Raw genomic sequence first — 72,089 nt, forward strand, 5'->3', positions numbered from 1 at the left:
AGAATGGCATTAAAAGTATAGATTGCTCTAGGCAGTATAGACATTTTAACAATGTTTATTCTTCTGATCCAAGAGCATGGAATGGTCTTCCATCTTTTTGTGTCTTCTTCAATTTCTTTCATAAGTGTTCTATAGTTCCTCAAATACAGATCCTTTACATCTTTGGTTAGGTTGATTCCAAGGTATCTTATGGTTCTTGGTGCTATAGTAAATGGAATCAATTCTCTAATTTCCCTTTCTGTATTTTCATTGTTAGTGTATAAGAAAGCCACTGATTTCTGCACATTGACATTGTATCCTGCCACGTTGCTGAATTGTTGTATGAGTTCTAGTAGTTTGGGGGTGGAGTCTTTTGGGTTTTCCATATAAAGAATCATGTCATCTGTGAAGAGAGAGAGTTTGACTTCTTCCTTGCCAATTTGGATACCTTTTATTTCTCTTTGTTGTCTGATTGCTGTTGCTAGGACTTCTAATACTATGTTGAACAAGAGTGGTGAGAGTGGGCATTCTTGTCTTGTTCCTGATCTCAACAGGAAGGCTGCAAGCTTTTTCCCATTGAGGATGATATTTGCTGTCGGTTTTTCATAGACAGAGTTGATGAAGTTCAGGAATGTTCCCTCGATCCCTATACTTTGAAGCATTTTAATCAGGAATGGATGCTGGATTTTGTCAAATGTCTTTCTGCATCAATTGAGAGGACCATGTGGTTCTTCTCTCTTCTCATATTAATTTGTTGTATCCCATTTGCGAATGTTGAACCATCCTTGTAGCCCAGGGATGAATCCCACCTGGTCATGGTGGATAATCTTTTTAATGTGATGTTGGATCCTATTTTCTAGGATCTTGTTGAGAATCTTAGCATCCATACTCATCAGTGATATTGGTCTGAAATTCTCCTTTTTGGTATGGTCTTTGCCTGGCTTGGGGATAAGGGTAATGCTGAGCCCAGATATGGACCCTCAACTCTATTGTCAATTAATCTTCAACAAAACAGGAAAAAATATACAGTGGAAAAAAGACAGTCTCTTCAAGAAATGGTGCTGGGAAAACTGGGCAGCTATATGTAGAAGAATGAAACTCGACCATTCTCTTATACCGTACACAAAGATAAACTCAAAATGGATAAAAGACCTCAACATGAGGCAGGAATCCATCAGAATCCTAGAGGAGAACATAGGCAGTAATCTCTTCGATGTCAGCAACAGCAACTTCTTTCAAGATATGTCTCCAAAGGCAAAGGAAACAAAAGCAAAAATAAACTTTTGGGACTTCATCAAGATCAAAAGCTTCTGCACAGCAAAGGAATCAGTCAAGAAAACAAAGAGGCAACCCATGGAATGGGAGAAGATATTTGCATATGACAGTACAGACAAAAGGTTGATATCCAGGATCCATAAATAACTCCTCAAACTCAACACACACAAAACAGACAATCATATAAAAAAATGGGCAGAAGATATGAACAGACACTTCTCCAATGAAGACATACACATGGCTATCAGATACATGAAAAAAATGAACATCATCATTAGCCATTAGGGAGATTCAAATTAAAACCACATTCAGATACCACCTTACACCAGTTAGAATGGCCAAAATTAACAAGACAGGAAACAACATGTGTTGGAGAGGATGTGGAGAAAGGGGAACCCTCTTCCACTGTTGGTGGGAAAGCAAGTTGGTGCAGCCACTTTGGAGAACAGTGTGGAGATTCCTCAAGAAATTAAAAATAGAACTTCCCTATGACCCTGCAATTGCACTACTGGGTATTTACCCCAATGACACAAATGTAGTGAAAAGAAGGGCCATCTGTACCCCAATGTTTATAGCAGCAATGGCCACGGTCGCCAAACTGTGGAAAGAACCAAGATGCCCTTCAACGGACAACTGGATAAGGAAGATGTGGTCCATATACACTATGGAGTATTATGTCTCCATCAGAAAGGATGAATACCCAACTTTTGTAGCAACATGGATGCTGGAAGAGATTATGGGACTGGAAGAGATTATGCTGAATGAAATAAGTCAAGCAGAGAGAGTCAAGTATCATATGGTTTCACATATTTGTGGAGCATAACAAGTAGCATGGAGGACAAGGGGAGATGGAAAGGGGAAGGGAGTTGAGGGAAATTGGAAGTGGAGGTGAACCATGAGAGACTATGGACTCTGAAAAACAATCTGAGGGTTTTGAAGGGGCAGGGTGTGTGAGGTTGGGGGAACCAGGTGGTGGGTATTGGAGAGGGCATGGATTACATGGAGCATTGGGTGTGGCGCAAAAATAATGAATACTGTTATGCTGAAAATAAATTTAAAAAAAAGAAAGAAAAAAAAGAGTGAGACATTGTATCAGCTCACATAGGGATTACCTTATAGTGAATGAAGCTGACAAGCTAACAGTATTAACATAGTGTTTCAAATAAGTACTATGAGAAACACAAAAGTAAGGGCATCTCCAGGAGAAGGAGGTTTCTCAGCTAAGTCTTGAAGAACAAGTACAAGTTTTCAAGATAATATGAGTGTCTCTACTCTTGGCAACATCCATTCCCATTCAAGCACAATAGCTTGGGGTTCCTTCCCATATTCTAGGTAGCTACCTTATTTTTAACGTGTATAAGAGTTTCTAGCTGTTTAAGAGGGTGCTGTGCACATAGATAATGTCACAATGTCTGAGCAGTTTGGGGAAAGAAAATCTCCAGACCTGACTGTGCTTCTGTCTTTGTGGTCTCCTTAAATCAAAAGTTTGTTACTGTTATTATTATTATTACAAACAAATGAGTCAAAGACACAGCAGGCCTTGCCAGTAATCTGGATACAGTGGATAAAGAAGTGGGAGGAAACATACTAGAAAACATCTCTTATACATACAGTGTGCCAAGCACCATTCTAATACACACACACACACACACACACACATATGTTTGCATATATATATATATATATATATATATATATATATATAATTCAATCCTCATATTAATGTTATGATTTAGGTACTATTCTTATCTTTATTTAACAGATAAGGAAGCTGTAGCACAGAAAGGCCAAGTAATTTGACCATGGTTACCCAGCCCATAGTATGACATCCAGGGTTCTAGTTTGGGCCCCTGAGTGAATGGTAGTGCCTTTCATGTTGATGGGAATATGGGTGAAGCTGAATGAATGCTGCCTTAGGCATATAGAATTTCTGTTACCATACCAAAAATTACTCATAATTTCTGTTACTCATACCAAAGCTTGTGTGATGCTTTATCAGAGAGGTCATGGTAGCATTCCCTCAGATCTCTTTGGCCCAAATGGATGTGTCCCAAGATGCTATATGGGAGGCATCATGCAGCATGTCTTTCCCACTGAGACTCAACCCAGTCACACGGTACATCAGACCCACAGTGCTGGCCACAGAGGGACCTATAAAGTTTAGACGTACCACCCTGATGAAGCTAGCCCTCACAGACAATGAAAGCCAACTGCCTGAACATGAAACAGCTCTCAAAAATAAGAAAACTCAATCTTGTTTTCCAGGTCCTGTGTCTACTACATTCTCCAAAGCAGCTAGAACTGCAGGCCATCACATGATCAGGGAAACCTGAAAACTGGAGTTGACAACATTTGGGTTAGCCTTAAGAGACTTCTTGCCAGTACAACCGGCAACCGGGCTAGGCGGGGCCTTGAGTCTCTGAGGCTTTAGTGGACCAATGGACTACATCCAGTGGCAATGACAGGCAGAAGCTAGGGTGAGATAGCCAAGACCTCCCTATGAAGTTTCTAAATGTAGAGGGTGACCTTGATATCAAAAGGACACCCTTTAGGGTGGGGCGGGCATAAACTATTCCAAGAGACTTCCTTACAGCTTGTGAAAACTCTGCAGGTCTTCTGATGTCTTTGTTTCTGTCCTGGCTTTTGCAAGGAATTGAGGGATATGTCCAGTCCAGAGATTGGCCCAGAACACCCTTGATATATTGCTGATGCCTGGATATGCCAGGAGACTGCTACTTTGCAGCCTGTAAATGATCTATCTTCTAGGCTACAGCAAGCTACATAAGATACAGCTATTTCTGTGGAAAAGTGGCTGATCTTATCCTCTGCCCTTCACCCATGGCCATTATACCTAGAGGTTGTGGCTTCAGGGCTCAATCATGTTAACAGCAGGGACCTGTTCACATCCTGCTTCTGTATGCAAACCATTCTTCCAGGTGAAGACCACCTGGGTAGCTCCTGACAACCAGATACTAGACAAGTGCATCTAGATTATGTTGTCCCCTTCCCCTTCCACTTTTTATCTGCTCCTTGGACTCCAGATTGCCAGTGCTTAACTTTAGGAAAGATTAACCACATCCATCAGCCAAAATACCAGTCACTGGGCCTGTTTCTTCATTAATAAGATGGAGATGCGTGTACACTGAAACTCATATTGGGTGAAAATGCCATGGGCATCACATGTAGTATATACCAGGCCTTTTGCTATGTAGTGTCTATATGTTATCTCTGTCATCATTCAAAGCCCTGTGAGGCACACGTTATGCTCTACATTTTTCAGGTGTCAGAAATGGTCTCAGAAGTTGGGTGTATTCCCCAAGATCAGCAGAAGGGGTAGGGGCAGAGCTGGGGTGCATATGGGTAGCTCATACTTTGAATGGTCTGAGAGGAAAAGGTACCTAGCTTGAAACCTCACTTGAGGCCCCACCCTCTCTCCGTTCCGAGATGGCCCCGCCTAGCCCGATCGTGGGTTGTACTGGCGATTGCCTTCCAGCTCACCCTTCAGAGCACAGAAGTGCGCGCCCACCTTGGCCACCGAGAGTTCCGGGATCCTGGAGGGGCCGGAAGTGGGTCTTGTTCTCGCTTCCGGCTCGGCCATTGTTTTCGCTCCTGCAGGCCACGGGTGCTTCCCGCATGCAGGGGTCGCTGCGACTGGACACGGGTGAGCGGAGCGGGGGCAGGGAGGGAGGTGCTTCCCGGGCGGGGGTCGCTGGCTTGGAGCCGCGGCCGCCCGCAGGCCTAATCTGCGACTGTGGTCCGCTGCACGCATTGCCTCCGCGGCCGGTGGCGCGGTGTCTGTGATACTCTGAAGCCGGCAGTTGTAGAGCCGCCTCTTTGTCCCGTCCCCTTGACCAGCGGTGCCTGGCCTGGAGCATGGCGTCTGCCGGTACAGCGGAGAAAAAGGCAGACATGACCAGGTGAGCTGCGCCGCAGACGCCCTGGTTTAACGCCAAACGTAGGTGGTTTCCCAGCCTTGCGCTGAGAGACAGCACGTAGCGTCAGAAGTGGGTTAGACACAGTCTTGAAATTAAAAACGTGAAGTGTCACTTGGAGACCTAAAAATGCAGAAGAGATTAGCCGCGGAGCATTCGGAACTAGTAGGAAAATGATCAGAACTTTTTACAGGTGTGGGGATCTCAGAGCAGAGTTAATAGGCTCTTCTCGTCCTCCTCCTCCCCCTCCTCTTCTTCCTCTTTCTTCTTCCGCCTGCTTGCTTGCTCTCTTCATTCCTTCCTTCCTCCTTTCCTTTCTTTTCAGCTTTCCTTTCCTCCTCCCTTTTTTCCTTTCTTAACAGAAATTGAAGCCTAGGGAGTTGCTTACCAAGGGTACTGAGATGCATGGTGACCATCATTGATGCCCTAGTTTCCACTAAGGTACTGATTCTCCGAGTTTTACTATATATTAAGTGGATAAAACCTTTTCCCCCGCTTCAGTATCAGCTAAATGGACGACATTCATTCGTTTACTAAAGGTCTACCTCTGTGTGCTGTGTACACACACACACACACACAGGACTGGAACCTGTATGTGACGCCCCCATTGCCCTCTGCCCCTCCCCTGCCCTTTGAGTCTTTCCCCAAAGTGGGGGAGACAGCAGTGTACATCACAAACACAGTGTGGTAAGTGTTCTAGTAGAGGTTTGAATGAAAAAGGTGCTGTGGGCTCACTGAGGCAGTAATCACACCTAAGCCTGGAGAGATCAGGAAGGTTTTCTAGGGGAGGTGGTAGAGTAGGGAAAGGTCTGGAATTTACTGATTCCGTTGTGTTTTTTTGGTGGCTGTCTAGCAAGAGGGTGTGAGTGGCCAGTTGTGCATAAACTAATTAAAACAATTGTGTTTTAATTAGAAGTACAGAGAAAAAGGCTACCACCTTTCTTCCTGCCTAGGACAATCAGGAAAGCAAGCATTCAGGAGGAAAGGGTATTTGTTTTCGGTCTTGACAGATGAGTAAGAGTTTGTCAAAAGCTGAAGAAGAAAAATCCAAAGAGGATAAGAGAATATGTGGCTTCTGGCTGTGTCTCCAGAGCTTTAGTGCCAAACTTTGTTGTACATCTCTGTCACAATAGAGAATAGAAGAACTTTGAGCATTCACTTCCCGCATAGGTTTACTTATAAATTAAATATATGTATCGTTTTATAAATTTCAATACACATTATAAAACATAGACTAAATAGGAGCTAAATAACAACTTAATGTATTCTTAATATACCCTTTGGATCATCTTGCATATTCCTCACTTGGAGATTATTGCAGCTTTTCTAGCCTGAGTACCTGGAGAGAGTGGTAAGGGTATGTCTAGAGCAGGACCCAAGGCCAGATGATGAAGGACTGTGACTGCTAGGCATAGACATTAAGGTTTCATCCTGTAGATTCTGGGAGCCACTGAAAATTTAAGAAGGGAAGTCCCTTAGATGCTTAGAGACTGCCCTGGTTGTAAACTACCTCCCCCGCTTTTCTTCCTGGAGTTTTTTTACTTTTTTTTTTTTTTTTTTTAAGATTTATTTATTTATTTGTTAGAGAGAGGGAGTGAGAGAGAGAGCGAGCATGCGAACAGGGGGAGGGTCTGTGGGAGAGGGAGAGCAGTCTCTGCACTAAGTGCCGAGCCCTATGTGGGGCTTGTTCTCATGACCCTGATATTATGACCTGAGTGAAAACCAAGAGTTAGACACTTAATGAACTGAGCCACTTAGGTACCCTTGGAGCTTTGGTTTTTAACTGTTGTCAGCCCAGGGCTGAACACTCTGGGACTCTGATTTCTCTCTTGATGTTTTTGTAGGTGACACCCCCATTGCCCTCTGTCCCCAACTCTGAAAACAGCTCCTGAGACCTGAATTACAGAGCATCATTTTAACTGGACAAACTGCAGCTGAAACAAGCTTTTCTTGGAGGTCACAATGACCACCCAAGGCAGGGGGACTTTAGGCCTCCTCCCTAATGGTGCTGTTCTCCAGAAACACGAGGGACGCCAGACCATGAAGCAGGAGCCAGGGAGCCAGACCTGGGGTCAGGGCTGTAGTCTCCAAAAGAACCACCCTCCTGTCTGTGAAATTTTCCGGCTACACTTCAGGCAGTTATGTTACCATGAGATGTCTGGGCCACAGGAGGCACTGAGCCGGCTCCGGGAGCTCTGCCAGTGGTGGCTGATGCCAGAGGTACACACCAAGGAGCAGATCCTGGAGCTGCTGGTGCTGGAGCAGTTCCTGAGCATCTTGCCTGGGGAGTTACGGACCTGGGTGCAGCTGCATCACCCTGAGAGTGGCGAGGAGGCTGTGGCTGTGGTGGAGGATTTTCAGAGACACATAGGAGAGGTGAGCAGATGAGTCCAGAATGGCATCTTCTCTAGTGGCTGGATTAGCTTGGGAATAGTCATTATCTGTTCCATAGGCTCTAGGTTGGTTTATCCTTAGGATTCCTGAACCAGTTCCATGGAGAGGGAAGAAATAGTTTTGTGCTTTAAGTCATGAACAAAAATACAATTCCCAGAGAAGCTCTGTGCATCACTTTTGGAATAATGTGTTGTGACCCTCGCTTCAACCTGGTGATCCACATAGTACTCCTGGCAGGTAGAGAATCTGCCCACTGTTTAGAAGGGACTGTGGTAGGGAGTAGATTTCTGCATATGTTGATAACATGGGCCTTCATTCGAGAAGTTGTCATTACTTACTTCCTTGTACTTCTCAGAGTCTGTTATCTCTCTTCTTGAATTTTAGGTTCTTTAGGAGAGGTGACATTTCTGGGCCTCATAATCATTGGTTTCTTTTCTAACTTTGCAAACCCAACTGGGGTCTTTCTCCTTCCTTCCTTCCTTTCCTCCTTCCTTCCTTCCTTCCTCTCTTTCTTTCTTTCTTTAATTCTCATTTTGGTTTACCCTGTTTCCTAGGGTTCTCTCAAATTTAAAACCAAGATAATTTATTTTTTTTTTTATTTTTTTTTTTAAGATTTATTTATTTGACAGAGAGAGGTCACAAGTAGGCAGAGAGGCAGGCAGAGAGAGAGGAAGGGAAGCAGGCCCCCTGCTGAGCAGAGAGCCCGATGTGGGACTTGATCCCAGGACCCTGAGATCATGACCTGAGCTGAAGGCAGCGGCTTAACCCACTGAGCCACCCAGGTGCCCGCCAAGATAATTTAAATTAGAGGAAAAGTTGTAGAGCCAGCAGTGTGATAACAGTGGAAAATCTGGCTTCTAGGACCACAGAGCTAAGTAGCTCTGTGACCATGTGTATCAGTCAGGGTTTAGCCAAAGAAGCAAAACCAGTAGGAAATGATATATATTACATATTAAGATTTGTATATATATCTATAGCATTGCTACAGAGTGACTTAAGTGATTATGAGGACTGGCCTGGCAGTCCAAGTCGGAAATCTGTAGAATAGGCCATCAGGAAGGGCCAGCTGAAACTCAGGCACAGGCTGAAGCTGCTGTCTACATGCAGAATTACTTTTCATGGAACTTCCAGCTCTAATTTTAAGGTTTTTGTAACTCATTAAATTAGGCTCATCCAGATGATCTAGGATAATCTCCTTTACTTAGAGTAAACTGAACATGGATATTGATTATATGTACAAAACACCTTCACAGCAACACCCAGTTTAGTGGTAAATTGACACCTAAATCAGTTCTATCTGATAAGTCTAAAATTGCTCTCGTACTAACCAAGGAAGGTAAATTAGGGTTCCCTCTACCTTTATTCCTTTGCACTTTATTATGGAAAACCAGTATATGAAATTTCCCAAGTATCCAAAAAAATAGTTACAATATGTATGTCTAGGGAATCAATTCCAGTTGATTGGAATCTGAGGGCTACACCTTTTTCCACGAGTACCAGCCCACCCATTTGGCACTGAATCCATTGCCAACCATTATTTCTTTGGATACAAAAATAAACACAGGAATAAATCAGTCATCATCAGGGTCTAGAGAGCAACTAGATTCAACCATGGGCAGAGACCAGTGACTGAATAAAGTGTTTTTGAGTGCCATTTAGTGAGGAGGCTGGAAAGGAGAATTTCTCTATTTCCCACCTTTGTTTGCCTAACTTGAAGAGAATGCCCCCTCAATTAAAACTTAAGCTTTTACCCAGGTACCCTCAGAAAAAGGTGACTGAGTCACAAACTCAAGAGAGTGACTTAACAGTTGACAGAGCAGCTGCACACTATTGGCTCCTGCTTAGGAGTAGGATCTTTGGACTTTATTTCTTACTCTGCCTTTATTGTCTGCTTAAGTTTTTCTGATGTGGAAGACATGAGAATGGGACTACCTTTCCTACCATGGGCTCAGAAAAATGTATTTGTGGCTAAATGGATAAAACAAGCTTTTTTTGTGGCAGTTTGTCAGGAGTAGATTAAGGAATATCAAGGCAGATCAGAGTCACTGGCTCAGCAGGAGTGAGCATGTGCATATGTGTACTTTGGGGCTGGAGAGGGTTGTAGAGCAGTCCCTCTTGGGCTGCAGAATCATGCAGTTTGCAAATGCTTTTATATCCTATATCTTATTTTTGTTCCTAGCAGGCTTACAAAATATGAAAATAATAATCATATCTCCAGGGCGCCTGGGTGGCTCAGTGGGTTAAGCCACTGCCTTCGGCTCAGGTCATGATCTCAGGGTCCTGGGATCGAGTCCCGTGTCGGGCTCTCTGCTCAGCAGGGAGTCCGCTTCCTCCTCTCTCTCTCTCTGCCTGCCTCTCTGCTTACTTGTGATCTCTCTCTGTCAAATAAATAAATAAAAAATCTTTAAAAAAAAATAATAATTATATCTCCATTTGACAAGTGACACAAGCACAGAGAGATTAATTGACTCATCTCAGATGGTGATTAGTGAATATTCTCTTTGTCCAAGAGATTTAACTGAAGTATGGTTATTGCTGATTACTACCAAGTGTGGGAATCAGAATTTTCTAGCACTCTAGGTTCTAAGCCACTAGTTCCCCCCTAGTATCTTGCTGTGGAGTGCCATCTTAGATGAAAATTGGAATGGAGTTTTCATTCCTAAAAGAAAAGAAACCTGGGAGTCTGAGTCCTAGGTAATGAATAAGAACTGACCAGCATTTAATTGTTAGTGAATTTCAAGGTTGTGTTGTCATGATGCAGCCAAGTTCTACCTTCTTCCAATACCCACAGCAGCTGTATTTAAGAACTGTAACACCCATTTATAAGAACTGTTCTGTGGAGACTCCAGGGAGCCTTCTGGTTCTATCACTGTGCTAAAGAGACATACAGTAAAGGAGAGAGTCCCCTTAGATCTCAGCAGATATAACCCAATGGAGCAAATCCAGCAGGATTTATGAAGTTATTTTCACTCTAGGCTGTACTGTGTACATGGCAGTGCAAGCAAGTGAGCCTATAAATATGATTCATTTAGATAGTGTTTTATGTTTTCAGCTCCAAATGCTGGTGAAAAAGTAACCATGAGATTGTGAGGAGCTGGTTTGATGACAATAAGCAAGGGTTAGAAATACCTCTACTCTGAGGTGTTCTCAAGGTCTCTAAAGATTGGTGTTACCTAATCTTACTTGACTTTTTATAAGCGTTATTTTGGAGGGATAGTACATACGGAATACTGATTTTGCAGATAACTCTAAAAACTAGTAGTAAATATCAAGAGGGGAAAAAAAGTATCAAGAGAAAATTATCAGCAAATTTTAACAGAACACCAGCATTGGGCCAAGCATTGTTCTAGGAGCAAGTGATCAAGGCAGAGTTCTTACCCTCAAAAAGCTTATATTTCATTGGGGGAGAAATAGACAATAAAGGCATAAATAAGATAATGTAAGGGTTAAGACATATAGAGACTGTAATCCGGTAATTTGAGAGAGAGTGACTACTACAACTTTGTCACTGTGGTTAGAAATGGCTTCTCTGAAGAGGAACGTTTGCTGAGAGAAATTGGAAAAGCTCTCCTGAGGTTTGTCAGCCACGATTCTGGGCTCTTGTTTCTGCTGTCAGCCTCAGCATTATATGTGCATGCCTAGGTACATACACCTGTCATTTTTGATTTTCTAGGTACTTCTGATTGGTCTCTTCTGTAGACTAAGGCCATAAGGAGTATGTAGAATTGTTCTTCTGGCTCCTTTTTCTAGATTGTTCTTCATAAGCAAATTTATGTCTGAAGAATTGACAAAATGAGAAAGGTTATATGATGTGGGCTTCAGGCTTCTACCAAGAGGTTCAACAGAAGTATAGCAAGCAGGATGGCAAGTTGTAGATCCTGTTTTGACAGTGTTCCCCCCAGTAGGCTGTACTGGTGGGTCTGGAAGGACATTGTCTGTTCTTTTCCTGACTTTTCCTGGGGGTGTTTCTTAGAGGTTTGGGTTTCTAGACCTTGAAGGATGCTCTTTTGATTCCAATTATAATTCCTGTCTTTAGGTTTCAGCTCCTGTACAGGAACAGAAAATGCATTTGGAGGAGATGACAGCCCTGGGTACAACAGAGGAATCTCTTCCTACCTCATCCTTCAGTGAGAGTTCAGGCTCTGGCGCCTGCCTGGAGCCTCCTCATGACCCAGGGATACAGCTCCTCCGCACTGGGCACTCTGGTACTCCTCTCCTCAGCCCTGGCCTCAAATCCTGCCTCCCTTATCTCTTCAAGTCTCCTTTCCTTTATTTCCCTATAGCCCATCTCATTGGAATCCCTCACTGCCTTGCCCTATGTCTTCATTTCCTAGTGACTTTGTCTGTTTCTTTTGCTTATTCTCTAATCATTTGTGTATTTAGCAAGTTTTTGTCTAGCACATGTCATGGTTGAGGCACTGTTGAGAACCAGAGAGATACAGTACACATTTATTGCTTTCAAAGAACTTGTTATCTAGCTGTCAGAGAGTCAGTCAACTGCAAGAAGAGTTGTCTTTGTAAGATACATTGAGTGATATCTGTCCCCAGGTATTTGATGCCATGAAAACAAGCAATATGGGCATTGTAAACATTGAGCAAAATTGTTATGGTCTGGGTGGGTAGGGGAGGCTTCACAAGTGAGGTGTCTGTGGGATGTGATTGTGAAAAATGGGGGAACAAATTGAAGCAGGGAGAAAAGTGGTAGGATATAAATAAAGACTAAGTGGGGGTTCCCTGGACCCCCCACTGAGGTGAAATGAGGAAGAACTGTTTTGGGGAGCACAGGGTCTGCTAGAATAGGACCTAACAACTGAGGTTAGGAAAATTTTGCTGAATGAGCGTTGATGTGTTAGAAACAGTATTTTGGGAGAATTATTCTAATGCATGTGTCTGGGATGAATGGTGAGACCAGTGGTTGGAGGCCTCAGTAAGAGACCAGTGTGCCAGAATGGATGTGAGGTGGTCATTGCCTGAGCAATGATGAGTGGAACAGAAATTGAGAGACAGGAGATACATTGTGTAGGAAGAATTCATGGGACAGTAAGAGGAAGGAGAATTATGGGGTCTGGCCAATAGTTGGATTCATTGGTGGAACTCAGAAAGTCAGGAAAGAAAGATGGTAAAAATGTCCATTTTTGACTGAATATAAGATAAAGAGGGACACCCAAATGAAATGTCCAGTAGGCCACTGGAAGTCTGTAATGGGGGTCTAGAAGAGAGCTGGAACTGAAAAAGCAGCAGTAGAGCATTGAGAGTCCGTGAGATCTCTGCCAGAGCAAAAAGGGATGCTTTGAGGCCCAGCGCCTGCAGCGTCCATAATGAGAAGCCAAAAAAAGGAAGGGAAATCCGGAATGAAGGCCCAGAAATGTGAGGGGCAAATCAGGTTGGGCTGATGCCATGGGGAGAGAAAGTGGACCCAAGTCTACCTTCCTTCAGAGAGTTTGAAGCGAGTGAGGGCTGGGTGGAATGGGTAATTCTCAGTTGGACCAGGGAACCCTCTTCACCCTCAGAGTAAAACCTGCATGGAAAATTCACAGCACAGTCAGAATAACGCGTGTATGGAAGAGGGATGAGAGGCAGTGTGTGGAGCTGCCTAGGTTCTGTTGAACCCACTCCCTGGGATACAGACCTTATTGGAGCCAAGGTAGGACTTGTCCTCATAGCTCTCTTTCCTCTCTCAGCTCAGTGTGCTTCTCAGGTGCCTGCCCTTTTCCAAGCTGGGAAGTCAGGAGATCAGGCAGCAGCAACTGTGCTTCAGATGGTCGGGCCCCAGGTGAGCTGAACTCTGTCTTCCCTGAACTCTGTATTCCCTGCTTCCAATCTGCAGCCTGGAAATAGCTAGCGCTCATCTCCAGGGCTCTGGCCAATTCTGAGATTAATCCTGTGATTTACCTTCCTGATTACTTCCTCTGGAATTGGTTCCTGCTTTCTGAGTTCATGGATTCTGTCTGGCGCTGGACTTGTCCTCTTAGATGTGTCACCCCAACTTTTATCCCTCCCTCACCCCTTTACCCACCAGGGCCCCACCTGGGCTCCTGGTACCCTGATGTGTCTGCTCTTCAGGCCAAGGAATATCCCTGAGCAGTAAAATCTTGTCATTCCAGGGATCTGCAGCGTACCAGTTCCTTTCTGTGGACTATACTGAGAGGAAGTGGAAAGGTCCGGCCCTCAGTCAGAGAGCTGTGTTCAGGAGCATCATGCCGGAAAACTATTGCACCGTGGTCTCAATGGGTAATGATTCTGTTTCCCAGTAATACAGTCTGCATTCTTTTCTTTATATTTTCTTTGCTCTATTCTACTTTTTCCCAGCTTTTTTTTTTTTTTTTATCATGAAAAGTTGCAAACATGAGATAAGGTAGAGAGAATACTGTAATGAACCTCTCTGTACCCATCACTCAGCCCTAAGTTATCAACTTTGTCTTTACCCCATCGTTAATTGACCTATGGTGGTTTGGTTAGAAGTGTAAGGAATGGGGGCTACTCATGTTATTTAAGTACTGAACTGTATTACTTACAATAAGGCTGAGTGAATGCAAACTCTGATCAAATCCACCAGCTAGACCATCCTTTGGGAAACAGGGCCCTCAACAACAATAGCAAATAATTTTTATGACAGGGAATGTAAGGCAAATGCTCCCTGCATATCTGTTTTGTCCTCCCATTGCCACCCATTTTCTTTACTCTGAATCTCTTATCCTCTCATAGCTACTTCTTCAAGCTCCGAATGGCTTGGCTTCTCTCCATGCCTCATTTAGTTTTCTTTATTTTGCCCTATTTCCAGCTCAGATTTTACTTAGAGAGGGCCTCCAAGAGTGGTTTGGCCATTAAGTATCATCTCTGTTTGGACAGAGCTTTGCCCCTGGCCACAGGAGAGGATGAGGGGTAACATACAGAGAAGCTACACTTGGTCCTGGTGCCCAGGTCTAGTCAGCTGTGGTCTGAGATATATTGAAACCAGTTACTCAGCACAAAGTATGGCTGCCTCAGTTTCCCCTTTGGGAAAAACTGTGGCAGGACAGCTTCCTGGAAATGGGTGTTTTCAGGGCAGGTTCTCTGGTTGGCAAGTCTAGCGCAGTAGCCAACAATGGAGAGGGTGGATAGGCTTAGGAGTCCAGGAGCCAGATAGCTATAACTTTCCATATGCTGAAATGCCATGATGGCTTGTGGCCCAGGTTAAGATATGATTAAAAGAACCAACAGTTTTATGTTCAGACATGACTGATTGCTTGCTACTTCCACTTTTTCCAAATTCAAAAGGAAATATTCAACTGTGTAGTTTCCTTTGATTCCAGATTATCAAGATACCAAAGATATATTTCAACTTGTGTTTCAAATTATTGGTCCCTTTCTTAATTTTTATAGGAATGTAGTACTTGCAGTACTGACTTCTACCAGCCTAGTGCACCAGAGACTAAGGGAGTCTCCACTTTAAGAACTTTGCTGTCCCTTCCACAATACTTCTCCCCCAGCATTTCTGAACCTGTGATTTCTCTGAATCTTGTCACTGTCCTCACATATGAGAATCACTTTTTTGGTACATTTTTTCCTAGTTGTGTTTTCCCATACTGTTTCCCATATTTGATTTGAGGTATTTGCCTCTCCTTTCTGTCCCCACTATCTTTACTGGGAACCATGGAACCATACTGTGTCAGGATTAGAAAGGATATTAGAGGTCATCATTTTACTAAGTGATTTCTGTAAGATCACACCACTTTTACAGTCTTCTATCTTGCCTTCCAACTGCCTTTTTAATTGGATAATTAACTGGAGCAGTTAAGAGCTGTCAGGACAGAGCTCTGTCCTAATAACTTTTCTTCCATCCTCCCCACTGACCATCTTTCCCCTCTTTTTCTGTCATGAAGAAAAAGCTTGAGCTATTTCCCATCTTTCTCTTGTTCTTAATGTGTCTCCTAATGTGAAGGTTTTTTCAGGTCCATAGACTCCTAATGATTCTGTTTCAACAGCAGAACAAGAAATGAATAAAAGTTGTTTTCTTCTTTCTTTTGGCAGCAGGTGAGACTAGGATGCAGCATTCAGAGTGTCCTGCAAAACAGGAAGTTTCTAAAGAACCAGGGTCACCTGGTGAGACATCTGGAGGCCTCTGTGGAATAGTTTCTGAGGAACTAGAGGCAGGAGCTGCCTGTGAAGGTACTTTAGAAAAGCTGGAAGGGCAACCCTCAGAGGAAGAAGGAAGCAGACTGGAAAATGATTTCTTCAAAATAACACATGAAGATAAAGATAAATCCACAAAGGATGGATGTGATGAATATAATGAACTTGAGAAACATCCAGATCTATCCTCTAGTGCTGTTGAATGTCAAGGAGTTCTGAAGGGACAGAAATTTTATCAATGTGATGAATGTGGTAAAGCTTTCAATCGAAGTTCACACCTCACTGGGCATCAAAGAATCCACACTGGAGAGAAACCCTATGAGTGTAATGAATGTGGTAAGACCTTCAGGCAGACCTCTCAACTCATAGTTCATCTCAGAACCCACACAGGGGAAAAGCCCTATGAGTGCAATGAGTGTGGAAATACTTACCGACACAGCTCCCATCTTATTCAACACCAGAGACTCCATAATGGTGAGAAACCATATAAGTGTAATGAATGTGCAAAAGCCTTCACTCAGAGTTCCCAACTGATTGACCACCAGAGAACCCATACTGGGGAGAAACCTTATGAATGCACTGAGTGTGGTGAGGCCTTCATTCGTAGTAAAAGTCTTGTCCGACATCAGGTAGTTCACACTGGTAAAAAACCTTACAGGTGTAGTGAGTGTGGGAAAGCTTTCTGTTCTAATAGAAATCTTGTTGATCATCAGAGGATACATACTGGGGAAAAACCTTATGAGTGTAATGAATGTGGCAAAGCTTTCAGTCGGAGTAAATGTCTTATTCGACATCAGAGCCTCCACACTGGGCAAAAACCATACAAATGTAGTGATTGTGGGAAAGCTTTCAATCAGAACTCTCAGCTTGTTGACCATGAAAGAATTCATACCGGAGAAAAACCTTTTGAATGTAATGAGTGTGGTAAGGCATTCAGTCTCAGTAAATGTCTTATTCGACATCAGAGACTTCACACAGGTGAAAAGCCCTATAAATGCAACGAGTGTGGAAAATCCTTCAACCAAAACTCACACCTTATTATTCACCAGAGAATTCACACTGGTGAGAAGCCTTATGAATGTAATGAGTGTGGGAAGGTCTTCAGTTACAGCTCCAGTCTCATGGTACATCAGAGAACCCATACAGGGGAAAAACCCTATAAATGTAGTGATTGTGGGAAAGCTTTTAGTGACAGCTCGCAGCTCATTGTGCACCAGAGGGTTCACACAGGAGAGAAGCCTTATGAATGTATTGAGTGTGGGAAAGCCTTCAGTCAGCGTTCCACTTTTAATCACCACCAGCGAACTCACATTGGAGAGAAGCACTCAGGTCTGGCTCACTCAGTTTCTTAAGATGATTTTCTAAGGAATTAATTAAGCTTTTTTTTTTTTTTTTTTTTAAAGATGTCTCTCTTAAAACTGCTCATCAAAATGTACTAATCCTTACATGTTTCCTGGTGAGTCATGAAGGTGGGAGGGTGGGAGTCACAGTGTAATCATTTTCTGCCATTAGGGGGAAGTAAGGACTACACATTTCATGTACTTGTTTATTCATTCATTCTTTCTTTCTTTTGAATTGTTGAAAAAAATCAAACCCATTTTTCAGTTCTGCATCCTATAATCAGATTTTGTGCTTTTCAAGGACAGAGATTATATGCTTCTTATTCTACTCCACCTCCTAAGTTTTACCACTTACATAGGTCATATTGCAAGATGGATTCATTCTTTCCTTTCTCTTGTCTAAGGCTCTCCCTATATAGTTTATAAACTTCCATTATAATTCAGGCCCTTATCACTTGTGTTCCCTACATATAAAACCTTTTTTTTTCCTCTTGACTAATTTATGTCCCTTAGATTCTTCCAGAGCCCTCTCATTTCTGAAAGAACTTCTTAAAATGCTTTTTCTTCCCTCTTAAACTTCTATTCATTTGACCTCAGTGCTTCCAATTAGTTGGTGCTGCAACGTGCAACTGTTGTTAAATTATCTTGCCGGTTATTCTGAACTTAACGTGTATTTGTATACTTTCATATCAACTTATTGTAGGCTTTTTAAGGCTAGGTATGGTATCTGTTCTTTAGCATATAGATAATTTTCATAGTAGTTGTTTAATAAATTTTTTAAACTCTGCTCTAAATTGCACCATCTTTAAGTTGGGTGTGAGATCCCCTTCCCCACCCTAATCAGATTAGAGGCTTCTAAAGATGGAAGTGGGGCAGTGCCTGGGTGGCTCAATGGGTTAAAGCCTCTGCCTTGGGCTCAGGTCATGATCCCAGGGTCCTGGGATTGAGCCCTGTATCAGGCTCTCTGCTCAGTGGAGAGCCTGCTTCCCTTCCTCTCTGCCTGCCTCTCTGCCTACTTGTGATCTCTGTAAAATAAATAAATAAAATATTTAAAAAATAAAAATAAAAGATGGACGTGGTATCTCATTGTAGGATATCACATACAGGGTCCTCATTAAGTAGGCTCCATGCATATGTGGGGCATGAACTCATGACCTCAGGATCGAGAGTTGCATGCTCTATCAACTGAGCCAACCAGATATCTCTCTGTTTTTAGAAAAAGAAAGATAGTACAGTAGTTAAAAAGACTGATTTTGTGCCTAGTGTCCTAATTCAAATCCTGGCTCCTCCACGTTTCTAGGTGTGTAGCCCTAGGCAAGTTACTTAGCTTCCTTGTGTGTCAGTTCTTCCATCTGTAAAGTAAAGCTATGTTAGGATAAAATCAGTTAATCAGTGTTAGGCATTTAGAACAGTACTTGTCATTTAGTACCATTATAGCAATTATTACTATTCTTAGAGTTGCAAGTTCTATATCATTGTTTAAAAGTCTGTGGTATAATTTTATGGGTCATGTTCTTTATTTTTGTAAATTGCTTTTTTTTTTTTTAATTTTATAAATGATTGAAATTACTTTGAAGTCCTGGAATAAAATTCATTTGTTTGTGGTGACTTTTTTTTTTTTTTTTTTAAGTAGAGGACTAGGTTGAATTTACTGAGGTTTTCCTGGCTTTTCAAAATATATTTGGAGTTTATTTTTCTTTTATTTTCTGAAGGAGTTTGCATAATGTGGGAATTACTCATTGAAGGCTGAAAGTAGTAGTTAGATCCTTTTTTTGGGAAGAAGGAATTGGGAGAGATGTATCCTTAGCAACATTTTTATTTCTTCTTCTTCAATGGTTGTACTCTAGGTTTCTCCCTCTGTAAATTTTGGTAATATATATCTAGAAGTCATTTTTTACTGGATTGTCAAACAGTGGCATAAAGGACTCCACTTTACTTTTAAAAATCAGACTGAATTTATGTCCAGGAACTTGTTCAAGTGGTCAAATATGATGGTATAGGTACTAGGAGCTGGACGCTTGCCCTTTTACCTCTTATATGCACAGAAAGAAAATGTTCCATACCTATACTGTACATCCCCAACTCTAATTATTCAGCTTTTTAAAAAATTTATTTATTTTCAGCATAACAGTATTCGTTGTTTTTGCACCACACCCAGTGCTCCATGCAATCCATGCCCTCTATAATACCCACCACCTGGTTCCCCCAACCTCCCACCCCCCACCGCTTCAAACCCCTCAGATTGTTTTACAGAGTCCATAGTCTCTCATGCTTCATCTCCCCTTCCAATTTCCCCCAACTCCCTTCTCCTAACTCCCCTTGTCCTCCATGCTATTTGTTATGGCTCCACAAATAAGTGAAACCATATGATAATTGACTCTCTCTGCTTGACTTATTTCACTCAGCATAATCTCTTCCAGTCCCGTCCATGTTGCTACAAAAGTTGGGTATCCATCCTTTCTGATGGAGGCATAATACTCCATAGGGTATATGGACCACATCTTCCTTATCCATTAATCCATTGAAGGGCATCTTGGTTCTTTTCACAGTTTGGCAACTGTGGCCATTGCTGCTATAAACATTGGGGTACAGATCGCCCTTCTTTTCACTACATTTGTATCTTTGGGGTAAATACCCAGGAGAGCAATTGCAGGGTCATAGGGAAGCTCTATTTTTATTTTCTTGAGGAATCTCCACACTGTTCTCCAAAGAGGCTGCACCAACTTGCATTCCCACCAACAGTGTAAGAGGGTTCCCCTTTCTCCACATCCCCTCCAACACGTTTCCTGTCTTGGTAATGTTGGCCATTCTAACTGGTGTAAGGTGATATTTCAATGTAGTTTTAATTTGAATCTCCCTGATGGCTAGTAATTATTGAGCTTTTAAATTCAGTAGGAAAAGTTAAAAGATTATGGGTACTAAGAAGTTGCTGAGTATTGTTCTCCATTGGGAGACATTTCTGTCAAGGCATTAACCTCCTGGAGTGCTACAGAGGATACATTCCTGAAAACCTCTAGGTGTTAGGGACAAATTGTGAGTAGCCACAAGTTAGCTTTTGCTTCATCAGGAAAAACAATCCCCTGACCCTAGTATTAGTACATGTTCTAGCCTGATGGGGCTTTGTGGAACCACTTGTCCTAGCTGAGTGCAAATAAAGTGTTATATCAGCTGGCTCTAAGTAACTAATAGTGCAAGTATTTGCCCTAGGATAGGACAATGTAAATATTCCTTACTGAACCACAACAGTCTTCCTACTAATGTATGCACAGGACAAAGAATGAGGTACAGACCTCCTTTTAAGGCACGTGAATGCTTTATATGAAACTATAGTAGGAAAGAAATGTGTGATGACCTACCTCCTTTTCTGACTTCTCAGTCCTCCTCAAGTTTTGCTTTGTTAGGAATTGTTGGCTGACTAAAAACAATGTCTTTCATCTTAGGTGGCCCAGTCCATAGACTTAAAAGTTTCTAAGAACGAATGTACAGGTGGCATTTTCTGATGTCTAATAGGCTTTTCCACTAAATTCTCCCTGTTGCACTGTCTTCTGTATGGGTGATGCATTTACAGTATATTCAGTTTCTCAACTTGGTGCCATATGGATTGTGGGTGGAAATGCACAAAGCCAGTAATTATCCAATATTTGGTTACAATTAGATCATTGGACAAAGTAATCACAGAACTATATAATGAGGAATGGTAATCACAGCTGCATGTTCAAGAACATAGGGCATAAGTATACATGCCCAGCCATTATAGACTGTATACATTGATTATATACTTTGAGTCCCATTTCAGAACAATTAAATGCTATATCCCTTTACTGAGATGGTCTATGTTGCTTCCTAGGGGAGGAGGGGCCAGAACAAATGCAATTTTATCATACCTCTATTGACCCTGGCAAGCCATAGAGTATGCCCTAATGTCAAGAAGGGACCACCAGTGAAACTCTGCAGTCAGCATTCAGGCTGCTTAGGCAATGGGCAAAGATCGATGACATTCAAGCTCTACCTTGGGAACCACACCACTGGTGCCCCTAGGATTTGAGATGTATGTGGTGTATTACAGGGGCAATTTATAGAAAAGGTGGTGATGAAAGCTGTCATGATTCTAAATATAGAACCACTAATAACTATTCTCTAATTTAAGCTATGTGTTTACTATGACCATCTTCTGTTAATATATATCCTAGTGAGTAGTACTGGAAGAATGAAATAGTCGTGGTTTTTCTTTAAGAGATCTTTGATAGAGAGCCACTTGAGAAATTCTAGACAATTCACCTCATCCTTTTATAGATTTTCCTCTTAAGAGTGGACATGTGGGACACTTTAACATCAGGACCAGGAACATCTGGGCAATTTCCAACCATCTGCAAGAACAAGGGAAGATGCATATCTGCTCAGGGGCCTCTGATTTGCCCAGAACAATAACCTAGAGTAAAAGCTGTGAACAGTTTCTATTGGGGCAGAGGTAGAGGTGTGCCTTACATGCTCTGCCCCAAGCAAGAAGCTTCTCAATTCATCTGTCAATGGACACAGGTTGCTTCCATATCTTGGCTATTGTAAATAATGCTACAATTAACATAGGGGTGCATATATCACTTGAAGTATCTTTTGATCCTTTCTAATAATCTGAGAGACATATCCTCAAAAATATTGAGTTCCCAAACAGAAGCATTGAATTGCAGCCATCTTGATCAATAAAATAAGGACCTGAATAACTGGATATTGACTTCAATTACCCAAATATGAGTTGGAATATCTTTGGCTGGCAGATGTCATGATAAAGAAGGAAATTGTTGAATATTTAGGTAATTGTGACCCTCAAAATACCCAGATTCTAACTAGTGATGTTTTAGACTGGATGAATAAATTTCTGTCAGAAAGAAAAAAAATACACTTATAGATTAAAGCAACAAGTTGAAAAAGAGACACTGGAATTTTATTTTTAATATGGGTCCAAGTGATTCTTATGTTTTCTAAAATTAGAGAACAACTGGGCTAGGGTATTAATGAGTAATCATTACCTCCTGGGAGCAAATGTGAAGTTACCAGCTTGAATAACAATTAATGACCCCTCCTTCAGATAAAATAATACATGAAAAGCAAGACTAAATTGATCATAACTGTCTTAATATACACAAATATTTTTTCTTGAGTGTTTCCTGATATAGTGGCAATAGTGTCATGGACTTGAGTTCTACTTTCAGCATCAACCTGGGGTTTTGAACTTGTGTTAGTCTTATTATTTACCTGAATCTCTGTTTCTCAGTGTCCTCCTTGAAATGTGGCAGCATTGTGAAACCCATGTGAGCTAATGCGTAAGAAAATCCTGGTGTGTTCTTATTCCAACTGTTTCACATTTCCTCTTGATGTCTACTTGGCATCTTTCACTTAACACATTCAAAGCAAAACTATTGATCCTTCTCCCAAAAACCATTCCTCTTTCAATCTACTCTATTTCTTTCTAAAAGGGAAATTTATTCTAGTTGCTCATATCAGTGACCGTAGAATCATCTTTAACCAACAACCAGTTCATTAGCAAATCATGTTTCCTTCCATGCCTTGAAAATACAGTTGACCCTAAAACAACACAGGTTTGAATGCATCCACTTATATGTGTGGGTTTTTTAAAAACCTTTTTTCTTTTTTATTATGTCCTGTTAACCAACATATAGTACATCATTGGCTTTTTTTTTTGTTTTGTTTTTGGTTTTTTGTTTTTTTTTTTAAGATTTTATTTATTTATTTGACAGAGAGAGATTACAAGTAGGCAGAGAGGCAGGCAGAGAGAGAGAGGAGGAAGCAGGCTCCCTGCCGAGCAGAGAGCCCGATGCGGGACTCGATCCCAGGACCCTGAGATCATGACCTGAGCCGAAGGCAGCGGCTTAACCCACTGAGCCACCCAGGCGCCCACATCATTGGTTTTTGATGTAATGTTCAAAAATTAATTATTTTTGTTTTCCCCCAGCAAGTTTACTGAGAAAAATTTTGGGAATTTATGATAGCTTGAAAAAAACAGAAGAATAGGCATTCTGAGACTGTCTATGTTGCTTCCTAGGGGAGGAGGGGCCAGAACAAATGCAATTATAACAAAAAATAACAAAAAAATATTGAGAAAAAAAAATATTGAGAAAAAGTTATTATTGTAAGAATATAATAGAGGTGTGCTAGTGGATGGGCTAGAAGTGGCAGCAGCAATGATAGGGAGGCAGGCCTGAGAAGGGGCACTAGGACCCTAGTGGGAGGGGAACTTTGTCAGGTGAAGACAGGAGAATCTGCATACATTAGGGGGCGCTCCATTTCAGAGGTGCAGGGAGCAGCAGGGAAGGCACAATTGGCGTCTGCTTCAGCTGTCACTGAGGCCTTGAGCTGCAGAGGGCCTCCTCCCTCTCCCCATGAGAAGGGGGTCTGGGAAGAGCTTCACCATAAATGAGGACAGGGATGGCAGCTGTTTCTGGAGCTGGCCAGTCAGGAGATGGACTTCTCATGCACACTCTGCCCAGGGAGATGGAGGAGGTTGGGGCAGTCGTTTGGGGACCCAGCAGGCCAGCCCTGCCTGATACTTGAGAGTGAGCAGGGTCAGTCAGCCAGATAGGTGGACAGAACTGGGGACAGTGATTGTGAAGAGGTGACTGAAAAGGACTCTGACAGGGAAGCAAGGGGGATGAAGTGAACTGTGTGCCCTCTAAGATAAAGTATGCACAGAGCTGCCCCTCTGTTGGAATCCAGGGTGGCCACTGTGCCCTGGCAGTCCTGTGTCTTCCTGCATCTCTTCTGTTGTGGACAGCTGGAGGAGGAGCAGACCTTGCTAGAGGCAGGAGGAAAGAACTGGAAGGCTGTCTAGTGTTGCCACTGAAGACAGCCTTCGTGTCACCCAGAAATGCATTGGGCATGACCTGGAGTGCTGCTTCCTCCTCAGAGGCCAGGTCTTTTGCAGTGATTCTAAACCCACCTCTGGGCATGGGGTGGTCTCAGAGGGTCCTTTTGTCTTGTCTACAGGGGTCCCTAGTCTTGTCTTCTGCTTAGAAGGATAAACATCTTCTGTTTCTGAGGTCAAGTGCACCTGAGGAGTTCCTCCAGGGTGCCCCATGGTTACATGTGCATCCCTTCATGCTGGTTCTTCCTCTGGGAAACCACTGAAGCTGCAACTGGACACCAAGGGCCTATCTGGCTCACTGTTGATGAGGACCTCTGGAGCACCTGGGCCTGCATATGGCCAGAGTGTCCTCGGCATCTGTGAGAAACATGAGGGTGGAGCTGCATGAGATTATATGGCATGTTGTTTGGGACAGCTTTTATGAGAGATGTAGGATTTCTTGTTGGACATACTTTTGAGCTCACAGGGATGATGGTATCTCTGAAGTACACAAGCTTTTTAAGAAGGAGGAGAAGCCTGCATGGATACCCAGAAACTGAATGAAGTTTCCATCAGGGTACCTTCCCTAATAGCCCTGCATCTCCATGTTTGTGGGGTCCTTCTGCTGTCAGCAGTCCCTTTTCCAGGCTCTCTGAGATCCCTCAACATGACTTCTCTGTGGACTGGCATTGGGTCTATCTGGATGCTGTGGGTGGCATAGTGGCTACTGAGTGCTTCTGTACTCCAGAAGGAGTGAGACTGCACAGTGGACATGCTAAGCCACTGGACATATTTGCATTGGGAGAGGATAGCACTGCCTTTCCTTGATGGTCTTTCCTGCCAATTAAGGCAGAATCATAGAAGCTCAAAAATCACATTGGACAATGGGGCCAAGAAAGCCCCTATCTCCCAAAAGAGTTCTCATGGGGTCAGGTTACCCAAGGACACAGACAACTGCCAATCATGTAGGGATACTACAATATCCCCTTCTCAGTACCTGCCTGCCATGTGTCCAGAGGGATGCAAAGCAGGAGGAGGGTAGCTGTCCTGCTGGCATGAGCAATGGGGGGCCTGTGTCTTCACTCATTTGCCAGATGCCTGAATTAGGGTGGTCATATCCAACCCCAAATAATTCACCACACTTAGATATCCAGAGAGGAAAGTCTCTGTTGGCTTCAGCAAGTTGGGAGGGCAGGGTTGTGTCCTGCAGAGTAAGATGAAGAACATCTCCAAAGGCGCTCTTCAGCAATAAATCAATGTACCCACCTCCTCCACTCCTATTCATGGTGGCCCTATAGGCACCCAGATCCCTGCCTCCAACTTAAGCAACTGCTGGAGGACATAGCCCTTCCTGCTCAGGAGCATGCACAGATCGGGTCCTGGTTCTATGGGGGATGTGCACAGAGCATAATATGTGGGCTGAAGGGATTATGACCATACTCTTGTCTACTTCATGGTAGACAGCAGCCAAACCAGCACTGTGGTTAATTCCACTGTGGATGCACCGAGTAAGTTGGGGAAGGGATGAGCCACATGTGCCTTACCCTTCAATGGCAGGCATCCCACATTCAGAATTGCTCTTCATGTTTCTCCTGCAAAACATCAGCCTCTGCTACTTCTGTAGGGTCCTGCAATAGAGAATTTTTTGATATCTGAAAGGAAGGGAAGAGTCAGGCATGACTAGAAACAACCAGGATAGGAAAACACCCATGTGGGACATGACCAGGTCAGGACCAGCCTTCTCTGGGGCCCATCCAGCTTAGCCCTTCTGACCCCAGTCTGGATCACTGCTGGGCCATTCAGGATGGCTCACCATGAATCAGCAGTGCAGGCCCAGGTTCAGGGGCCAGGGCAGTGCTAAGAGGGGAGCTGCAGAAACATTTCCTAGACATTGAAGTTGCAAGGCCTCAAGTCCCTGGATGAGACAAGGCTCCTCAGGGTGAGCTTCAGAAAAAATAAACAGTGGGTGAAAGCTCTAAAGAGGAGCTATCCATTGCAAAGGGAGAAAGCAAAAGGAGACAAAAGGAAGAAAGGTGTTACGGGCATCATGCTGCTGTATTCATCTGAATCCTCTGGATCTACAAAGTAGTCTTTGACTGGATATGGCACTGATGATGTGGGGGTGACCATGGGAAAGGAAGTTGGAGTTAGTGGAACAGACCCTTCTGCTCCAGGAAGGAAGTACCCTGAATTCTGGGTGAATGGCCCTCAGCTCTGAGTCCTCTCCAGACTCTAGCCCTCCATGTCTTCAGGGAGGGAATGGGTGTCTGTTCTCTGTCTAGCTTTTCCAGTCTCACATTCTCCCCATGACCAGGATGGATGTCTGTGTCCTCCTGTCCCTCCTGCAGGAGATCACTGTCCCCATGAAAGTCTTGCCTGTTATTACCTTCCTCCCTCCTGGCCCCTCTCCTGCCATGTTCCCCTCCCTCTTCCTCTCCTGAGATATGCTTCATTTCCTTTCTACTGTCAAACTCCACCAATCACATTGTTATGAAGTAGGGAAGTACCGGAGGACTGACAATCCATGTGGTGGCACCCATGCACTAAATCCACTGATTCTTCTTGTTGGGGAGTTGCTGTCCTGGGTCTGAGATTGCTGAGGACCTTGAGGGAGAAAGTGTCAATTACCTCCATTTAGCTTATGTCTTTCTGAGTCTGACATGAACATACTCAGGAGACATTTTCACTTGAAACAACCCCTGAAATTCCTAGAAACGTTACAAAGGGTGAATGAAAGTTAGAGGACGCTAACTTGTCCACTTTTCCTTATGACATATGGCCCCATAAACATATAGTCCTGGCCAGGACTTGGCCTGACCATTTGAAGGAAAGCACTGAGCTTGCCTGAGAAAAGATCACAGTGTGGTCATGACAATGATGTGATGGGGGCAAGGCCAACATTACATGATAGGAACCCTTGGTACTGAGAGGAGCAATGACCCCTGGAACTGCTGCCCAGAGGTTCTGCCCTCAGGTCAATGACAGGTGACAGGTCAGTGGGGCTGTGAGTACAAGTGTTTGAAACAGGCCCAGCAATCCTTCACACAGACCTCTAGAGTTCCTGCTCTCTATGGAGGATCTGCAGTGTGGTCACTCATGGGCCTCCCTCAGATGCAAGTACATGCACCCACATGTCTCTGGGAAAGGACACTGGAGCATATGCAGTGATGCCAGAGATGATATTCTTTAACATATGTGGGTGTGCAAGTGGTTCTTAAGGAGCAAGCATGACAGACACATGATGTTACAAGTCCTAGAATTCTAGCTGAATGGGACAGTTACCTCTCATTCACCACCCGGTACACACTGGAACTTTGTCTCTGGGTCAGGTGTCTGTGAAGAGTTGTGTCCATGCCAGAATACATTCACAATAAGTCATTAACAGAATGGTTCCCTAATCTCTGGGGCACAATTCCCAAGATGTGCCAAGCAAACAAAATCACGATCAGACATTTAGCAGTGGCAGAGGAAGGGGAGTACAGGTTTCATGGAAACAAAAGTTGTAGAGAGCAAAGCAAGAACAGACTTTTTCCAAGACAGCACACTCAAAGCCTACAGACACAATTCCTCTTCCTGTTATGTGATTAAGATATGAAGTGACCAAATCAGTCTTCTATACCTATTTCCTATTCTGATTTCATAGACACTTTTGCAATCTTCAGATCAGTGCTTGCAACCTGACTATTACTTGGAACCCTCTCCTGTTGATTCTTACCTGAGTGCTGATCAGACCTGGAAAGTCTTCCCCACTGTGGTTGGAATCATTGTCCAGGATCTTCAGAAACAAATCTATACTGACACAGACATGAGCAATCCTGTTATTGGAGAGAGGGGCCCAGCCATTCTTCCTATTCTTTTTTTTTTTCATTTATTTATTTTCAGCATAACAGTATCATTATTTTTTCACCACACCCAGTGCTCCATGCAATCCGTGCCCTCTATAATACCCACCATCTGGTACCCCGACCTCCCACCACTCCCCGCCACTTCAAACCCCTCAGATTGTTTTTCAGAGTCCATAGTCTCTCATGATTCACCTCCCCTTCCAATTTACCCCAACCCCCTTCTCTCTAACTCCCCATGTCCTCCATGCTTTTTGTTATGCTCCACAAATAAGTGAAACCATATGATAATTGACTCTCTCTGCTTGACTTATTTCACTCAGCATAATCTCTTCCAGTCGCGTCCATGTTGCTACAAAAGTTGGGTATTTGTCCTTTCTGATGGAGGCATAATACTCCATAGTGTATATGGACCACATCTTCCTTATCCATTCATCCATTGAAGGGCATCTTGGTTCTTTCCACAGTTTGGCAACCATGGCCATTGCTGCTATAAACATTGGGGTACAGATGGCCCTTCTTTTTACTACATCTGTATCTTTGGGGTAAATACCCAGGAGTGCAATGGCAGGGTCATAGGGAAGCTCCATTTTTATTTTCTTGAGGAATCTCCACACTGTTCTCCAAAGAGGCTGCACCAACTTGCCTTCCCGCCAACAGTGAAAGAGGGTTCCCCTTTCTCCACATCCTCTCCAACACATGTTGTTTCCTGTCTTGCTAATTTTGGCCATTCTAACTGGTGTAAGGTGATATCTCAATGTAGTTTTAATTTGAATCTCTCTGATGGCTAGTGATGATGAACGTTTTTTCATGTGTCTGATAGCCATTTGTATGTCTTCATTGGAGAAGTGTCTGTCCATATCTTCTGCCCATTTTTTGATAAGATTGTCTGTTTTATGTGTGTTGAGTTTGAGGAGTTCATTATAGATCCTGGATATCAACCTTTTGTCTGTACTGTCATTTGCAAATATCTTCTCCCATTCTGTGGGTTGCCTCTTTGTTTTCTTGACTGTTTCCTTTGCTGTGCAGAAGCTTTTGATTTTGATGAAGTCCCAAAAGTTCATCTTCGGTTTTGTTTCCTTTGTCTTTGGAGACATATCTTGAAAGAAGTTGCTGTGGCTGATATCGAAGAGATTACTGCCTTTGTTTTCCTCTAGGATTCCCTTGGATTCCTGTCTCACGTTGAGGTCTTTTATTCATTTTGAGTTTATCTTTGTGTACAATGTAAGAGAATGGTCGAGTTTTATTCTTCTACATATAGCTGCCCAGTTTTCCCAGCACCATTTATTGAAGAGACTGTCTTTTTTCCACTGTATTCTATTCTAGTTGAGGTTGTGTTGAATCATCCAGCATCTCCCCGAAATTTTCCATGGGTTCCCAGAAGTTTGTTAAGCTTAGAGGAATTGGAGCCCTTCAGTAAGACATTGATCACAGTTGTGAATCTGAGATGTGATAGAGATGCTACAGGAATCACCAATCACACTCAGTTGTTCAAGTTTATTATAGCTCTCACCACCAAATGTAAGGACCCATTTCCAACTCTTAGGGATACATATGAAATGTGGCTAGTGTGACTGAGCAATATGATATTTCCTTTCCTTGTAATTAACTGAGTTAGTGAATGATGGAATGAAATCAGTTATACACAAAAAGATACAGTCTAGTGGCTAGCACCCTGGATAGCAGAACTGTAGACTCCAAAGTTGAAGACATAAGTGCCCATTCCTTCATTGTTCCTTGCTGAGTAGTGTGCTGGCCTGATGGGATCATTCATTTGCAGCTATTTCCTGAGACTGTGCACACATGCCAGTTACTCTTTGAGGTCCTGGGATGCCAAAACATTAAAGTCAGTGCCCCAGGCCTTAGTAGCTGCAGTGTACCTTTCAGTGCAACCCCTATCAAAATACCAATGTCATTTTATAGTAACAGAACAGATAATACCAATATCCACAGGGAACCTCAAATAGTGAAAACAATCTGGAACATGAGAGAAGAGTGGAAGCTCCACTCACCCTGACTTAAAATACATTGAAAGCCACAATACTCTAACCATATGGTACTGCCATAAAAACAGATGGGGAGAACAATGGATCAGCATAGAGAGCCCCCAGATGAATACATGTACACGGGCACAAGATCCTCAGAAAGGATGCCAAGACTGCACCATGGAGAAGGTTAGTTCCTTCAACAATGGAGAGAATGGAAATGGAGAAGATATGTGCAAATTCACATTGCAAAAGGAGCTAATATTCAAAATCTATAAGAAATTCCTGCATGTGAATTCCAAAAACAACCCAAGAAAGCCACCCACCCAGTTTAATCATAGGAGAAAGACTTGAGTAGACATTACTTCAAAGAAGATGTACAGAAACTGTGGAAAACAGTATGGAGTTTGCTCAAAACATTAAAAATAGAACTACCTTATGATCCAGTAATCCCGCTACCAGGTACTTGTCCAAAGAATACAAAAATCCAAATTCAAAAGGACATGAGTATCCCTATGTTTAAGCAATATCGCTTATAATAGCCAAGATTTGGAAGCTGCCCAAGTATCCATCAATTGATAAGTTGATACAGCAGTGTATTACACACATATGCACACACACACAGAGGAATATTATTCAGCCATTAAAAAAGAATGAAATCATTTGCAACAACATGGATGGAGCTAGAGAGTACAGTGCTAAGCAAAATATTCAGAGAAAGACAAAAATCCCATATAATTTCATTCACATGTGGAATTTAGGAAATAAAACAAACAAAGGGAAAAAATAAGACAGAAAGAGAGAAGCAAAACAAGAAACAGACCCTTAACTACAGAGAACAAACTGATGGTTACCAGAGGGAAGGAGGGTGGAGGAATGGGTGAAACAGGTGATGAGGATTAGGAGGAAATTTGTGGTACTGGATGATGTACGGAAGTGCTGGATCACTAAATTGTACTCCTGAAACTAATATAACACTGTATGCTAACTAATTGGAATTGAAATATATACTTCAAAAATAACTGATAAACATTGAAAAAGTTATTTAAAAAAAAAAAAAAAAAGAAGATGTACAAATGACCAACAGACATATGAAAACCTGCTCCACATCGCTGATTTCCATGGATTTGCAAATTCAAAGGACAATGAGATATCACCTCACTTGTTCGGATGCCAGTTACAGAAAGAAAAGGAGGAAAGAAAATGAAGAGGAGGAGTGGGAGGAGGCTAAATAAAGATGATAATAAAAACAGAACCTTAGGGGCGCCTGGGTGGCTCAGTGGGTTAAAGCCTCTGCCTTGGGCTCAGGTCGTGATCCCAGGGTCCTGGGATCAAGCCCCACATCGGGCTCTCTGCTCCGCAGGGAGCCTGCTTCCTCCTTTCTCTCTGCCTGCCGCTCTGCCTACCTGTGATCTCTGTCTGTCAAATAAATAAATAAAATCTTTAAAAAAAAAAACAGAACCTTAGGGAGTATTGATGAGAATATGGGAAATCAGAACCTTGGTGCACAGTTAGAATGTAAAACGGTACAGACATAATGAATGAAAAACAATAACGAGTATTTCAAAGAACTGCAAATAGAAGTACTGCATAATCCAGTGGTCACACTTCTGGGCATAGTGTGAGGGGAAAGGAAACCAGTCTCTCTAGGACAGAGCTGCAACATTATAAGCACTTCAGCATTCTACACAATAGCCAGGAAATGGAAACGGCCCCCTTGTACATACAGAGGTGAATTGAAAAAATTGATGAAGAAAATGTTGTACCTAAGTACAGTGGATATTATTCCACTTCAAAAGAGAAATGAACTTATCATGTGAGAACCAGGAATGAGCCTGCAGAGCCTTATTCTAAGCATAATATACCAATCACAGAAACAAATACTATGTGTTTGCATGACCATGAGGTGTGTAAAATAGTCAAAGTTATAGAAGCAGAGAGCAGAGGATTGGTGGCCAAGCACTGGGGGAGAAGGAAGTGGGGAGTTGCTTTCCTGGGCTTTGGCCCTGCATGAGAGTTGCTCCCACCTCTGACAGATGTTGACATGCATGGTCCTATGAGGGACATACCTCCACACCTTTCACAAACTCTGGACTCTCCACAAGCATGTGGGCTTTCTATCTGTGGTCCTCACTAATGACTAGTCTTAAACAGGTTGTTAAATGCCCATGAGCTGACCTGGGTTATTTGTCCATAGGGGCCACCTAAAATGGTGGGCAATATTGTGATCTTGTAGATGAGCATCTCCAGGTATGTAATGGCTGTGGGACTTGCTCTGTGACTGATGGCTCCATAGATGAGTGGATAAATACCAGTTAGCAGCCCAGAGCTACAGCACTGGGACATGGGCCTGAGTTCCTATTTTTGCTTTTCCACATACCAGGAAAGAATTGGGCCATTCATCCCCCCAGCATCTCCTTCTGATAAAAGGGAGTTTTAAGCAGTCTCCAGGTATAGCTGTGTTGAGAGAGGAAGGTGGTATTGTATGCAAAACATTTATATGCATTGTATGTGCAGTGTTGATGAGATTTTCTTTTTTTGCAGAAGTTTGACTATTGCGTAAGTGGGAAATACCTCCCGAGGAAAAAAGACACACACACACACACACACACACACACACACACACAGTGACAGTTGCACCACACAGATGCACACAGCCTACCCCAACCCTCACAAACCACAAACCACACCACCTAAATGACCTAGCACCTCTGGGAATGTAGGACAAGGTCATAATTTCTTACAGGACACCTTCTCTCATTAAATCTCAATGCCCATTCCCAAAAGGAACGCAGATTCAGGGTGGATTCCTGCAGACTGAAGTAGATAAGCATTTATCACCTTCTTCGTCAGTAATGGTTGGCTTGAAAAAGAGGATTTTTTAAGAAATTTCTTTTCAGTGTAACAGAATTCATTGTTTTTGTACCACACCCAGTGCTCCATGCAATGTGTGCCCTCCATAATACCTAAACCCTGGTTTCCCCAACATTCCACCCCCTGCAGATCCTGGATATCAACCTTTTGTCTGTACTGTCATTTGCAAATATCTTCTCCCATCCCATTGGTTGCTTCTTTGTTTTCTTGACTGTTTCCTTTGCTGTGCAGAAGCTTTTGATCTTGATGAAGTCTCAAAAGTTCATCTTCGCTTTTGTTTTCTTTGCCTTTGGAGACATATCTTGAAAGAAGTTGCTGTGGCTGATGTTGAAGTCTCTTCAATAAATGGTTCTAGGAAAATTGGACAGCCATATGTAGAAGAATGAAATTCAACCATTCTCTTACACCATACACAAAGATAAACTCAAATGGATAAAAGAGCTCAATGTGAGACAGGAATGCATCAGAATCCTAGAGAAGAACATAGGCAGTAACCTCTTCGACATCAGCCACAGCAACTTCTTTCAAGATATGTCTCCAAAGGCAAAGGAAAAAGAGGATTTTTATAAAAACCTGACCTGTATGTTCTTCTTCGTCCACTTGGCAAAAAGATAATAGTAAAAGGAATGCATCACACTATACAGTGTGTACACAGGTGTTTTGTTCTATTTTGGAAACCAAATGGCAATGATAGGTTGAGTCAATGGCCCCAGAACAAAACACAGTGGACAAGGACAAAGTTCAGGCATTTCATACAAGATCTTGCAAGACCATTTTGATCAGGAAACCAAAAATCCAAAGACAAGCACCTCTTCTAAGGAAAGTGCTCACTATCATACAGCTTGTAACTGATGTTGTCATTCAAAAATGCCCTATTGTATCAAGTATCACAATCCCACTTGAAACTCTCTGCACTGACATTAGAAATATCACCTGAGATGTCCAGGCTCCGACTTTAATAGCTTAGTTCTCTTGAAGAAGAAAACAAAATGTACTATGGAGTATTATGCTTCCATCAGAAAGGATGAATACCCAACTTTTGTAGCAACATGGACGGGACTGGAAGAGATTATGCTGAGTGAAATAAGTCAAGCAGAGTCAATTATCATATGGTTTCACTTATTTGTGGAGCATAAAAAATAGCATGGAGGACATGGGGAGTTAGCGAGGAGAAGGGGGTTGGGGGAAATTTGAAGGGGAGGTGAACCATGAGAGACTATGGACTCTGAAAAACAATCTGGGGGTTTTGAAGGGGCGGGGGGTGGGAAGTTGGGGTACCAGGTGGTGGGTATTATAGAGGGCATGGATTGCATGGAGCACTGGGTGTGGTACAAAAATAATGAATACTCTTATGCAGAAAATAAATGAAAAATAAATTAAAGAAAAAAGGAAAACAAAATGTCTCTCTTCGACAAAAAGAGCTTACCTTGGAGAAGGTTGGGGCTTCTTCCTGTGGCATCCAGCCAGGAAGCTCTCATAGGAGGCACTCTGTGGGAGCTAGGAGGATGATTCTGCTCAGCAACTATCCAGGGAGTTTTGTTGGATGTGGAACAGTGTGGGAGTGTATATATGGGTGGTGAGTAAGGATGGACTGAACTGCTGCTGGCACCTCCTCCTTGGTGGACAAAGAAAGATGGAGTGAGGAACAGAAAGGAAACGTGAAGCTGGACCTTTGTCTTTCTTGCTATGGGGAGACTATTCAGTATGAAAGAGTAAGTCTAAAAAAGGATTAAGCTTAACATGCATGCTGTGTTGTAATGACAGGGTCCCATGACCTCTCCTGCATCTTTGAGGAGAATTGCCACTCTCTTGTTTGTATACCAGTTCTTCCCTCAGGATGCCCATTGGCTGCTACTGTACTGATCATGTCTCTGTAATACTTTCTACTTTACTGGACGACTGAAATCAATTCTAGGCAAATATCTTATTATAGTTGTTCACTAATCAATTATCCTAAAGGAAATCACTTATGGAAGACTTGAAATACTGACATCATACCATTTAAAAATGCCCATTTTAATTATTCTTTTCACAGAAGTTCAAGTTTGTTAACATATAGTGTAGTTTTGGTTTCAGGAGTAGAATTTCATGATTATCCATCATGTGGTATCCATGTTTCCCTTCCAGCCTTCCCATCCTATGTAATGTGTGTGTGTGTGTGTGTGGGGGGGGAATGTTTCTGTGTGTCCATTGAGTCAGGGACTAATTATCATGGACGGGCCATCAAGCCAGTGGAATGTTCATTATGGAGAAGAGCCAAGGAGCATGGGCTGACACTTAATCCAGCTGTGCAGGGGATTTGCAACAAGGGTGTTAGGCACCAAGCTCACAACTGAGGTTTCTACTGAGTTCCTATTACCCACTGTCCCTTAGGTGTGTGATTGTAGGAGTCAAGCATTTTAAGGCTTATAGAAATGTCCTTGGATACATTGAAATCTCTCCTGGCTTCTTCTCTGCCTCAGCCATGACCAAACAATGACCCCAGCACTGACAGATGTTACTTGTACTGTCTTGCATGTGTGCTCTCATCCCTTAGAATCTGTGGGCTGATGAGGACCATGCAAACTTTCTAGGTGCATTGGACATCATTGCTAGGTGCTGTCAGCTGTGAAGTGCCCCTATAAGTACCCTGCTTTATGTGGCCACTGATGCTTCCTTCTAATGTTTTGGCAGTCTGGAGGATCTCTGTAGACTCTGATACTACCAGTCATGGACTCGAATGCAGAATCTCCCTTGCTCTTTAATGACCCAGTGGCTGAGAGATAAGTACAGGTCAGTAACCCAGAATATCAACAGTGGGACCTAGACCTTGGTTCACACTGTGGCCTTTCCACTGTAACCTTGACTTCCAAGGAAGTCAAGAACTAGGGCCATTCATGTCTGCCCCATCTCTGGTCATGGAAAGGAATACTGAAGGATTCCCCAGATACAAATGCAGTGAAGGAGGAATGAATCAATATAGGCAAAACATGCACATGAGGAGTGTTTTTGTTTTTCTTTTTAGAAAGCCAACACTTGCACAGTGCTGGTGAATTAAGAGAGAGAGCCTGAGGAAATGTGTGTATGTGTGTGTGTGTGTCTGTGTGTGTATGCACACACACAGACACACACACATCCATACACTCATGCAGTCATGGTTACAATTATGCTGCATAAACTCATACATAGACCCCCTTCCACCATCATACACAAAAACCACACCTAATTTAACAACTTCCTTCTAGAGTCCGTGGAACATGGTTATAGTTTTTACAGTAGAGGTTTCTATCACTGCTTCCCCTACCCACATTGTCTGTGGGAACTCAGAACCTGGGTGTTTCTCCAAAGGAGTCAGGGCAACTTCACCTTCTGCATCACCTAGATTTTGTGTGAAAAAGGACTGTCTCTCGGCTATGTACAATTTTAGGTTCCTCCTGCCTGCACCTGCAAATAGAGAAAAGAACCACTATGAGGGTCACACCCTTGTATACAGTGTTTTACAATGATTTCAGGAAACCAGAACTTATACAGTGTCGATGGCTCCCCCAGATTAAAGAGGACACCTACAGAAGAGGCTTGAACTTTCCATGGCAATAGTCCATTCTATCAGAAATACAACATTCTTTTTCAGGAAACAAAAGTTTCTGTGAATGAAAAGGCTCACTACTATACATGTTGTAACTGATGCTGTCATTTGTATTACCTTTTGTTTCAGCTCTCAGTTCTATACATAGCTGTCCAATTTTCCCAGCACCATTTATTGAAGAGACTGTCTTTTTTCCACTAGATATTTTTTCCTGTTTTGTTGAAGAGTATTTGGTCATAGAGTTGCAGGTCCATATCTGGGCTCTCTACTCTGTTCCCCTGCTCTGTGTGTCTGTTTTTGTGGCAGTACCATGCTGTCTTGTTGATCACAGCTTTGTAGTAAAGCTTGAAATCAGGCAACATGATGCCTCCAGCTTCTACAGGCCTACTGTGACCAATGAAGAAGGTGAGAAATGCTTGTCTGCTTCAGTCTGCAGAACCACCCTGATTCTGCATTTCTTTTGGGGATGGGTATTGATATGTAATGAAAGGAAGTGTCCTGTAAGGAGCTATGGCTGTGTTCTACATTCCCAGAGGCACTTGGCCATTTAGTTGGTGTGGTTGGTGGTTTGTGAGGGTTGGGGTTAGCTGTGTGTCTCTGTGTGGTGGAACGGTCAATGTGTGTCTGCCTGTGTGTGTCTGTGTGTTTGTTTCCTCAGCAGGTATTTCCCACTAACACAACAGTCAAACTTCTACAAAAAAAGAAAATCTCATCAACACTGCACATACAATACATATAAATATGTTGCATACAATACCACTTTCCTCCCTCAACTCAGCCATACCTGGAGATTGCGTAAAACTCCCTTTTCTCAGAAGAAGATGTGCAGGAATGAATAGCCCAAGATCTTGCCTTCTGTGTGGAAAAGCAAAAATAGGAACTCAGGCCCATATCCCACTGTTGTAGCTCTGGGCTGCTGACTGGCATTTATCACTCAGCTATGGGACCGTCAGTCACAGAGCAAGTCCCACATCCATTACATACCTGGAGATGCTCATCTACAAGGTCACAATATTGCCCAGCATTTTAGGTGGCCTCTGTGGACAAATAACCCAGGTCAGCTCATAGGCATTTAACAACCTGTTTAAGACTAGTCATTAGTGAGGACCACAGATAGAAAGCCCACATGCTTGTGGTGAGTCCAGTGATTGTAAAGGGTATGGAGGTAGCTCCCACAAAGGACTGCATGTCAACATCTGTCAGAGGTGGGGCCAATTCTCATGCAGGACCAAAACCCATGAAAGCAACTCCCCACTTCCTTCTCCCCCAGTGCTTGGCAACCAGTCCTCTGCTCTCTACTTCTATGACTTTGACTATTTTACACAACTCATGGTCATGCAAATACATTGTACTTGTGTTTCTGTGATTGTCATATTTCACTTAGAATAAGGCTCTCCAGGCTCATTTTTTTGTTCAGCAAATAGGAAGTTCTCCTCTCCCTTTGTAGTTGGAATAATATTCCACTTCAATTAGGTACCACATTTTCTTCATCAACTGAACACTGGGGCTGTTTCATTTTCCTTGCTATTGTGTAGAATGCTGTAGTGTGCATATATCCTAGAGATGCTGGCTTCATTTCCCCTCACGCTATGCCCAGAAGTGTGACTGCTGGATCTATTTGCAGTTCTTTGGAAAACATGTTACTGTTTTCATTCATTATGTCTGTACCATTTTACATTCCCACTGTGTACAAAGATTCTGATTTCCCATATTTTTATCAATACTCTCAATGCTTCTCTCTTTATTTTCTTCTTTCTTTCCCCTCCTTCCACCCCTCATTTCCCCCTCATTTTTTCTTTCTTTCTTTTCTTTCTTTAACTGGTGTCTGAACAAGTGAGGTGATATGTCATTGTCCTTTGAATTTGCACATCTATATGTCTGTTGGCAATTTGTACATCTTCTTTAAAGTAATGTCTATTCAAGTCTTTCTCCCATGATTAAACGGGGTTAGTGGCTTTATTGGTTGGTTTTTGCAGCTCACATGCCAGAGTCTCTTACATATTTTGAATATTAACTCCTTTTGCAGTGTGAATTTGCACATGTCTTCTCCCTTTCCATTCTCTTCATTGTTGAAGAGACTATCCTTCTCCATGTTATATAGTCTTGGCATCCTTGTTGGAAGATTGTGTTCCCACGTACGTGTGTTCTTTTGGGGGCTCTCTATGCTGATCCATTTTTCTCCCCATCTATCCTTATTACCATATTGTTCTAGTACCATTTTGCTAGAATACTGTAGCTTGCAAAGTGTTTTAAGCCAATAAGAGTGGAGCTTCCACTTCTCTCACATGCTTGTGATTGTTTTCAGTATTTGAGGTTCCATGGGTATTTTAGCACTATCTGTTCTCTTTCTATAAAATGATATTAGGATTTTGGTAAGGGTTGCATTGAATTATACATTGCTTCTTCTAAGCCCTGGCTGGTTGACCTTAATTTTTTGGTGTCCTGGGTGCCTGGGTGGCTCAGTGGGTTAAAGCCTCTGCCTTTGGCTCAGGTCATGATCTCAGGGTCCTGGGATTGAGCCCCACATCAGGCTCTCTGCTCAACAAGGAGCCAGCTTCCTCCTCTCTCTGCCTGCTTGTGATCTCTGTCAAATAAATAAAATCTTTAAATACATATATATATTTATTATATATAAATATAACATAAATAATGTTATTTATGTTATATTTATAAATAATAAATATATATTTAAAATTATATTGTATTATATTATTTAAATTATATTTAATTAAAAAATATATATATATATATTTTTTTTTTTGGTGTCCCATGACCTCAAAGAGTACCTGGCGCATGTGCACAGTCCCAGGAAATAACTGCAAATGAATGATCCCATCAGGCCAGCACACTATTCAGCAAGAAACAATGAACGGATGGGCACTTATGACTTCATCTTTGGATTCTACTATCTACTATTCTGCTATCCATAGAGTTGGCGACTAACCTGTATCTCCCTGTATATAACTAATTTCATTCCATCATTTATTATCTCATTTAATTCCATGAAAGAAAACATCAGATTGCTCAGTCACACTAGCCACATTTCATGTTTATCCCTTAGAGTTGGAATCAGTCATTAAGTTTATTTGTGAAAGCTTGAACAAATAATAATAATAAGTTTGAACAACAGAGAGTGTGAATGGTGATTCCTGTAGCATCTCTATCACATCTCAGATTTAAAACTGATCAACACTTTATTGAAGGGCTCAGATTCCATGAAGCCCAACAACTTCTGGGAAACCATGGAGAAATTCAGGGAGAGGCTGGATGACCCACCAGAATTTCAGCTAGAGTAGGAGGAATGGCTGGGCCCCTCTCTTCAATAATGGGATTGCTTATGTCTGTGTGTCTATGTATTAGTTTATGGAGCTACTGGAGGATAATTCCATCTAGAGTGGGGAAGACTATCCAGGCATGAAAAGCACTCAAGTAAGGATCAGAGGGAGAGTGTTCCAGGTAACACTTGCGTTGCAACTGCTGATCTGGAGACTCCAAAAGTGCATGTGAAAGAACAAAGATGCCCTTCAGTGGATGAATGGATAAAGAAGATGTGGTCCATATATAATATGGAGTATTATGCCTCCATCAGAAAGGATGAATACACAACTTTTGTATCAACATGGACAGGACTGGAAGAGATTATGCTGAGTGAAGTAAGTCAAACAGAGAGAGTTAATTATCATATGGTTTCACTTATTTGCGGAGCATAACAAATAACACGGAGGACATGGGGAAATGGAGAGGAGAAGGGAGTTGAGGGAAATTGGAGGCGGAGATAAACCATGAGAGACTATGGACTCTGAAAACAATCTGAGGGTTTTGAAGGAGCGGGGCGTGGGAAGTTGGGTGATAATGGAGGGCATGTATTGCATGGAGCACTGGGTGTGGTGCATATGAATTCTGGTACACTGAAAAGAAATCTAAAAAATTAAAAATTAGAAAACAAAGAGGCAACCCATGGAATTGGAGAAGATATTTGCAAATGACAGTACAGACAAAAGGTTGATATCCAGGATCTATAATGAACTCCTCAAACTCAACACACACAAAACAGACAATCATATCAAAAAATGGGCAGAAGATATGAACAGACACTTCTCCAATCAAGACATACAAATGGCTATCAGACACATGAAAAAATGTTCATCATCACTAGCCATCAGGGAGATTCAAATTAAAACTACATTGAGATATCACCTTACACCAGTTAGAATGACCAAAATTAGCAAGACAGGAAACAACATGTGTTGGAGAGGATGTGGAGAAGGGGGAACCCTCTTCCACTGTTGGCGGGAAGGCAAGTTGGTGCAGCCTCTTTGGAGAACAGTGTGGAGATTCCTCAAGAAATTAAAAATAGAGCTTCCCTATGACCCTGCCATTGCACTCCTGGGTATTTACCCCAAAGATAGAGATGGAGTGAAAAGAAGGGCCATCTGTACCCCAATGTTTATAGCAGCAATGGCCACGGTCGCCAAACTGTGGAAAGAACCAAGATGCCCTTCAACGGATGAATGGATAAGGAAGATGTGGTCCATATACACTATGGAGTATTATGTCTCCATCAGAAAGGATGAATACCCAAATTTTGTAGCAACATGGACGGGATGGAAGAGATTCTGCTGAGTGAAATAAGTCAAGCAGAGAGAGTCAATTATCATATGGTTTCACTTATTTGTGGAGCACAACAAATAGCATGGAGGACATGGGGAGTTAGAGAGAAGGGGGTTGGGGTAAATTGGAAGGGGAGGCGAATCATGAGAGACTATGGACTCTGAAAAACAATCTGAGGGGTTTGAAGGGGCGGGAGGTGGGAGGTCAGGGTACCAGGTGGTGGGTATTATAGAGGGCAATGATTGCATGGAGCACTGGGTGTAGTGAAAAAAATAATGATACTGTTATGCTGAAAATAAATAAATGAAAAAAAAAGTGCATGTGAAATCAGAACTGGGAAATAGGTGTAGAAGTCTGATTTGTTCAGTTTACATCTTAACAACATAACAGGAAGAGGAATTGTGTCTGTAGGGTTTGAGTGTGCTGTTGTGGAGAAAAATCTGTTCTTGCTTTACTCTCTAAAACTTTTGTTCCCATGAAACCTACACTCCTCTCCTTTTGCCACTGCTGAATGTCCAATTTTGGTTTTGTTTACTTGGCACCTCTTGGGAATTGTGCCCAAGAGATTTGGGGATCATTCTGTTAATGACTTATCATGAATGGATTCTGGCAAGGATACAACTCTCTCACAGATGCCTGACCCATACACTAAGCTCTAGTGTGTGGCATGTGGTGGATCTTATTTCTGTCATGCTTGCTCCTCCTTAGGACCACTACCACATCTGCATTTTAAAGAGTATTCCCTCTCCTATCACTGCACATGCTCAAGTGTCCTTTCCCGGAGTCATGTGGAGGCATGTGCTTCCTTCTGAGGGAGGCCGATGTGCAGCAGCACTGTAGATTCTCCATGGCTGACAAGAATTCTAGAGAACTGTGTGAGGGGCTGCTGGGCATGTTTCAAACACTTGTGCTCACAGCCCCACTGACCTGTCAGTTGGCATTGACTTGACCCTGGGCAGAACCTCTGGGCAGCAGATCCAGGAGTCACTGTTCCTCTCAGTACCAAGTGTTCTTGCCGGGTGGTGTTGGCCTTGCCCCCTACCACATCCTTTTCATGACCACCATGTGACCTTTCCTCAGGCAAGTCCAGTGCTTTCCTTCCAGTGGTTGGAGCAAACACTGTCAGGTAATGTATGTTTATGTGGCCACAAAGCTGTCCATTTCCCAGGACCTCACTGAGATACTAAGGGAAATTGGAAAAGGTACCATCCTCTAATTTTCACTCACCCTTTTAGCAGTTCTAGGAATTTGGTGTTTTTTTTTTTCAGGTGAAAATTTCTCCTGAGTATGGTCATGTTGGGCTCAGAACAGACACGGTCTACATGGAGGTGGTTGGTACTTTCTTCCTCAAGGTGCTCAGCAATCCCAGACTCAGGATAGCAACTCCCAAACAAGAATAATCAGTGGATTTAATGAGTGAGTGCAAGCATATTGATTGTATTTCCTTCAGTGCTTCCCTATTTCGTAACAATGTGATTGGTGGAGGTTGACAGTAGAAAGGAAATGAAGCATATCTTAGAAGAGGAGGAGAAAGGGGAACATGCCAGGAGAGGTGCCAAAAAGGTAGGAAGGCAATAAATAACAGGAACAGACTCTCATGGGGACAGTGATCTTCTGCAGGAGGGACAGGAGAACTCAGGTATCTACCCATTCCTGGTCATGGAGAGAATGTGAGGCTGAGGAAGCAGGTCAGAAAAAAGAAACCCATTCCCTTCCTGCAGACATGAGGGGTTGGAACTTGGGGAGGACTCAGGGCTGAAGATAAATCATTCAGAATTCAGGGTACCTCATCTGTACAGCATCAGGGATTGCATTCCCACCTCCACTAACTATGTGATTTCCTTTCCCATGGCCACCCGAGCATCGTCAGTGCCATATTCACTCAAAGACTACTTTGCAGATTTTGAGAATTCAGATGAACACAGCAACATGATGCCCATAATACATTTCTTCCTCTCATCTCTTGTTGCTTTCTCTCTTTGCAATGCATAGCTTCTCTGTATATCTTTCACCTATTGTCACTTTTTTTTGAGACTCACCCTGAGGAACCTGGTCTCATCCAGGCACTTGAGTCCTTGCCTCCTCAGGGTCTAAAAAATGTTTCTGTAACCCCCTCACCCCTTCCTTAGCGCTGCTGTGGGCCCTGAAACTGGGCCTGCACCACTGATTCATGGTAAACAGTCCTGAAAGGGCCAGTAGTGATCCAGGCTGGGAGTCAGAAGGGCTGAGCTGGATGGGCCCCAGAGAAGCCTGGCCCTGACCCAGCCATGTCCACCATGGGTGTTTTCCTACCCTATGTGGATCTTGTCATGCCCAACTTTAATGTTCCTTCCAGATATCAAAAACTTCTCTATTACAGAACTCTAGAGAAAGAGCAGAGGGTGAAGTTTTGCAAAACAAAGACAAATTGTAAATATGGGGTGCCTGCCATGAAAAGGGTAAGGCAACCCAGGCCATATGTTGCTCACCCCTTTCCCAAATTTCTTGTTGTGTCTACAGTGTAATCAGCCAAAATGCTGGCCTGGCTACTAGTGTCTGTTACCATGAATTAGACAAGAGTATGGTCATAATCCATGCAGGCCACTAGAGGATTCCCTGAGCACATCTTGCAGAGAGCCAGTATCTAAACCAGGGAAGCACCTGAGCACTCTGCCCTCCTAACCTGGTAAAGTCAGCAGAGAGTTGCCTCTGTTAATATCTAGGGGTGATGAGGCATCATGATGGGGATTGGCCCTGACCACCTCTGATTCCAGCATCTGACAATTGAGTGAAGACAAAAGCCCTCTAGTGCTCATGCAAGCAAGACAGCTCACCTCCTCCCACTTAGCATCTCTCTAAGCACATGGTAGGCCCTGTTACTGGGGGGGGGGGGCTTGAAAAATCCCCATCTTGTTGGAAGCTGCCTGTGTTCTTGGGTCCCCTGATCTCATGATAACTCTTGTGGGTGATAGGTTCTAACTTAATGACACTATTTTCCAATGTGACTTTTGACATTCTAGAGATGTTAGATGTCTCCTGACATCTGAACAGAAGCAGCTGCATCTCTGTTTTATTTATGTTGAAGCCCATCCCAGATTCTTCTTTCATAGGGGAAGAGGAAAGACCCAAGTCCTCAATGACAGCTGAACCAAGCCTGTTCTGCCTTCCCTGCTGCACCCAGCACCTCTGAAATGGAGCTCCCACTATCAGGCAGATTCTCCTGTCTTCCCCATGCAGATCTCTCCCAGTAGGGTCCTAGTGGCTCCCCTCACTCAGTTTGCCCATCACTGCTGCTGCCACTTCTAACCCCTCTACCAGTCCACCTGAAGGAGTGTGTCCCCAGCCAGCCTCTGACTTGGAGGACAACCTCATTGACACAACTGTGTTTTGTGTCATTAATGACCCTAATGTCACATCCCCTGGGGCCTACCTTGTCAGAGCACCCTGACTTATAGATGAAGGCCCAGAATTGCTGGCTGTCTGGCTGCCTATTGGAGGGAGGGTCTTTTCCCAAGCCTCTAATCCTGACAGCCCTCCCTCTGTGGTGAATACAGCAGGAACATCTTTCCATGAAGATGAGACATAAATCAAGGGCTTGTTAGATCCCATACTGCTGGGTCATAGACAATAAATTTTTTTAAATTTTTTATTTCTTTTCAGCATAACAGTATTCAGGGTATCAGGGTAATGCTGGCTTCATAGAAAGAGTCTGGAAGTTTCCTTCTGCTTCATAGTTTTGAAACAGCTTCAGGAGAATAGGTGTTATTTATTCTTTGAAAGTTTGGTAGAATTCCCTAGGAAATCCGTCAGGTCCTGGGCTTTTGTTTTTTGGGAAGTTTTTCATCACTCCTTCAATCTCATTATTAGATATCGGTCTATTCAGGTTGTTGATTTCTTCCTGGTTCAATTTTGGGAGTTTTCCAAAAATGCATCCATTTCGTCAAGGTTTTTAAACTTATTGGCATATAACTGTTGATAATATCTTCTGATGATTGTTTCTACTTCCTTGGTGTTCATTGTGATCTCTCCCTTTTCATTCATAATTTTATGAATTTGGGCTTTCTCTCTTTTCTTTTGGATTAGTGTGGCCAGTGGCTTATTGATCTTATTGATTCTTTCAAAAAACCAACTTCTAGTTTTATTGATACATTCTACTGTATCTTTGGTTTCTACCTCATTGATCTCAGCTCTAATCTTGATGATTTCCCTTCTTATGTGTGGAGTTGGTTTGATTAGTTGTTGATTTTCCAGTTCTTTAAGGTGTAGAGAAAGCTGCTGTGTTCTGGATTTTTCAATTATTTTTGAGGGAGGCTTGGATGGCTCTGTATTTCCCACTTAGGACCGCCTTTGCTGTATCCCATAGGTTTTGGACCAAAGTGTCTTCATTCTCATTGGTTTCCATGAATTTTTTCAGTTCTTCTTTGATCTCCTGGTTGATCCAAGCATTCTTAAGCAAGGTGTTCTTTAGCTTCCAGGTGTTTGAGTTCCTTCTGAACTTTTCCTTGTGATTGAGCTCCAGTTTCAAAGCATTGTGATCTGAGAATATGCAGGGAATAATCTCAGTCTTCTGGTATCAGTTGAGTCTTTATTTGTGACCCAGTATGTGGTCTATTCTTGAGAATGTTCCATGTGCACTTGAGAAGAATGAGTATTCTGTTGTTTTAGGGTGGAATGTTCTGTATATATCTACGAGGTCCATCTGTTCCAATGTGTCATTCAATGCTCTTGTTTCTTTATTGATTTTCTGCTTCGATGATCTGTCTGTTTCTGAGAGAGGCGTGTTAAGATCTCCTACGATTAGTGTATTCATATCAATATGACTCTTTATCTTGATTAACAGTTTTCTTATGTAATTGGTTGCTCCCATATTGGGGGCATAGATATTTACAATTGTTAGATCATCTTGGTGGATAGTCCCTTTAAGAATGATGTAGTGTCCTTCTGTATCTCTGACTACAGTCCTTACTTTAAAATCTAATTTATCTGATATGAGAATCGCTACCCCAGCCTTCTTTTGAGGCCCATTGGCATGAAAAATGCTTCTTCATCCCTTCACTTTCAGTCTGGGTGTATCTTTAGGTTCAAAATGGGTCTCTTGTAGACAACACATGGATGGGTCCTGTAGTTTTATCCAATCTGCAACCCTGTGCCGTTTTATTGGAGCATTTAGGCCATTTACATTGAGAGTGATTATTTTTTTTTTAATTGACAAGAAAATTTTATTTTTTCTGACAGACATTTTAAGATAATGATTAGAATTATGACTGATAATATTATACCAATACATATCAGATTTCTAGAAATTTCATACAATTTCTGGAACACATATCAGTAACATATACCCATACAAATATAACCTAAAGAAGGTTTATCTCACTTATTATTTGACAATGCTTCCCATGTAATTTGACATGTTAAATTAACCTAATTAGTCTAACATGTATCTTTTATAAAGAGAGAAAAAAAAATCTTTTGAGATTTTCCAGGGACCTTCTTTTTTTTTAATTTTTTCAATTTATTTATTTTCAGAAAAACAGTATTCATTATTTTTTCACCACACCCAATGCTCCATGCAATCCATGCCCTCTATAATACCCATCACCTGGTACCCCAACATTCCACACCCCTGCCACTTCCAACCCCTCAGATTGTTTTTCAGAGTCCATAGTTTCTCATGATTCACCTCCCCTTCCAATTTACCCAAACTCCCTTCTCCTCTCTAACACCCCTTGTCCTCCATGATATTTGTTATGCTCCACAAATAAGTGAAACCATATGATAATTGACTCTCTCTGCTTGACTTATTTCACTCAGCATAATCTCTTCCAGTCCCGTCCATGTTGCTAAAAAAGTTGGGTATTCATCCTTTCTGATGGAGACATAATACTCCATAGTGTATATGGACCACATCTTCCTTATCCATTCGTCCGTTGAGAGTGATTATTGATAGATACGTTTTTACTGACATCGAGTTACCTTTGAAGTCTTTCTTTCTGTAGATTGTCTCTATATTTCTGTTCAATGCTATTCTTAGGATTTTCCTCTTCTATAGAACCCCCCTTAGTATTTCCTGCAGTTTCAGCTTGGTGGTTCCATAGTCTTTTAAGCCTTGCTGGTCTTGGAAACTCTTTATCTCTCCATCCATTTTGAATGTCAGTCTTGCTGGATAAAGTATTCTTGGCTGCATGTTCTTCTCATTTAGTGCCCTGAATATATCTTGCCAGCATTTTCTGGCTTGCCAGGTCTCTGTGGACAGGTCTGATGTTATTCTGATGGGCTTTCCTCTGTAAGTAAGCAGCCTCTTTTCCCTAGCGGCTTTCAAGAGATTATACCTACAATTATAATTCCTCAATTTGACTATCAGGTGTTGTGATGTTTTTTTGGAATGTATAATCTTGGGTGGAGACCATTCAGCCTCTAGTCCATTCGTGAGATTGGGGAAATTTTCATGAAGGACTTGTTCCACTCTATCTTCTAGACTTCTTTCTTTCTCCTCCCCTTCAGGGATTACAATAATTCTGACGTTGGAATGTTTCGTGGCATCATTTATTTCCCTGATTCTGTTTTCGTGGTTTCTAAGCTGTTTGTTCGAGGCTTCCTCCTGATCCTTTCTCTCTATCTGTTTGTCCTCCAGATCACTAATTCAATCTTCTGTCCCAGTTACCCTAGCTTTGAGAGAGTTATATTAGATTGGAACTCATTGAGAGCATGGTAAAGCTCATCCCTGGTAGCTTTAAGCTCTGCCCTAACATTGTGAACATTCTGTCTGGTCGCTTTCAGCTCGGCCCTAATCAATTCCGTTTGGTCATCCATGGCTTTCTCCAACCTAGCTATTGCCTGAATATTTGTTAGCCTGAATTCTCTTTCCGACATATTGTCTATGTTGATAGCCATTAGCTCTGTTGCAGAAGGTCTATCCTCTGTATTTTTCTTCTGTGGGCATTCCTCCTCCTAGTCATTTTGGTGGGAGATGACTGAACAGATGTAGCTGGATGTATCGACCGTGGTGCAGTCAAGGTGCACCCTGGAACACTTCTGAGCAATCAGGGTTCCCCACCCAAACGAGAGACAAAAGAAAAAGAAAAAGAAAAGTGATAGAGAGAGAGACAGGAAAGAAGGAAGATGAAAGAGAAGGTTCAGCCCAAATGGGCCCCAAGGTAAGATTTATGAAGTAGACAAACAAAAATAGACAAACAAAAAGACTGGTAAAAGTATATGGCAAGAGAAAAAAATATATATATGCAAATGAAGTAAGAACCTCGTCAAAAAGAACCCCAAGTGTAAGATTTATATACTATCAGGACAAACACAAAAACACAGAAACACTGGTGGAAGAAAAAGATGGGAGAGTGGTTATAAATTCTCAGTGTGTGCAAGGAAGGTTGTTTTGATTCTTCCTGGATGTATCTTGATATCTTTGTTAAAGGACTCAACTTTCCTAAAGTAAAGGGGGATTAAAAATTAGTTTGCCTATAGGGATATTATTGATTGGGGAAAGGGGATTACTTTGAAGTTTAACTCTCTATGAATGTTAGAATATAAAAATAAAAAGGAATAAACTAGACTAAACTAAACTAATTTTTAAAACAAAAGAAGGAATTCAAAAAATAGAAATGCAAAAGAAAAACATAGTTGTATGTATCAAAAAGTTCAGGTTAGAAAGTTATTATGGAATTTGATGTACTGGACAGCTCGCTGTGATGGTTATTAGGTTAAAAAATTACCTATATATATATAAAAAATGAACCAGAATAGAGGGAATGAATGAAAAATAAAAGTTTTCCTATGAAGTAGTGATTGTTCTCTTGTAGTCTTTTTTTTTTCTCTCTCTCTCTTTTTTTTTTTCTTTCTTGGTTTGTTTTCTGGGGGAGGGGCCTGCCACGTGAGTTTTCAGTCAATGATGTTACCTGAGTTAAGTCCTCCTGCCGCACTTAAGGGGGTGGGCTCTGAGGAAACTTTTTTTTTTTTCAGGCTTTTGTTCTCTGGCAGTTTTTGTTTGTTCACTTTTTTTTTCTCTCATCTTGACCACTTTTGATGGTTTTTGTAGTTTTAGAGGAAAACAAACCGCACCCTCATCTCCTCTCAGAGAGAAGCCTCAGTCTGGCTGCAGAGCCTAAATACATTCCCCCGTGGCCGCTGGCAAAGGAGGTTCCAAGTCGTGGTCCCTGGGGATGCAGGATCTTTTGCTTATACCCAAAGCCAAGGCAGTGGTGGCTGGGCAGCTCCAGACCGCCAGAGAGGTTCCAAGCAGCAATCACATACTGAGATTTCCTGCTGGCCTGGGCTGAGTGTGCCCGGTCTTTCTGGGTCTAAGAGCGTCCGGCTTGCACGCACCAATTTCAGGGGAGGCTAAGGTTCGCACGTGTCTCAGGCTCTGAGAACGGGGCGCAGGTCCCAGAGCACCAAGCTGGGCCTTCGCGCACCTTTCTAGGGGGAGTTTGGTACAGGCTCTGAAACAATGGCGCATATCAAAGGGCACCGGCTGGGCCCTAATACCACTCTCAGGGGAGTATCTCAGGCTCTATAGTGGGGCTCTCAAGTTCTGCCGCCAGGCGTGGCTCCCATCCCCTCACAGGGAACGGACCCCATGCGTTCTCCTGGGTGCTGGCGGCTTAGGGACCAAGAGCTGGTTTCTCTGCCCCACTCTCTCTGCCTCAGTGCCAGGGGAGACTGTTTTGGGACCAGGGACTTAAGTCCCTGTCCCTAGACGCCCTGATTCCCACAATTTCCTCCAAGATCCTTTGCTATTTTGGAGTGCTTTCAACCAGTCTCCAAGTTAATGCTGGTCCCCAGACGCAGGGCACTCTCGCTCGTATTGGGGTATTACTTTCCAACTGGTCGCCTCTGGTGGCACCCTCCCACTTTTGTTTATCTTCCAAATTCAGTCCGCTGTTCCCACTCCGCTTTACCTGCCCACTGGCCTCTTCTCCCCCTGTAGAGATCCACACGTGTATAATTCTGATCTCAGGCTGATTTCGTGGGTGATTGGAGTTCCTTGGTAGGTAATCAGCTCATTTTGGGGTACAGGTTGAAAAGGTGCCTCCTCCTACTTTCGTGCCATCTTCTCCCCCTCAATGTGGTTTTAATTTGAATCTCCCTGATGGCTAATGATCATGAACATTTTTTTCATGTATCTGATAGCCATGTGTATGTCGTCATTGGAGAAGTGTCTGTTCATATCTACTGCCCATATTTTGATATGATTGTCTGTTTTATGTGTGTTGAGTTTGAGGAGTTCTTTATGGATCCTGGATATCAACCTTTTGTCTGTACTGTCATTTGCAAATATCTTCTCCCATTCCATGGGTTGCCTCTTTGTTTTCTTGACTGATTCCTTTGCTGTGCAGAAGCTTTTGATCTTGATGAAGTCCCAAAAGTTTATTTTCGCTTTTGTTTCCTTTGCCTTTGGAGACATACCTTAAAAGAAGTTGCTGTTGCTGATATCGAAGAGATTACTGCCTACATTCTCCTCTAGGATTCTGATGGATTCCTGTCTCACGTTGAGGTCTTTTATCCATTTTGAGTTTATCTTTGTGTATGGTGTAAGAGAATGGTCGAGTTTCATTCTTCTACATATGGCTGCCCAGTTTTCCCAGCACCATTTCTTGAAGAGACTGTCTTTTTTCCACTGTATATTTTTTCCTGTTTTGTCGAAGATTAATTGACCATAGAGTTGAGGATCCATATCTGGGCTCTCTACTCTGTTCCACTGGTCTATGTGTCTGTTTTTATGCCAGTACCATGCTGTCTTGGTGACCACAGCTTTGTAGTAAAGCTTGAAATCAGGTAACGTGATGCCCCCTGTTTTATTTTTGTTTTTCAACATTTCCTTGGTGATTTGGGGTCTCTTCTGATTCCATACAAATATTAGGATTATTTGCTCCAGCTCTTTGAAAAATACCAGTGGAATTTTGATCAGAATGGCATTAAAAGTATAGATTGCTCTAGGCAGTATAGACATTTTAACAATGTTTATTCTTCTGATCCAAGAGCATAGAATGGTCTTCCATCTTTTTGTGTTTTCTTCAATTTCTTTCATGAGTGTCCTGTAGATCCCTGAGTACAGTTCCTTTACCTCTTTGGTTAGGTTTATTCCCAGGTATCTTATGGTTCTTGATGCTAAAGTAAATGGAATTGATTCTCTAATTTCCTTTTCTGTATTTTCATTGTTAGTGTATAAGAAAGCCACTGATTTCTGCACATTGACTTTGTATCCTGTCATGTTGCTGAATTGCTGTATGAATTCTAGTAGCTTGGGGGTGGAGTCTTTTGGGTTTTCCATATATAGAATCATGTCATCTGCGAAGAGAAAGAGTTTGACTTCTTCCTTGCCAATTTGGAGACCTTTTATTTCTCTTTGTTGTCTGATGGCTGTTTCTAGGACTTCTAATACTATGTTGAACAAGAGTGGTGAAAGTGGGCATCCTTGTCGTGTCCCTGATCTCAACAGGAATGCTGCAAGCTTTTTCCCATTGAGGATGATATTTGCTGTGGGTCTTTCATAGATAGATTTGAAGAAGTTCAGAAATGTTCCCTCTATCCCTATACTTTGAAGCGTTTTAATCAGGAATGGATGCTGGATTTTGTCAATGCTTTTTCTGCATCAATTGAGAGGACCATGTGGTCTCCTCTCTTATTAATTTGTTCTATCACATTGATTGATTTGCAAATGTTGAACCATCTTTGAAGCCCAGGGATGAATCCCACCTGATCATGGTGGATAATCTTTTTAATGTGCTCTGGGATCCTATTTTCTAGGATCTTGTTGAGAATCTAACCATCCATATTCATCAGTGATATTGGTCTGAAATTCTCCTTTTTGGTAGGGTCTTTGCCTGGTTTGGGGATCAGGGTAATGCTGGCTTCATAAAAAGAGTCTGGAAGTTCTTCTTCTGCTTCAATTTTCTGAAACAGCTTCAGGAGAATAAGTGTTATTTCTTCTTTGAAAGTTTGGTAGAATTCCCCAGGGAATCCATCAGGTCCTGGGCTCTTGTTTTTTGGGAGGTTTTTGATCACTGCTTCAATCTCATTACTTGATATCAGTCTATTCAGGCTCTCGATTTCTTCCTGGTTCAATCTTGGGAGTTTATAATTTTCCAGGAATGCATCCATTTAATCTAGGTTGCTATGCTTATTGGCATATAACTGTTGATAGTATCTTCTGATGATTATTTCTACTTCCTTGGTGTTTGTTGTGATCTCTCCCTTTTCATTCCTAATTTTATGAATTTGGATTTTCTCTCGTTTCTTTTGGATTAGTGTGGCCAATGGTTTATCTAATTGATTCTTTCAAAAAACCAACTTCTAGTTTCATTGATACGTTCTACTGTCTCTGGTTTCTACCATATTGATCTCTGCTCTAATCTTGATGATTTCCCTTCTTATGTGTGGAGTTGGTTTGATTAGTTGTTGATTTTCCAGTTCTTTAAGGTGTAGAGACAGCTAGTGCATTCTGTTTTTTTCTGTTTTATTGAGGGAGGCTTGGGTGGCTATGTATTTCCCACTTAGGACCGCCTTTGCTGTATCCCATAGGTTTTGGACCAAAGTGTCTTCATTCTCATTGGTTTCCATGAATTTTTTCAGTTCTTCTTGGATCTCCTGGTTTGATCCAAGCATTCTTAAGCAAGGTGTTCTTTAGCTTCCAGGTGTTTGAGTTCCTTCTGAACTTTTCCTTGTGATTGAGCTCCAGTTTCAAAGCATTGTGATCTGAGAATATGCAGGGAATAATCTCAGTCTTTTGGTATCATTTGAGTCTTTATTTGTGACCCAGTATGTGGTCTATTCTTGAGAATATTCCATGTGCACTTGAGAAGAATGAGTATTCTGTTGTTTTAGGGTGGAATGTTCTGTATATATCTACGAGGTCCATCTGTTCCAATGTGTCATTCAATGCTCTTGTTTCTTTATTGATTTTCTGCTTCAATGATCTGTCTATTTCTGAGAGGCGTGTTAAGATCTCCTACGATTAGTGTATTCATATCAATATGACTCTTTATCTTGATTAACAGTTTTCTTATGTAATTGGTTGCTCCCATATTGGGGGCATAGATATTTACAATTGTTAGATCATCTTGGTGGATAGTCCCTTTAAGAATGATGTAGTGTCCTTCTGTATCTCTGACTATAGTCTTTACTTTAAAATCTAATTTATCTGATATAAGAATTGCTACCTGGCCTTCTTTTGAGGTCCATTGGCATGAAAGATGCTTCTCCATCCCTTCACTTTCAGTCTGGGTGTATCTTTAGGTTCAGAATGGGTTTCTTGTAGACAACATATGGATGGGTTCTGTTGTTTTATCCAGTCTGCAACCCTGTGTTGTTTTGTGGGTGCATTTAGGCCATTCACATTGAGAGTGATTATTGAAAGGGCTGATATTTAAAATTTTTTTAAATTATAGTTTAGTTTATTACTCTTTTACTTTTATTTTCTAATATTCATATAGAGTTAAAATCAATGGAAACCCATTTCCCCCAATCAATGCTACCCCTATAGGTAAACCAATTTTTAATCTCCCTTTATCTTAGGAAGTTGAGTCCTTTAACAAAGATATCAAGATACATCCAGGAAGAATCAAAACAAAATTCATCGCCCACACTGAGAATTTATAACCACTCTCCTATCTTTTTCTTCCTCCAGTGTTTCTGTATTTTTATGTTTGTCCTGATAGTATATACATCTAATACTTGGGGTTCTTTTTGATGAAGTTCGTCTTCTATTTGCATCTATCTATCTATATCTATATATATATATCATATACTTTTATAAGTCTTTTTGGTTGTTTATGTTTGTATACTTCATTAATCTTACCTTGGGGCCCATTTGGACTGAACCGTCTCTTTTATCTTCCCTTTTTGTGCAGTCTCTCCCTCTCTCTTTTCTTTCTTTTTCTTTTCCTTTTTCTCTCGTTTGGATGGGGAATCGTGATTGCTCAGAAGCATTCCAGGGTGCACCTTGACTGCACCACAGTCGATACATCCACCTACATCCATTCAGTAAACTCTCACCAAAATGACTAGGAGGAGGAATGCCCAACAGAAGAAAAATACAGAGGATAGACCTTCTGCAACAGAGCTAACGGCTATCAACATAGACAATATGTCTGAAAGAAAATTCAGGCTAACAATTATCCAGGCAATAGCTAGGTTGGAGAGAGCCATGGATGACCAAACGGAATTGATTAGGGCCGAGCTGAAGGTGACCAGGGATGATGTTCACAATGTTAGCGCACAGCTGAAAGCTTCCAGGGATGAGGTTCACAATACTCTCAATGAGTTCCAATCTAATCTAAATTCTCTCAAAGCTAGGGTAACTAAGACAGAAGATAGAATTAGTGATTTGGAGGACAAACAGATAGAGAGAAAGGATCAGGAGGAAGCCTGGAACAAACAGCTTAGAAGCCATGAAAACAGAATCAGGGAAATAAATGATGCCATGAGATGTTCCAACGTCAGAATTATTGGAATCCCTGAAGGGGAGGACAAAGAAAGAAGACTAGAAGATATAGTGGAACAAGTTCTTCATGAAAATTTTCCAAATCTCATGAATGGAACCAGCGTTTATGTACTAGAGGCCGAAAGGCTTCCCCCCAAGATTACAGATTCTCGAAAGTCCTCGAGACACCTAATAGTAAAAATGAAGAATTATAATTGTAGGCAGAACCTCTTGAAAGCAGCTAGGACAAAGAAGATCCTTACGTACAAAGGGAAGCCCATCAGAATAACGTCAGACCTGTCCACAGAGACCTGGCAAGCCAGAAAGAGCTGGCAAGATATATTCAGGGCTCTAAATGAGAAGAACATGCAGCCAAGAATACTTTATCCAGCAAGACTGACATTCAAAATGGATGGAGAGATAAAGAGTTTCCAAGACCAGCAAGGCTTAAAAGACTATGAAACCACCAAGCCGACACTGCAGGAAATATTAAGGGGGGTTCTATAAAAGAGGAAAAATCCTAATAGTATGGAATGGAAATATAGAGACAACCTATAGAAAGAAAGACTTCAAAGGTAACATGATGTCAATAAAAACCTCCTGGTGCTTGGATAATTGTTAGCCTGAATTCTCTTTCCAACATATAGTCTATGTTGATAGCCATTATCTCTGTTGCAGAAGGTCCATCCTCTGCAAAAGAAAAACATAGTTGTATGTATCATAAAGTTCAGGCTAGAAGGCTATTATGGAATTTGATGTACTGGACATCTCACTGTGATGGTAAATAGGTTAAAAATTTATCTATATTAAAAAAAGAACCAGAATAGTGTTGTCCTATGAAGTAGTGGTGGTGGTTCTCTTTCAGTCTTTTTGTTTTTCTTTCCTGGTTTGTTTTCTGGGGGAGGGGCCTGCCACATGGGGTTTTAGTCAATGATGTTTCCCTGAGTTAAGTCCTCCAGCGCCCCTCAAGGGGGTGGGCTCTGAGGAAACCGGGTTTTTCAGGCTTTTGTTCTCTGGAGGTTTTTATGTTTGTTCACTTTTTTTTTTTCTCTCTCTTGCCTTGACCACTTTTGATGGTTTTTGTAGGTTTAGAGGAAAGCAAACTGCACCCTGGCCTCCCTCTCAGAGAAAAGCCTCGGCCTGGTCCCCTGTGGGTGCTGCAGAACCCATATAAATTCCCCCTTTGCTGCTGGCAGAGCAGGTTCTGAGTCGCAGTTTCTGAGGATGCAGGATCTTCTGCTTGTACCCAAAACCACAGCAGCGGCAGCTGTCTGGACAGCTCCGACTGCCAAAGAGGTTCCAAGCAGCGATTGCACACTGAGATTTTCCCGCTGGCCCAGGCTGGGAGTGCCTAGTCTTTCTGGGTCTAAGAGCGCCAGGCTTGCATGCACCTCGCTCTGTGGAGGGTGAGTGGTGCGTGCGTCTCAGGCTTTGTTAGCACAGCTTGGCGTTTTGCTGTCTGTCCAGCCCCTCACAGGAGCCAGACCCCACGTGATCTTGGGCGCACTGGCGGCTCAGGGACCAAGACCTGTTTTCTCTGCCGCACTCTCTCTGGCTTAGCGCCAGTGTTCGGGTCTGGGTCCCTAAGACCCTGTCCCTAGCTGCCCTGGTTCCCACAATTCCCCGCCCCCCCCCCCGCGATCCTTTGCTCTTTTTGAGTGCTTTCAACCAGTCTCCAAGTTAATGCTGGTCCCCAGATGCAGGACACTCTCGTATTAGGGGTATTACTTTCCAATCAGTCACCTCTGGTGCCTCCCTCCCCCTTTTGTTTATCTTCCGATATCAGTCCGACATTCCCACTCCGCTTTACCTGCCCCCTGGCATCTTCTGCCCCTGTAGAGATCCAGACATGTATAATTCTGATCTCAGGCTGATTTCATGGGTGATCGGAGTTCTTTGGTAGGTAATCAGCTCACTTTAGGGTACAGGTTGAAAGGGATCACAATCAACCTCAAAGGGAATAGCATTAGATTGAGCCTTGAAGTAGGATGAGGACTGGTGTCAGAAGAGAGACACTACTTGATCAAATGTCAAGAGATACACATTTTCAAGAGGGGATAATCATTATTTCAGTTCAGGTTATTTCCTGTTATAAGCTGTAGGAAATTTAAAAAAAGAAAACAGTGAAGTGATTTCTAGTTTTGATGTATAAAATCTTTGTGCCTCTAAACCACCATAATATCTCCTGATGATCCTGTTCTAACACCACTTTAGAGAACAGGCAATACTTAACATTTCTTATTATTGCTTGAACAATCAGAAGAGAGCCAACAAGAACCTGAATATGGATATTCTAGGGAATTTGTATTCCTCCACATATGAGGCCTCTAGGATGCCTCCATCTGCCCTTGCAACTCTTCTATGGCTAAGCGTGTATCTTTTCTAAGACTATTGAGTGCATTACCCTCTACCCCAATAACACCAGTGTTGCACACACAAGTGTTTTTGCATATTAAATATGCAGAACTCAGTAAGTGAGTGGCTATCTCCTCCTTGGAGGAGGAATTCTGGAAGGGCCAAGCTGTTTATCCCCATTTAGTGGAGGGCAGGAGTATTGTTTCTTCCTCTTTTATCATAGTGCCTGGAACAAGCCTGTCCTTAAGGGTTTCTCACTTGTAATGAGTTAAGCCTTCACCTATCATCCAATTCTCTGTCATTTCTGGTTCCTCCCACTGCCCAGAAACAGATGGAGCCTGGGAGAAATGAAGAAAAGTTTAATAACTATCTAAGTACTTTTTAGGGTGAAAAGGGGCTTGTTTTTCAGTCATTTCCAATCATAAGGATACACAACAAAGTTTGGAGAGTAAAGCTCTAGTAGAAATTTCTCAATTTCAAAAGGTCAGTTATAATTGGAATTTTGCTTGTGTTTGATTTTTTCTTCTAGGACTAAAATAAATGTTACAGATATTCTCTAGAAGAGATAGAGTTTGAAATTTTCTAGCACTCTTGCCAAAATTTTGTTTCATCTCATTAGTCCTGATCACACACGTGAATTACAAGCAATTTCATACTGCTGTGATCTCTTCTAATTTCAAAACATATAGCAGTCTCTCATGAGAGACTGTGGACTCTAAGGAACTAACTGAGGGTTTGGGAGGGGAAGGGAGTGAGAGGTTGGGTGAACCTGGTGGTGGGTATTGCGGAAGGTATGTATTGCGTGGAGCACTGGGTGTGGTGCATAAATAATGAATACTGGAACACTGAAAAGAAATTTTAAAACATAAATAAAAATTATATAAAAACATATAGCAGATACTAACTACTAAAAATTTCTAGAAACACTATATGAAAAAAAAAAAACTTCTTATACCTGACTTCCACCTATGTTTTTGGATTCCTTCCTCTAGTCTACAATACTTCAAGCAATTTCTGGAATGTCAGTTTCATTGAGTTCAGGCTATTATTAAATATACACATCTATTATACCCCAACAGATTGATGCAGGAGCAGATATATCTTCTATTTAAACAGTCTTTAGTCAACCAATCAAGCAGTTTACTGCTTTAGTTTACTCAAGTCCAAAATCTCCGATAAGTGCACCTAGAACAATAAATCCAGTTCAATCTATAATTACAGGCACAGAAGGAGGCAAGATGGTGGAAGAGTAGGGGACCTTGTTTCATCTTTCCTCATTAATTTAGCTAGATAACTATAAAAATCATTCTGCACACCTATGAACTCAGCCTGAGATGTAAGAAAAGAATTGCTGGAATTCTATAAATAGGAAAGTGAGCACTTTTGCAAGGTAGGAAGTGTAGAGAGCTGAATGTGAGGGGATATATCAGAATATAAATGGAGGGGAGAATGGAGGAAGGGGTTATAAACATCTGTAAGGTGGCTACCACAAAGTGACACAGCCTCAGAGTGCAAAATCAGAACTTCTACAAGTCTGCCCCAGTGGGTGATGTCCTTGCCTGAAAGGTGCTCAGGAGGCAAAGTGAAGCAGAATCCTAGATGAGACAATGTGTTCTCAGAATTCCCAAGGTCACTGAAAGAATTGGGGTGCCTCAACTGTCAGAGTTCCTAGGCATCAGAGTGGGGAAACTAGCTTATGTCAGTGACCCCAGGAGTGTGCTCTCAGCTCAGTTTGCCATAAACTTAACCACAACACAGTTGGGTGACAACTCTCCATAAAGGTGCCCTGCAAAGGACAGAAATATAGCAACATTCCACCTTCTACAGGAGATTCAGCATGGGTGCACATCTCAGGAGTCTGCAGAATTTGGCACACACAAAAGTAAAGACTGGTTTTCACTGAGGGAGAAAGAGGAGCCTGAGATCTTTCATCTTCTGGGCTGGAGTTTGGAACACGACCAGTTTTATTTTTATTTTCATCCTCTATATTGGTAGGGAAGGCCTTAGGGAAGCAGAAGCCACATAAGGCAACCAGAAGAAGCTTACAATGAGTACAGCCCCTTGATGAGGGGTGGTGCAACTCTGCCCAGGCCAAGACACTTGAGAATCAGCACAGAATGTCCCTCCCTCAGAAGAACAGCTGGAACATCAGGTGAACACCAGGTTTACAGAGCACACAGAACAGCAGAACTCCAGAGCTAGGGGGAAATAATATATAATACATAGAATTTAAGGGGTTTTTTTTCATAATTTTTTTTATATCTCAGTTTAAAATGTTCCCTTTATTTTTTTCCCTTTTTTCCTTTTAAAGAATCAGAGGTATACTTTCTGACACACATATAATTTATATAGATGTAAATAAAATATCAAAGCTAGAATTCAGGGTAATGATTATGAAGTTACTAGCTGGGATTGAAAGCATAAAAAACACTAGAGAATATAAGAGTGTACAAATAAAATCTAAGAAGGTCAAAATTAAAGATGCTTTAACTGAGAAGCACTCTAAAATAGATGCTTTAACAGCTAGGGTAAATGAGGCAGAAGAGAGAGACAGTAACATAGAAGACAAGATGATAGAAAGGAAGGAGGTTGCAGAAAGGAAAGAAAAACAACTAATGGACATGAAGGGATACTTTGAGAAATAAGCAATACCATAAAGAAAAAAAAAATAGAATTACTGAGGCCCCAGGGGAAGAAGAAAGAAAGAAGACAGTTCCTTAATTTGAGGAAGGAAAAGACATTCAAGTCCAAAAGGTATAGAGACCCCCCCCCCTCAAAATCAATAAAAATAGATCAACACTGTGACTGATAAGTGTGAAGCATGCAAATTTTAGAAATAAAGAGAAAATCCTGAAAGCAGCTTGAGACTAGATGTTCTTAATCTACAAAGGTAGGAAAATTAGACTGGCAGCAGACCTATCCACAGAGAACTGGTAGGCCAGAGAGTGCTGGCATGATATATTCAGGGTACTAAATGAGAAAAACATGCAACCAAGAATACTTTATCCAGCAAGGCTCTCATTCAGAAAGGAAGGAGAAATAAGGAGCTTCCAGGACAAACAGAACCTAAAGGAATTTGTGACCACTAAACCAGCCCTGTAAGAAATATTAAAGGGGATCCTGTAAGTGCAGAGAGATCCCAAAAGGAACATAGACCAGAAAGCAAAAGAGACAATCTACAGTAACAGGGACATTACAGGTAATACAATGGCACTAAATTAATATCTTTCAATAGCAACTCTGAATATAAGTGGGCTAAAAGGACAGAGATTGTATAAAAAGCAAGACCCATCCTTATGCTGGCTACAAAAAAACTCATTTTAGACTTACAGACACCTCAATATAGAATGTGAGTGGGTGGAGAACTGTTTATCATGCTAATGGACCTCCAAAAAAAAAAAAAAAAAGCCAAACTAGCAGTTTTCGTATTAAACAAATTAGATTTTGAACCAAAGATCATAGTAATAGATGAAGAGGGACACTGTGTCATAATTAAATGATCTATCCAACAAGAAGATCTAAAAATTATCAATATTTATACTCCAAACTTGGGAGCAGCCAATTTTACAAACCAATTAATAACCAAATTAAAGAAACATGTTGATAATAATAGTAGGGGACTTCAAAACCCAACTCACAGCAACGGAAAGATCATTTAAGCAGATGAACAAGGAATCAAGGGCTTTGAATGACACTGGACCAGATGGACTTCGCAAATAAATACAGAACTTTCCATCCTGAAACAACAGAATACACAGTCTCAAATGCACATGGAATATTCTCCAGAATAGATCACATTCTTAGGGTCACAAATCAGGTCTAAAACAAAACCAAGAGTTTGGGATTGTTTCCTGCATATTTTCAGACCACAATGCTGATAAAATTAAACACAATCACAAGAGTAAACCTGGAAGAAACCCAAACACTTAGAGGTTAAAGAGCATCCTACTAAATAATAAATTGGTTAACCAGGAAATTAAAGAAGAATTTTTAAAAATTCACGGAAACAAATGAAAATGAAAACACAACTGTTCAAAACCTTTGAGATGCAGCCAAAGCAGTCCTAAGAGGGAAGGGCATAGCAATACAAGCCTCTTTCAAAAAAATCAGAAAAGTCTCAAGTACATAAGCTAACACCTAAAGGGTCTGGGGAAAAAACAGCAAATAAAGACTAAACCAATCAGGAGAAGAGAAATAATAAAGATTAGAGCAGAAATCAATGGAACAGAAACCAAAGGACAGTAGAACAGATCAATGAAACTAGAAGTGGGTCCTTTGAAAGAATTAATAAGATTTTAAAAATAGCTAGACTTATCCAAAAGAAAATAGAAAGGACCCAAATTAATAAATTCGTGAATGAAAGAGGAGAGATCACAACCAACACTGAAGAAAAACAATTTTAAGAAGATACAATGAGAAACTGTATGCCAACAAATTAGGCAATCGGGAAGAAATGGATGAATTCTTGGAAATTTATAAAACTGAAATAGGAATAAATAGAAAACATGAACAAAACCATAACCAGCAACAAAATCAAAGCAGTAATAAAAAATCTTCCAGCAAACGAGAGTCCTGGGACAGATGATTTGCCAGGAGAATTCTACCAAACACTTAAAGAAGAACTAACACTTATTCTTCTGAAGCTCTTTCAAGAAAGCAGAAATGGAAGAAAAGCTTCCACTTATTGTATGAGTCCAACATTGCTTGATCTCATAACCAAAGACCCCATCTAAAAGAGAATTACACATGAATATCTCCAGTGAACAAGGTTGTTAAAATTCTCACCAAGATACCAACCAATAGGATCAAAGAGTGCATTAAAAGGATTATTCACCACAACCAGGTGGCAATTATTCCTGGGCTACAAGTGTGGTTCAACATCCACAAATCAATCAATGTGATATATGACATTAACAAAAGAAAGGAAAAAAACGTATGATCCTCTCAATTGATGCAGAAAAAGCATTTGCCCAAATAAGGCATGCCTTCTTGATTGAAACTACACAGTGTGGGGATAGAAGGAGCATACCACAGTATCATAAAAGCCATCTACAAGAAGCCAACAGCAGATATCATTCTCAATGGGAGAAAACAGAGCTTTTCCCCTAAGGTCAGGAAGACGACAGGCGTGCACACTCTCACCACTGTTTTCCAACACGGCAATAAAAGTCCTAGCCTCAGCAATCAGACAACAAAAGGAAATTAAAGGCATTCAAAGTAGCAAAGAAAATCCAAAAGACTCTACCCCAAAATTGCTAGAACTGATCCAGGAATTCAACAAAGTGGTAAGATATAAAATCAATGCACAGAAGACAGTTTCATTTCTATATACTAAAAATGAGGCAGAAGAAAGAGAAATCAAGCAATTGATCCCATTTATGATTGTACCAAAAACAATAAGACCTATGACTAAACCTAACTAAAGAGGTAAAGGATCTATATTCTGATAACTGTAGAACATGTACAAATGAAATTGAGGAAGACACCAAGAAATGGAAAAACATTCCATGCTCATGGACTAGAAGACCAAATATTGTTAAAATGTTTATGCTACTGAAAGAAAACCACATATTAAAGTCAATCCCTATCAAAATAACATCAGTGTTTTTCACAGAGCTGGAATATATAATCCTAAAATATGTATGGAATCAGAAAAGGCCCCAATTAGCAAAGGAATATTGACAATGAAAACCAAAGCTGCAGCCATCATAATGCCAGACTTCAAACCATATTACAAAGCTGTAATTATCAAGACAGTATGGTACTGGCACAGACACTGACACATAAGTCAATGGAACAGAAGAGAACCCAGAATTGGACCCTCAAATCTATGGTCAACTAATCCTATACAAAGAAGAGAAGACTATCCAATGGGGAAAAAAAGACAGACTCTTCAGCAAATGGTGTTGGGAAAATAGGACAGCCACATGTAGAAGAATGAAACTGGACCTTTCTCCTACACCATACACAAAGAGAAAATTCAAAATGGATGAAAGAGTTCAACGTGAGGCAGAAATGCATCAAAATCCTGGAGAAGAACACAGACAACAACCTCTTCTACCATGGCTGCAGCAACTTCTTGCTAACCACATCTCCAAAGACAAGGGAAACAAAAGCAAACATGAATGATTGGGACTTTATCAAGATAAAAAGTTTCTGCTCAGCAAAGGAAATAATAAAGCTAAAAGGCAACCTGGGAGAAGATATTTGCAAATTTCTTAACAGATAAATGTCTAGTATCCAAAATCTGTAGAGAACTTATCAAACTCAACATCCAAAAACAAAATAATCTAGTCAAGATATGGACAGATGACACGAACAGCCATTTCTCTATTTTATATTTAATATATATACATGTATGTATGTATGTATGCATGTATATAATTTATATTCAATTTGTCTATATAAATGGCCAACAGAGACATGAAAAAATAATCCTCCACAACACTGGGCATCAGGGAAATACAAATCCAAACCACAATGAGATACCACCTCACACCAGTCAGAATGGATAAAATTAACAACTCGGGGTAAAAGAGACATTGGAAAGATGGGGATAAAGGGGAACCCTCCTACTCTATTGGTAGGAATACAATCTTGTCAGCCACTCTGAAAAACAGTATGGATATTTGCCAAGGAGTTAAAAATAGAGCTACCCTATGACCCAGCAATTATACTACTAGGTATTTACCCCAAAGATACAAAGGTATTGCTCCTAAGGGCACCTGCACCCCAGTATTTATAGCAGCAATGTCTATAATAGCCAAACTATAGAAAGAGTGGAGATGTTGATTGACAGATGAATAGATAAAGAAGATATATATATATATATATATATATATATATATATATATATATACCTATAGATAGGTGAAGATACATATGTATATATCTTCTTTATACATTTTATGTATGTCCATTTCATATATATGAAAACATATAGATAGATAAATATAGATATATAGATATACATATGTATGTATAATGGTATATTAGGCAGCCAACAGAAATGATGAAATGAAATGAAATGAAATGAAATCTTACCATTTGCATTGACATGGATGGAACTGGAGGGTATTACATTCAGCAAAATAAGTCAGTCAGAGAAAGGCAATTATTATATGGCTGTACTCATATGAGGCAAAAAGAAATAGCACAGAGATCATAGGGGAAGGGAGAGAAAAAGGAATGGGAAGAAATCAGAGAGGTAGAAAACCCATGAGAGACTCTTAACTCTAGAAAATAAACTGAGGGCTGCTGGAGGGAAGGTTGGTGGGGGGATCAGGTAATCAGGTTGTCGTGGCTGGCACAACAAGAGGGAGCAGGGTTAAAGGATAGGAAAATGAAGAAAGGGAATGTGGGGAACAGGAGGGACACAGTCAAACGTGTCAAGCAAGTGCCAAAGTTTATTTTGCAGAGTTCTGATTTATACCACACAATAAGGGAATCACCTCCTGTACATCTGGTGATAGTTTCTATTTTGGCCTGAGAGTAGCTGGCCATGCAGAGATATCAGACAGCCTTGACCTTCATGGTTTGGACACTTTGGCCATAACTCAATATTCACAAAACACAGGAACCTTATGAGCTTAGTCATGAGACAGCAGCTGCAATGGCAACAAGCCAAACCTCACAATGTTCTCATAACAATCACCAGGGAGACACGGTGGCACTCTAGCTCACCACCTGTGAAGCTCCTCGGTTGAAGAGGTTCCCAAGAACTGTTGCTTTATTGGGTTAACCCCTTCTAGGCACTAGGCCCCCAACATCAGGTGGTGGGAATTAAGGAGAGTACGCGATGTGATGTGATGTGATATGATGAGCACTGGTGTTATGTGGTGTTATATGCTACTGATAAATTACTGAACTCTACATCTGAAACTAGTATGTTGGCTAATTGAATTTAAATTAAAAAAAAAAAAGATAAACAGCTAGAATCCAAAATCTATGAAGAACTTATCAAATTCAATACACAAAAAAACCCCAAATCATCCAGTCAATAAATGGGCAGAAGACATGAAAAGACATTATTTCTAAGACATACAAATGGCCACCAGACAGATGAAAAAAGTTTCAACATCACTCTGCACCAGGGAAATAAAAATCAAAACCACAATGAGATACCATCTCACACCAGTCAGAATGGCAAATAAATAAATAAATAAATAAATCTCAGGAAAAAACAGACATTGGGAGGATGTAAAGAAAGGGGACCCCTCTTACACTGTTAGGAATGTAAACTGGTGCTCCAACTCTGGAATACACAATTGAGCTTCCTCAAAAAGGTAAAAATAGAGCTACCTTATGACCCAGGAATTGCATTACTAGGTATTTTTTCAAAGGATACAAACAGTAATTCAACGTCACACCTGCAACCCAGTGTTTATACCAACAATGTTCACAATAGCCAAAATATGGGAAGAACCAAATGTCGCTTGACAGATGATTGGATAATTGAAATGTAATATATAGATGGCATTACAGATCATGAAAGTGAAACTTTGTCACTTCAAACAATGTGGCTGTTTCTAGGGTGTAATATCCTAAGTGAAATAAATCATTCATATAAAGAGAAATATATGGATTCTCTCATATGTGAAATTTAAGAAACAAAACCAATGAACACAAGGTATAAAAGAAAAAGACAGAGGTAATTCATCACAGACTCTTTTTTTAAAGGTTTACTTCCTTATGTTTAGATATATGTCTATCTACTTATTTATATATATTTACAGTTGAATATATACATACACATACATATGTGTGTGTATGTATATATATATATATATATAGAGAGAGAGAGAGAGAGAGAGAGCATGTGCTTTGGGGGGAGGGCAGAGGGAAAGAATCTCAAGCAACTGAACAGAGCTCTGACACAAGGCTTCATCTCATGTCCCTGAGATCATGATCTCTGTAGAAATAAAGAGTCAGTCACTCAAACAACTGAGCCACCCAGGTGCACCCAGAGACTCTAGTATGTAAAAAACTGAGGGTTGCTGGAGGGGAGATAAGAGAGCGATGGGCTAAGTTGGTGATGGGTAATTAAGAAGGTACTTGTGATGAACACTGGGTGTTACATGTAACTGATAAATATCTTAATTCCACTTCTGAAACCAATATTACATTATGTAGTAACCAAATACAATTTAAATAAAAACTTGGAAAAGAATGTCAAAGCACAAAAAAAGTTTTCATGTATACTGTGGAAATTTAATGGATGAAAGTATTGATGTTATTTTACTCATTACAAGTAATGAACTACACTCGGGCCACATGGTGTTAATAGGGGAAACTGGAGGGGTGGGATATGGGAATTTCCTGTATTACCTTTCAACTTATTTCATCACCTAATCCTCTACTAAATAATGTCTTTTATTCTAAAAAATCTGGACATGCTGTTTCAGGGATAGATCTATAAAGGCCTCTGTTCAAAAAGTACCTAAAGTTTATAGGTCGCATTGGAGACATTGTTTAATATTTTTTTATTGGCCAAACTAATCCAAAAAGAAAAGAGAGAGGACCCAAATTAATAAAATTATAAATGAGAGGGGAGATTCACAACTAACGATAAAGAAATAGAAACAATCATCAGAAGTTATTATCAACAGCTATAAGCCAACGAGTTAAGCAACCTAGATGAAATGGATGCATTCCTGGAAACTTATAAACTTCCCAGACTGAAACATGAAGAAATTGACAACCTGAATAGACCAATATCTAGTAATGAGATTGAATCCGTGGTCAAAAGCCTCCCAAAAAACAAGAGCCCAGGGCCTGATATATTCCCTGGGGAATTCTATCAAACATTCAAAGAAGAAATAATACCTATTCTCCTGAAGCTCTTTACTATTAAAATACACTGAATGTTGAGTTAGAAGTAGTACTGATGGGCTTATAAATTTGTATTTGTACACTTGAATTAGCAGAAAAATGGGGCACCTGACTGTCTCAGTTAGTGGAGCATGCAACTATTGATCTCTGAGTCATGATTTCAAGCCCCACATTGAGCACAGAGCTTCATTAAAAATATTTAAACCACAGAAAAAATGTCCACTATCATTTTGATTGCTCTGTCTTAAGGATATGAAACAATGAAAAAGACTACTCTGGATCAACAAAATGAGGAAACGTCCATAGCACTTTCATCTGGGTCACCTGTAATGTGTATCCTGGTGTGGCCAGAAGTGGACTTTCCTGACTACCAGAAGAGAACAGAAATTTATGTTCTGGACTGGGGATGCACAATTTTTCCATCAGGCCCCAAACAAAATCCTGGGAAATACGTATATAATAGAGAGCACAGTTGGCAACTTGCTGACAAAAGACCATAGGGAAATTAGGAACCATTCATTCAGAGTGCCAACCTCTCCTCCCCTTCTTCATAGGCTGCCCAAAACAGTCTCCTGAATCAAAGTTGAACTTAGGAAGATGTTGAAATTTTGTCTGTACATCAAACAACTAACAAACTGCTTTTATGGGCAGATACCTTTTATTAGCTGAGACATTATAGAAATACAGCAGAGTGACCATACCTGATGACCTAGTTTCACATATAATTTATCAGTGACACATACCTGAGAGAGTTATAGAGACCCTTCTGTGCTTCAGTTCCCTGTTCTGGGATGTGAAAATGTTAGCATGGCCAAAAAATTAGTGTTGAGGTTTTACTCAAGGAAATGAAAAGAAGTATTCTTCACAATTTCTCTCTAAGTGTTCAGCTATTGAATGCCCAGAGAATGAGCTATACACTCAATAGTGGGTGATTCCAGAGAGGGTAGTTGGATGGCTCCACAAAAAGGGAGGATGAAAACTTACTCTTTAGCTTTTACATGGGAATGCTGCTTAAGGGCTCATGGAGAATATATATTACCAACTCCTGTGATCTCCATATCAGTCCTATTGAGAGGAGTCAAAGCAAGTTCTGTTGACCATATTTTACAGCACAGGACTTTGAAACTTAGAGAGATGAAGTGATCTTCCAGAAGTGACCACCACGATGAGGGTTGGATCCAAGACAGGAATGTGGTTGGTCCTTGAGTGAGAGATCTGAACACCTGAGTCCTGCCCAAGGCCCCTGAGAAAATACCCTGAACCATTAAACCAAGAACACTCTTTACTTTCTCAAATTCTCCTGCCCTACAGTTTCTGGGGGTAAGAGTAGGTACTGGGAGGGGTCTAGGCCAAGAAAATAATAAGAAACCTACTTCATCCTCCTGACTCTGTTTTCAATCCCTGACAGAAAATAGGATGATTTTCTCCAAACCAAACCCCTTGGAAGAACCAGGGAAGTTCAACTGTGGCCATCCTCCCCAAGCTTCTTCTCACAGTCAGCTTTCTTTCCCAGGACCTTTCAATGATGAGGTAACCATCCTCAGTGACCAATGGGATACTCAGCCCTCAACTGACTCTGAATCCATGACATTCCAAACGAATATGATGGCTCTACCAAGAATTAGCTTCCCTCCAAATGACCAACCATAGAAGAACAGTTACAGCATGCTAATGGGAAAGTGGTGCTGTGGGATAGGGCTATAGTTGCTGAATAAATTAATTCTGCTATGCTCAGTGTCTTACTAATGATGTGATTGGCTGAGTACTGTGTACTAAGGCCTGGCTGACAGTGGGCTCACAGTGTGTGCCTTCCTGCTCCTGTCCTCTCATACATCCAGTCTGCACCCTCAAATCCCTCTTTATCCATCTCTAGACCCTGTATTTTCCAGTAACAGGGTCTTGCCTCCACACCCAAGAATCCCCAGCCTGGATACCCACACCAGATCTCTCTTTTAAGACTGCAACATAGACCTTCATGCTCAGCTCCCAAACTCTCAGCTCCATCAAGCTGATGGTACTGTCCCTTCTCACCATTCTCCTGGGGTTCACCCAGTCAGCAATCCCATCCATATCAACCCATAAAAATACCACAAGATATCTAGTATTTGTGTTTTGTTTGTTTGTTTTAGGATTTCTGGAAATAAACTGCTAATACTGGTTTTGGTTGTGACATCTTAATTCAGGAAGACTTGACCAGTAATTCTACCCTGTAATGTCTGTCACTGTGGTAGCATCAAGATTCTCCTCAGCTTATATAAGCAGTGTAAATTTGTTTAGTTTGCTTGTACTGTATATAACTTTGTAGAAAAGTGACATTTTTAAATATACATACAATGGAATATTACACAGCTATCATAAGGGTTGAAATCTTTCCATTTGCAGTAAGGAGGATGGAGCTAGAGTGAATCATTCTTCTCGAAACAAGTCGGTTTGGGCAAGACAAATACCATATGGTTTTCTCACAGTGCAAATTAACAAACAAAACAGACGAGCATAGTGGAAGAAGAAAATAGAGTGGGAAGAAAAATATAATTGACACTTAATGATAAAGAGAAACTGAGGGTTGGAAGAGGGAGGTATGGGATGGGCCAAATGGGTGATGAGTATTAAGGAAGGAATTTTTTTGAGGAGCATGAAATGTAATATGTAAGTGATGAGTCATGAAATCAAAGAAGTTGACATTTGGAAATCACATATTTTCTAACATTAGGGACATATATTATTTTTAATTTTAATTTATTTATTAATTTCTTTTCAGTGCTCCAGAACTCATTGTGTGTGCATCACACACAGTGCTCCATGCAATCTGTGCCTTCCATAATACTTACCACCAGGCTCACCCAACCTCCCATGTCCCGCCCCTTCAAAATGCTTAGATTGTTTTTCAGAGTCCATAATCTCTCATGCTTCATGTCCCCCTCCAATCTCAAACAACTACTTTCTCCTCTCCATATTCCCATGTCCTCCATGTTATTCCTTATGCTCCACAAGTAAGCGAAACCATATGATAATGGACTCTCTCTGCTTGACTTATTTCACTCAGCATAATCTCTTCCAGTCCCATTCATGTTGATACAAAAGTTGTGTATTCATCCTTACTGATGGAGGCATAATACTCCAGAGTGTATATGGACCACATCTTCCTTATCCATTCGTCCGTTGAAGAGCATCTTGGTTCTTTCCACACTTTGGTGACTGTGGCCTTTGCTACTATGAACATTGGGGTACATATGGCCCTTCTTTTCACTACAACTGTAACTTTGGGATAAATACCCAGTAGTGCAATTGTTGGGTCATAGGGAAGCTCTATTTTTCATTTCCTAAGGAATCTCAACACTGTTTTCCAAAGTGGCTGCACCAACTTGCATTCCCATCAACAGTGTAAGAGGGTTCTCCTTTCTTCACATCCTTTCCAACACATGTTGTTTACTGTCTGTTCATTTGGCCATTCTAATTGGTGTGAGGTGGTATCTCAAGTGGTTTCGATTTGAATCTCCCTGATGGCTAGTGATGATGGACACTTTTCATGCATCTGTTAGCCATTTGTATGTCTTCTTTGGAGAAGTGTCTGTTTGTGCCATCTGCCCATTTTTTGAGATTATTATCTGTCTTTTGGGTGCTGAGCTTGATGACTTCTTTATACATCTTGGATAGCAGCCCTTTGTCTGTACTATCATTTGTGAATATCTTTTCCCATTCTGTAAGCTGCCTCTTTGTTTCATTGACTGTTTCATTTGCTGTACAGAAGCTTTTGATCTTGATGAAGTCCCAAAAGTTCATTTTCACTTTTGTTTCCTTAGCCTTTGGAGACATATCTTGAAAGAAGTTGCTGTGGCCTATGTCAAAAAGGTACTGCATATGTTCTCCTTTATGATTCTGATGGATTCCTGCCTCACATGAGGTCTTTTCTCCACTTTGAGTTTATCTTTGTGTCTGATGTAAGAGAATGGTCGAGTTTCATTCTTCAACACATATCTGTCCAATTTTCCAAGTACCATTTATTGAAGTGACTGTCTTTTTTCCACTGTATATTTTTTCCTGCTTTATCGAAGATTAGTTGACCATAGAGTTGTGGGTACATATCTGGGCTCTCTACTCTGTTCCGTTGGTCTATGTGTCTGTTTTTATGCCAGAACCATGCTGTCCTGGTGATTCCGGCTTTGTAGTAAAGCTTGAAATCAGGCAACATGATGCCCACTTTTGTTTTTCTTTTTTGTCATTTCATTAGCAATTTGGGATCTCTTCTGATTGCATACAAATTTTAAGATTGTTTTCTCCAGGTTTTGAAAAATGCTGGTGGAATTTTGATGGTAATGGTGTTGAAAGTATAGATTGCTCTAGGCAGTATAGACATTTTAACAATGTGTATTTTTCTGATCCATGAACATAGAATGGTCTTCCTTCTTTTTGCATCTTCAATTTCTTTCATGAGTGTTCTGTAGTTCCTTGAGTACAGATTTTTACCTCTTTGGGTATCTTATGGTTCTTGTGCTATAGTAAATGGAATTGATTCTCTAATTTCCCTTTCTGTATTTTCATTGTTAGTGTATAAGAAAGCAACTGATTTCTGTACATTGATTTTGTATCCTGCCATATTACTAAATTGCTGAATGAGTTGTAGAAGTTTGGGCTTAGAGTCTTTTGGGTTTTCCTTGTAAAGTATGGTGTCATCTGCAAAGAGAGAGTTTGACTTCTTCATTTCCAATTTGAATAAATTTTATTTCTCTTTGTTGTCTGATTGTTGTTGCTAGGACTTCTAACATTATGTTGAACAAGAGTAGTGAAAGTGGGCATCCTTGTCGTGTTCCTGATATCAACAGGAAGGCTGTGAGCTTTTTCCCATTAAGGATGATATTTGCTGTGGGATTTCATAGATAGATTTTATGAAGTCGAGGAATGTCCCCTCCATCCCTATACTCTGAAGCGTCTTAATCAGGAAGGGATGCTGGATTTTGTCAAATGCTTTTTCTGCATCAGTTGAGAGAACCATGTGGTTCTTCTCTCTTCTCTTATTGATTTGTTCTATCACATTGATTGGCTGTGAATGTTAAACCACTACTGCAACCCAGGGATGAATCCCACTGGGCCATGGTAGATAATCTTTCTAATGTGCTGTAGGGTCCTACTAGCTAGGATCTTGTTGAAAATCTTAGCATCCATATTCATCAGGGATATTGGTCTGAAATTCTCCTTTTTGGTGGGGTCCTTGCCTGGTTTGGGAAAGAGGGTAATGCTAGTGTCATAAAAAGAGTCTGGAAGTTGTCCTTCTGCTTCAATTTTTTGAGACAGCTTCAAAAGAATAAGTATTATTTCTTCTTTGAAAGTTTAGAAGAATTCCCCAGGGAATGTGTCAGATCCTGGGCTCTTGTTTTTCAGGAGATTTTTTTTATTAAATTGATTTATTTATTTTCAGAAAAACAGTATTCATTATTTTTTCACCACACCCAGTGCTCCATGCAATCCGTGCCCTCTATAATACCCACTACCTGGTACCCCAACCTCCCACTGCCCCGCCAATTCAAACCCCTCAGATTGTTTTTCAGAGACCATAGTCTCCATGATTCACCTCCCCCTCCAATTTACCACAACTCCCTTCTCCTCTCTAACACCCCTTCTCCTCCATGATATTTGTTATTCTCCACAAATAAGTGAAACCATATGATAATTGACTCTCTCTGCTTGACTTATTTCACTCAGCAGAATCTCTTCCAGTCCCGTCCATGTTGC

The 72,089-nt window shown here is 41.3% G+C and overlaps 2 protein-coding genes across 4 annotated transcripts; one reads left to right on the plus strand and one right to left on the minus strand.

The window, feature by feature from the left end:
• Positions 1 to 4,706: 4,706 nt before the first annotated feature.
• Positions 4,707 to 18,640, plus strand: ZKSCAN7 (zinc finger with KRAB and SCAN domains 7). Of its 2 annotated transcripts, none has more exons than XM_082725038.1 (6): positions 4,707 to 4,915; positions 7,031 to 7,562; positions 11,617 to 11,785; positions 13,262 to 13,353; positions 13,685 to 13,811; positions 15,591 to 18,640. In XM_082725038.1, the coding sequence occupies exons 2-6, from the start codon at positions 7,149 to 7,151 to the stop codon at positions 17,042 to 17,044; spliced, it is 2,256 nt and encodes a 751-aa protein (XP_082581164.1). In that variant the 5' UTR covers positions 4,707 to 4,915; positions 7,031 to 7,148; the 3' UTR covers positions 17,045 to 18,640. The 2 variants fall into 2 exon arrangements, with proteins under 2 accessions (XP_082581164.1, XP_082581165.1); XM_082725039.1 differs by having other exon boundaries at positions 4,739 to 4,915; positions 15,594 to 18,640.
• A 4,513-nt stretch (positions 18,641 to 23,153) lies between these two features.
• LOC309861965 (uncharacterized protein) lies at positions 23,154 to 37,192 on the minus strand. 2 transcript variants are annotated; one of them, XM_082725231.1, is made up of 6 exons: positions 37,139 to 37,192; positions 36,939 to 37,009; positions 34,016 to 34,204; positions 27,604 to 27,677; positions 25,433 to 25,516; positions 23,154 to 24,266 (listed from the first exon to the last, which is right to left on the minus strand). In XM_082725231.1, the coding sequence occupies exons 1-5, from the start codon at positions 37,150 to 37,152 to the stop codon at positions 25,457 to 25,459; spliced, it is 408 nt and encodes a 135-aa protein (XP_082581357.1). In that variant the 5' UTR covers positions 37,153 to 37,192; the 3' UTR covers positions 23,154 to 24,266; positions 25,433 to 25,456. The 2 variants fall into 2 exon arrangements, 1 of the variants encoding a protein (XP_082581357.1); XR_014310267.1 differs by lacking the exons at positions 36,939 to 37,009; positions 37,139 to 37,192 and adding an exon at positions 25,026 to 25,092 and having other exon boundaries at positions 27,604 to 27,682; positions 34,016 to 34,044.
• Between the last annotated feature and the right edge of the window lie 34,897 nt (positions 37,193 to 72,089).

This window comes from Mustela nivalis (assembly GCF_964662115.1).
Source record: "Mustela nivalis genome assembly, chromosome: 1".
In the NCBI taxonomy this organism is placed as follows: Eukaryota; Metazoa; Chordata; class Mammalia; order Carnivora; family Mustelidae; genus Mustela; species Mustela nivalis.

What these genes read in the sequence shown, in the direction of transcription:
- ZKSCAN7 (XM_082725038.1), top strand. Translation starts at nt 7,149, where the DNA reads ATGACCACCCAAGGCAGGGGGACTTTAGGCCTCCTCCCTAATGGTGCT. An exon ending in CCTCCGCACTGGGCACTCTG is followed by an intron (nt 11,786 to 13,261) that starts GTACTCCTCTCC and finishes TTCCTCTCTCAG; the next exon opens with CTCAGTGTGCTTCTCAGGTG. An exon ending in TTCAGATGGTCGGGCCCCAG is followed by an intron (nt 13,354 to 13,684) that starts GTGAGCTGAACT and finishes TTGTCATTCCAG; the next exon opens with GGATCTGCAGCGTACCAGTT.
- LOC309861965 (XM_082725231.1), bottom strand. An exon ending in AAGCCCCAACCTTCTCCAAG is followed by an intron (nt 27,678 to 34,015) that starts GTAAGCTCTTTT and finishes GTGTCAGTATAG; the next exon opens with ATTTGTTTCTGAAGATCCTG. An exon ending in CAGGTCTGATCAGCACTCAG is followed by an intron (nt 25,517 to 27,603) that starts GTAAGAATCAAC and finishes TCTCTATTGCAG; the next exon opens with GACCCTACAGAAGTAGCAGA.